A 72,089-nucleotide genomic window follows, 5' to 3' on the forward strand; every position below is an offset into this window, starting at 1 on the left:
TTCCTAGGCAGATGTCGGATCTAAGTAATTTAGTCGCGTTATGTCAGACCTATCCGACCGATCACAGCTAACATTGATTTGACTTAAGCCGACCACATGACGTAGGTCCGTCAACTGCCTAAGAATCAATTTCCTCGATGGTAAATATGTCACTTATACTTTTACACAATAAAATAGTAAAATATAATCACCTTGAGGCACCGCCTGCTTAGTCTGCGTGTAGAACATGAGGTACAGCCCTGAGAAGGGCGCGTCCCTTGCCAGAGTCGGACCGAGCCCACACGAGAGCCCCCGCAGCCCCTCCGCCCGGTATGTGTCGCGTAGGGCTCCGCTGAGGCTGGTGTACTTGTATACACCCGACTCGTATCTGTAAAGAGGATAATTGAGTATTATTAATTGGAAACCTGTTAGGCAGCAAATGCAATCAAGTGTAGCGAGAATAGAACGCGTTTCAAATAGGTATAAAAATGCTTTAGTATTATTATTTTTAACAAAAAATTAAAACCAACCGACTTCCGAGGTAAAAACAATAATAACATCCTTTAAATAATATGAACTAAAAAGTATTAAATAATTTTTCCTATCTAATAGTGCCTTTTTCCGAATTCAGCTAAAACTCAACTATTTCTGTACTCAATCTTCATCATTTTGAAGGTACCAGATATACTTAGCTGAATCTTCAGTCTGCCAGAATATTTGAAACTTTTTTAACTGGCACCGACTTCACAATTAAGAAGATATAATATAATATCGGCCAAGTGCGAGTCGAACTCGCCCATGGAGGGGTACCATTATAAAGCGAAAGTAAGACGGTCGCCGGCTGCTGCCGCAGCACGCTCGCTTCGCTCGCTCGGCTCCCTCTGTGTTGTGGTCTAAGTTCTAACCTAACCTATCCTACTCTTGGACTTTGTGGATTGTGTTTGTTTTTGTTTTGGCGGGGGGCTATATATATCCGTGGTTAAGTAGGCCTTCTGTTAAGTCGTTATCGAACCGCTCATTCCATCATTTTTACCGCTCATTCATTTATCGAACCGCCCATTCCATCATTTTTGCCGCTCATTCAGTTATTGGACTGCTCAATATTTTTTTAAACTGATCATAACACACATCTCAAATATTTAAATAACTGCTCAAAAAATTAGTTCTCATATTATAATAAACGTAATTATCCTAAAACGTATATAAACTACATAATAGAACAAAAGTTCTGATAAAATTTTAATAGTCTAATGCCCTGTTTCTGAAGTTACCAGTTAAATTTCATTAGCTATTGATACAATAAAGTTATGTATAGGATAAACGTTGGTTATCTGTCACTGCGTTTCTGAATACGCAACGAACCGTTCACTATCAAACAGATAAGCAGTACCATAATTTGCCGTTAGATGGGTCTTTTAAAATTTGCTATTTTTAAATTAGGATTAATACTAGTTTTATTTACGAATACGAATATTTACGAATAAGCGAATACTACGAATATTTTATTTAGGGGTAAGTAAATAATTAAATAAGCATTGATTTAGTTATAAATTAATAAAATTGGCTATTTAAATTCGATATTCAATTTTCATGAGATGCACACTGAATAAAAATGCAGCAATTTGCAAAATTTGCAAATCATTTACTTACCTCTAGTACATATTATGTAGTTTTCATACAACCACAGTCCACATCACAGAACACAATAATATTTCTAACGGAGAACCAAATCAACATCTGTTTGTACTTTGTAAAGACAAGACTGCCTGCTCTTTCATTTTGTTAGTTTAGTTGCTTTGTTGCCAAACAATGCACTTTTTTGGGTCTTACCACTTGCGAATCGCGTCAGCAAATATTACACTACCGAATTTAATTTAAAAAAAAACTCGAGTATCTACTCGTTAAAAGAAACAAAAAAAAAATATACCTTTGTTTAAGTTCTTTTGAACTATTTTTTACGGTTATAACTTTATAATTTTTATTATTTAACTGTAGATACGTTATTGAAAACGGCCGTAAGTTTCTAGGTAAGTTCTTAAATATTAGAAATAAACTCCAATACTTTCAAATTAACATGATGAATGAGCTGCTCGTATTCATCATGTTAATTTTAATATTTTAACTGACAATTTTATAATAAGGTAAAACCTAAAAGTTTATGTAATTTGCTTGAAGCAAAACGTCAAATAAAGTTATGAAATCGATAAACGGCACACATTGGCCAGTTAAGTTAACCTGCACTTAAACGGAGTTTATCTTAAATTGCGATGTTCAGAAACGCACTTTCTTAGTTTATCGAACCAATATCGCTAACGAATAGATAGACTGCCGTTAAAAGTTCCTCAGAAACCGGGCATGATTCAGCTACTCCACAGAATTCACATTTGTACACGCTACTGTAATTTAACCAAGTTTCTATTACACACATTAACTTATAAGTAGGGAATTATAGAAACACAAGCACGAATATTTGTTCGTAATTTATTTATTTGACAACTATGAAGTATAAACTACTTTGCTACATATCCACCAAAGGGAGGGTGAATCTGTGTACGAATTCGGACATCTACCGGTCCATAGCATTTGTATGACTCGAGCGATCTTTACACGAAATATTTCGAGTGTGAAGTTTTGAGAATACACAAACTATTAGCAACAAATTATATCGTGCAGGAAACCGGTCTCGAACGCTTCAACTCCCAAGCGGCCACATGTGGTGTACGAATTGGGATATCTATAACCGGTCCCACCGTTCGACTCGAGACACCGTTCGGCCCCATGTGCGCGTGGTCTATATAATGGTGGTTGCATACTAAGGTATCAACTACCATAAAAAATATCATATGACTATCTTGATGGCAGCCGCGGCCTGGTCGCTGCGGCTCGGCCGCCTATTATCGAAGCAACTTACTTCTCAGAAGTAATGTCAAATGTGTGCCTTACGCTCTGGAGTTAAGGTTGAATTTGTTATGTTCAATTTTGGTGACATTGGTGACACTTTCTGGTAATGGTAATAATTTGCATAGTAGCATATGCTTTCAGTTCTTAAAACAGCACCGCAACCCCTAAACTTGTATCTATTCTATTGTAGCTCATATGCTTAGGATGCTTCTCATAAAACCAAAATCACCATATGTTTCCATATAAATTTCGAGGAGTTCCCTCGATTACTCATGGATCCCATCATCAGGTCACCACTTTTGTGAATATGGTACCAAATTGGAGTGAAACCTAATACAACAAAACAAAAATTTCGAAAATCGGTAAACATACAAAAATAAAAATAAAAAAATAAAAATCTCCACAGCCGAACATATAACCTCCTCCTTTTTGGAAGTCGGTTAAAAAGTGATATAATATAGAAGTACTTATTTTAATTTTTAATAAAATATGAAAGCATAACAATTTTTATCATTTTTTAAATCTTACATGAGATTTGAAGAGAAAACTCGAGGCAAATCTCGCGTCTCTCGCGTTATTTCATAATGAATGGTTGCAGTTGGGATGGGATCAAAAAACAAAATAAAAAGTGTTTAGAAATTTTTGGAAGCACTTATTAAATTAATTATTATCTGGTGTATCCTAGTTATCATCGTGGTGACAGCGCTGGGGGCAGACATTATATTTAAATCATTTATTTACAAAGTATGCAACTTTACCACGTGTCTAGTTAGATGTCAACACATTATTTATAAACTGTATGTGGACCGTCTGACCCCTGCATTACTTTCTATGCTAATTTCATGTTAATCGAACTAATTTCCATTATAACAACGCAGCGAGTAGAACGCATTAACTAAAATTAGTTCAAACTTATATCTACTGAATTTAAATACTTTTAAATTCAGTAGGTAATAAATTAATTATTTATTTACTTACACTGTCAGTATTTCAATAGCAAGTATTTTAATCATTAAAATACTGCGCACAATAATGTTTTAAGTAAAACAATTTTAAGTAAAATAATGCACTACGGCGCTGCATTTTTAGATAGCGCAAATAAAATTAAAAATTTGCTTATGATAGCTAATGCAGTTGTGTCTCTAATAATTCTTAGATATCCTATAGGTGCAAAAGTTGGGTAAATGTTTATTCGACTTACCATTTTATTTTATTTCATGTACTTAGATAAAAATTTGAGGTCGATCAATATTATGTGCTATTATACCTACTTCTTAATACGCAATTTGTTAGAAATTATGTAGCCTTCACGAAGCTTTATTTACATTTATATCAAAAAACAAATTAACGAACAATAACATGCACTATAATATAAGTAGTTCTCTATATTAAAGTAAATGAAAAACTTACCTAGTCTTAATAACAGTGATCGGTATAAGAGCGACTCCGCTCATGGTTCTAGCCGCTACACCCAATGTGATCGCTTCAAGCGCCGTCAGGTTAGTCTTCCCTAGCTTCGTCTTCAGCCAGTGCAGGGACGAGAAGTAAAGCCCAACGCCGGGCACACAGCGCGCTATGGAGGGCACCATGCCCTTCCATAGCCCCACTATATGCTCCTGACGCACGATGTTCATGAATATGGAGATCATGCCGGGTTGGATTCGGCTGCTGTGGACGAAAAAGTTGTTGTTACGTGTGTGTAAGGTTTTTAGGGTGCGTTTCCACTGAAGTGGAGCGGAGCTTAGCGGTGCCCGAATTGACCTGCTATTCCAGTGGAATGACAGCGAAGCGGAGCGAAGATTTCGAGCATGGTGATTGGTCAATTCGGCACTGCTTAGCTCCGCTCCGCATCAGTGGAAACGAGGCCTTATAGTTATATTATATGGGATTAAGTTGGATTTATGGGATGAAAATATGGTGGTTTTACAGTCATAAAATACATCATACAGGAGCTATACATATTAGCGGAAAACATGACTATAGCTTTTTGCTAAAATGTCCTAGAGTTACTTTACTGTCGTATGAAAAAATAACAAATAAGATTAGGGACTAAGGTGTATTTAGTTCCTCTTTTCGCCACTAAATTGTTTGGCGCTAAGGTCGATAAGTACTACAATAAATTTTTAGGTTTGAAAAAAATAACGATGCAGTAATATTTTTGAAACCTGAATTTAGTTCCTCTTTTCGCCACTAAATTGTTTTGGTGCTAAGGTCGATAAGTACTACAATAATTTTTAAGGTTTGAAAAAAAAAAAAAAACGATGCAGTAATATTTTTGAAAACCTTAATTTGTTGCCAATGCAATTTTGAAAACAGGAACTAATCTCAGGTTTTCATTTTACTTTCTCATCAATGCTTACTTATTTCATAGATAATTATTTTTTTAGAATTTAAATAGAGAATGATACTAACTTGATAGTCGCCGCAACAACATGCTGGCTGGGGTTCTGTAATCTCGTCTTCACTAGATCCAGCGGCTGAAACAGGATAGTGCTGAATGTTCCTGAGAACGAACCCGCCAGGAACGCTTTGAACACCGGGTGATACTAAAAAAATAATTGAAAAAACTTTTTAGTCTATGGTAAATAGTTTAATGTATGACACCCACACTCCATGAAAAAAAAAACTCTACAACCACTATATTAGATGTTGTAAAGTCTTAGTGGTTAAGGCGAAGAAGAAAAAATAAAACATCCTGTACTTAACAATGAAATACAGAGTGTTACTTTTTTATTTAGTGGTATAAACATTTCTGTCATATCACTGACATTATTTTACATAACTGAACAGACTTACAATTTTATTTATTTAATAACAACGTTTTAATCTGTGCTTGATATTAGAATTTCCCTTCTGAACATAATATATAAGGGAAAGTCCCTTAGAAAGTTGCCAAAGTACAGTTCAGCAGAATAACGCTCTGGACAAAGTACAATCACACAAAAAGTGATAAAATAATCTACCACCCGACACGAGCGTGATGAAAGCATTAACACAAGTTAATATTTTCGTTGATAGGTAGGTATACTTGATAACTTTTGACCCAGACGCACAAGTGATTACAATATTGGCTAATCGAACAAAGTAAGTAAGCTTGCCTATCTTTCTCTACACTGTCTAGTTGCTAAAATAGAATCATAGTTAGCTACCAAACATCACGAAGTGTTTTAAGCCTATATTAGATGTTTATTAAATGTTGACCATATATGAAAAAAGTTTTCCCAAGGTAAGCTGAAACACTTGTTGTTGCTGAAAGAAAATAATTAATGATATTTCATAAAACTTACATTCGCAATAATATCCATCATAGCAACTTTTGTGCTGATTTTGTTCAATATCAAGTGACGTCTTTTGGGTACACTCCGAATTTGTAATAATCGAAATTATACAGCCAATAACAGATGTGGTTAGGTAGATGTAGTTTTTGGAGAAGATCTAGATCGTATCCGAGTAGTCTGAGTAGTAAATAGGGTTGATGCGGAACAGTAGAGAAATGGTCATTTTTTCGATCAGTCCGCTTGAAAATTTCATGTATGCCACCAAGAGTAATTTTAATAAAAAGTAAAACGCACTTTTCGTAAACGCAATGTCTAAAACTTTACACACAAAATGTTAGCAGGGGGACAGGAAATCACTGTAATTCACGAATTTAGCCATTTAGAAACAATAAAGAAAAATCTTCAAATTTTAAAATTCGAAAATGGAACGATTTGAAGTTAGCGCGCGCTAGACCGACAGCGTTCGAATACGACTGAAGAATAAGCACCGGGTAACGATAAGCGCGGGAATTTATAGCTATTGTTATCGTCTTTAGACAGTCGTTTAAGGGTCAGAGGTCACCGCGATAGCCCAAGATACCGCCTATCAGTAGGTCTCAGTAGGGGGTAATGAGCAATGTGTAACATCCTCGAAGCAAGGCTCACTTGATAATGAAATATAGGTATTTTACGAAACAATTTTATTGTTATTTAAACACTACTGCAGTGTTTTGTATGTTACCTTGGAGACTTTATGGAATAGAATGTGAGTCTTATAAAAACTGATGAACACATTAATATACTTACTAAAAATATCGAATTTAAAACTCCAAAAAGATATTTTTCAGTATTTTAGGCCGGTATAAATAGTCAGTACTCAAGATGCCTCTCGGTCTCAAGACACGGTTCAGGCTCTGTGATTGGTTGGCTGTCAAAATTTCGACCAATCATAGAGCCGAATCGCATCTTGAGACCGGGTCGCATCTTAAGTACTGACTATTTATACTGGCCTTAAAGAAGAACAATATCAGAAACGCCATCTAGTGGTGACAGGAGAAGTTTTTATTGATTAACTAGAAAGGCATTTTAATGAGGGTGTTTTAAATTCTATTTGGCAAATAGAATTTCAAACATCCTCATTATATTAATGCATTTCAGTGCATAACATAACAAAGGAGGGACGAAATATTTTCATTTGAAAAATAATGTGCACTTCTATAATTTATTAACATTAAAGGAAGGAAATCTTTGTTTACATTCAATGCTATGGGGAAGGACATTGACTTATTTACTTAGAAATAAGTTATCTTATATTTGGTGTAAAATTCACAAAAGGTTTAATTTGCTAAGTAGTGCCAATTTATATCTACGTAATTATGTTTTAAAAAAAATGGAAATATTTTATTATGTAAACCCCGATTAAAATAAGATAACTTTTGTCTTCAAGGAAGTGAATAAGCATCGCCTCATGTGTGTTATGAATAAGATAACGGGTGGAATGCAGATAGCATTACTTAAGCTTAGTTAATAATTTCTAAGATTATTATTTACTATAACAAAGATTTGCAATTGAAGTTGACAATAATATTTTGTTAACCATCTGACGTCAAGCTTGAAACAACTAATTATTTCTTTGATAGAGTTACCAAGGGAACTGTTTGCAAAGATCGAATAATAAGTTTATTGTTTAGTCACAGTTGAATGTAACTAGGAGCATTATACTTTATTATCTTAACTTTACATTTGTGATTAAAATGTTCATTAATTTTATCTGAGCTAAGTGGGGTCAAACTTTATCCAATTAAATACATTATTTTATCCAATTAAAATTTAAAACAGTTTTCCAACATTTTATTTAATGTATTTAGCCTGCATAGCAATGTAAATAGTTTAAAATATACTTTTTTATTTTCTATCTCATGCATTTAAACTGTGACACTATGAAGCTTAACTAATTGAATTCTTCATGGAGTCTAGAGACAACCAACTCGAGACCAACATTTAAAAAAAATCTAATTCACATAAATAATTTTGAACCCACATCTTAAAGTTAAAGCAAAGTAAGGTCCCTAGTCCAAAAACTGTACTGGAATATAACCTAAATCGCAGCTTAAATTACTGAAAGTCGATAAGAGACATAATAGTATGTACTTAATGTAAATATGAAAACTTAAAAAATAGTTTACCTGATACTGTACAGATGTGTCCATTAGCTGTGTGCAAAATTAACTAAAGCTATTGTTTTTCTGTCTGAAGTAGCCTATGTTCTGCTGTCGGAACGAGACTCGAAAACATACATGACGACATTCTTATTCGAATTGCGGGTACATCGGAATGGAAGTAAAGATACTTATTTATTATTAACAACGCAGTAAGGTCAATTAGGACGTTCTTATCATCACAAACAAGTCCGCAGGGGGCCACTTACGTCGTTATCACTCTTCAGGTCAACTGGCGGGGTGTCGATCGCCCAGCCGTTTGCGTACGCCCCTGATGGCTGCGACATCACTTATTTATTAGTTTCGTACAGTTTAATATCATATTATACAGCAATAATTTGAAAATTTTCATATTTGTTTTGGTTTTTTCGCACCATGGGCCATGGCGAATTTGAAAATGACATTGACAATTGACATGAAATCAATTGACATTTTGACAAGAGACGTTTTATTTTTTTACAGTTTTTGCTACTGCAAAAAATAAAGAACCGCATGAATTCTTAATTTTGCATACATGATACAATATTATAATATAAAATAATATTATAAGTCTGTCAAGGACAACGCGCGCGAAAATTTTCTAAACGTAATCACGCTTAATGCTACATACATACGGTTTTGCTCAATCGAGCATTATCGGATTGATGGAATAAAATTATTGATTTAGAATAAAACTATCGAGAAATGCTAAAATATTATGACGTGTGGGCGAAAGCTCGAGCTGAGCAATTATTGCTCGACGTAATTACGTCGAGCACTTATTGCTCGACATAATTACGTCGAGCAAAACCCGCGGCTCGGGCTTTCGCCCACACATAATATTTTAGCATTTCTCGATAGTTTTATTCTAAATCGATAATAATTTTATTCCATCAATCCGTTATTGCTCGACCGGCTCGATCCGGTCCCATCAATCCTTCGAGCGGCTCGATGCGAGCCTTCGAGCTGTAATAGTTTTGCGGTCCACTCAGTAATTATTACTCGATTTGGAGCAATATTTGGAGTAAAACTATCGATCAAAACCGTATGTGAGTACTTAGCATAAAAGGTGTTTTTTTTCTTATTGCCACCTTACACATTTTTATCTCGAATTAATAATAAGTTGAAAAGTTCCTATATCATTTTTTATTTCATTTAAAAATTTTCGTGCGCGTCTTTACTTTATTGACAGACTTTAAATAGCTTTAGTCCTCGAACGTTAAAAAGCTTCCTAAAAAGTGAGAACAATAATAATAATTATTGCGCCAACTCCTAGGCGAACATTAGTCCCCTCTTCTCATTATATATCCTCTTAGGCCTCTTAATTTATATATCCGTGTAGATTAATATATAGTAGGTAATATAGTATCCAAACGAGTGGACCGATTTTTATTTTTTTAAGCTGAGATTAGAGATTAGACGTTAATTGGAGCTTCCTAAAAAGTGAGAACCATAATAATAATTATTGCGCGAACTCCTAGGCGAACATTAGTCCCCTCTTCTCATTATATATCCTCTTAGGCCTCTTAATTTATATATCCGTGTAGATTAATAATTAATCTCATTCGTTTAACTATTATAAGCTCAGCTGCAGCTGATATTACTATAAAGATCTATTTTCAGTGTTTCACCATCGTTTTCGGCATCTGAACTGCCCCTGGGCAGGGTGGGCTGACAGGATACGGAAACAGCCGAAGTTTAAATTCAGAACATAAACTACGTATTGCACTAGTATAATTATTAGAGTCTACGTGCTTCGTGGATCATCGGTTTTGTCCGGCTAATTTTCCGTATCCATTCGGCCTGCCCTGCCCCGGGGCAGTTCCAGATGCCGAAAAACGCTAATAAGGTGTTTCCTACGGTGTTTCTAAAGATGAAAAGTTAAAAAATAAAATATTATTATATTTTGTTTTTAGTAATTACTATTGTTTAAATTTTACACTTGACGATGACAACGCTAAAATTTAGCGCACAGTTACTAACCCTCACGTCTCGAAGGTTATCACAACAAGTGATAAGATACTCGCTGGGGGGACCTCAGTACAATTCCTTGGAGACTTGGCGATAAAAATAATATTATTGTTATTCGCGACTAACGGAAAGTTTAAAGTAAAGTTTAGTTGCGAAAATTATTTTTATAGTATCCAAACGAGTGGGCCGATTTTTATTTTTTTAAGCTGATATTAGAGATGATTGAGAGTGTTCTTAGTAAAAGTTCATCATCATCAGCCCATTCAATGCTGAAAAATGGGTACCTAGATGTCTACGAAAAATGGGTAGTTGTCTACGAAAACCATACAGGTGTCTACAAAAATTGTGTAGGTGTCTACGAAAACTGTGTAGGTGTCTACGAAAACTGTGTAGGTGTCTATGAAAACCGCGTATAGTTGTCTACGAAAACTGTGCAGGTGTCTACGAAAGCTGTACAGGTGTCTACGAAAATTGTGCAGGTGTCTACTAAAACTGTGTAGGTGCCTACGAAAACTGTACACGTGTCTACGAAAACTGGGTACTTAGGTGTCTATGAAAACTGTACAGGTGTCTACGGAAACTGTACAGCTGTCTAAAAAAACTGTGTAGATGTCTACGAAAACTGTACAGTTGTCTATGAAAACTATGTAGATGTCTACGAAAACTGTCTACGAAAACTGTAGAGGTGTCTACAAAAACTGTACAGGTATCTACGGAAACTAGGTAGTAGGTGCCTATGAAAACTGAAACTGTATAGCTGTTGTCTACGAAAACTGTGGATGTCTACGGAAACTGTACAGCTGTCTACAAAAACTGTGTAGATGTCTACGAAAACTGTACAGTTGTCTATGAAAACTATGTAGAATGTAGATGTCTACGAAAACTGTAGAGGTGTCTACGAAAACTGTAGAGATGTCTACGAAAACTGTACAGGTATCTACGGAAACTAGGTAGTAGGTGTCTATGAAAACTGTATAGCTGTTATCTATAAAAACTGTGTGGATATATTGTCTACGAAAACTGTGGGGATGTCGACGAAAACTGTGGGAATTTGTACTGTGAAGAATTACATGTATTTCTTTCAAAGGGTACATAATCACAAGGAAAGTCCTATAATTACTAAAAATATTTCGTGATTAATGGACGGTACCTGGGTATAAGGAAGAAGTGAAAATAAACAACATTTTACAGTTATCAATTTATTTATTCTACGTATTTCCAAAAAAGTCTTAAATGGAATTTACTTAGGTAAATGCGTCCCGCATACAACTACCTATTTAATGTATAATATATTATGTTTTAAAATTGTTAATCACAGTAACATAACAAATATTATAATATGGAATGCAGTATAATAAATAATTTTTTTAGCAATTTTAACCTTCGAAGAAAGCACCCAAAGGTTCTGAAGGCACTTTTAGGTATAATTTCTCAGTGAATTCGTAATTTTGTGCATATTTGGCACAAACAATAAAAACGATAGCTTAAATCTACAGTAAGTTGAAATAAAACTTACAATTTTCATTAATTATCTTTTAAAAGAGTACAAAAATAAATTCCAAATGTTTGGAACAAGGAATGACAAAGACTACTTATTAGATTAAATAATTTTAACAAAACTTAGTTTTATTTAGAGATTCAATTATCAAAAGTATAATAATTATAGATTTCAATCTCCATTTTTAACGTCGGTTTATTCTTCAGTTGAGGTATTATGCGTATAGAGTAGCAAGTAAGTACAAATTCGCATATTTGGTCACTGTTTACATCTATCTTTTTCTAATTACATTGGAATGAAAGAGACATCTAATACGCTTAAAGATTGCTAGACACTCAATATGATAGCATGAGTATAACGTTATAATAGTATTTCTCAATATCGATATTCTGTGGACCCCAAACGCTACTTATATCAACTTTGATAATATTGTACTCCCGGCCTTAAAAGCTGCAGAGTAAAGCTTAGGCCAAACCTACGCGACCAGGCGACTGCGAAGCGGAGCGTCAAGTTGTCAAATGTGTGTTTTGTATACAAAAAACACATTTGACAACTTGACGCAACTTGAAGCTCCGTCACTGACGCGTAGGTTTGTTCTAAGCTTAATCCGAAGGGTGATTTTGTTCTTGCGACAGCAATGCAACAGACGTTTAACACAATATCTACTGTCTATCAAAAATACTCCTTATTTTTTATAGACAGTAGATATTTGCATATCGTACCCAGTACTGTATTTTAGCACATAAGACATGCTGAAAATCGAACCTTTCCTTGATTGTATCTTTTTTCTTTTACATAATATAAAGATTTTGATAGTAGATATTGTACAATTTTAGCCTATTGCATTTCTGTAGGAAGATTAAAAATCCTGTCGTTAGGTCGACTAATATGCATCCGCGCAAATGTTCAAAGGCAATTGTGTTAACAGCGGCGCCCGTCAATACATGAGTCCATAATATATTTCCAGTAAGTTGGAGGACAGAGAAAAGTAACTTTAAATTGCAAAGAGCATTCAGCCTCATACCGTAGCAAGGCAAAGCAAGGCAAAAGGCAATTTTAAGTAAAAACTATGGCACTATGTTGTGGATTGTGATCTTGTGGTGTGGCGACCAAACCGATCGTTCAATCATATAAATCTTTACGTAAAATGCCGTTAATATTGCATTAAGAAAAAATTAAAACTCAACTGATACCATAACGTCACACTCACGCTTTGCTCTCTATATTAATACCTCTTAAGCTATTTACATGTGTCTTGTGTTGCCGAAGTTAATTCCGCTCTGTGTGGCGCCCTTGTTGGAGCCGTACTGTAGGGAGATGACGCCTTGGCCCGCTCTGAGCTGCTCCTCTGTGAAGTTCCGCACGTTCTTCTCAGCCTCTTTGGGACCAATCGACGGCTTGCCGAAGTGGTGCGCCTGAAAATTGTTTTAGTTTCGTTAGTGATGTTCTATGTAGGGATCTTTAACACAGAGAGCGGTCACGCGTTCTAGCGTTGTGCGTTCACATTCTGCGTTTTAGCGGTCAGTCACACATTCTGATGACGCCCCATGTATGAGTCTCTCTATATAACGTAATACAACTCAAAGAACGCACAACCAGAGACCAATTTATTCCTCTATGGCACAACTAACCGCTTGAACGCTTGACAGATGGACAGACAGATGGACAGATAGACGTTGAGACGAACAGACAGACGTGACGGACAGACAGACGGACGGACGGATAGACCGAGACTATAAGGGTTCCTTGTTGATTACGGAACCCTAAAAAGTGGTATTTCAAATGACGTACAGTTTAGTTTAGATCTTGTTCGGGTCAGACTGAGTATATATACAACATGTAATATTAATAGTAATCGAAATCACCAAATTATAGTAAAATGCCAATAATTCCGATTTTCTGTTTTCTTAGTACGATTTTCGTATTAAAAATTGCAACCATCGCGTTGTTTTAACTTTGTTTTCAATGTCAATTGGCATTAAAACAGAGATATTTATGTCTCTCTGTTTTTACAACAGTTAAAACGACTTCATTATGGCTTTCCTATCTGAAGAGTCTCGGTTATAAAATATACTATAACGATTCTGTATTACTTTCAAGTTTCAATACTATATTGCAGGGGTCACCAATTAGTTTCTCTCGGGGTCCATTTTAAGGAATGAAATGACCTTCGCACATTTTATAATATAAAAATATTTTTTAAACAAAGATAGTTACAGAAATTACAAAGGTATTTATTTACATAGCAATGGGAAAAGTGATAATTTTTGTTGCTAATTATCTGTCTGAAGTTTGAAGTGAAATTGGTGCAATTATACGAAGTTCATCTTCGAAAATGTTTGGTCGGTGGGCCGCACACAATGGGTCGGCGGTCCGGATGCGGACCGCGGTCCGCCATTTGGTGACTGCTGCTATATTGTATAACGTTCTAAAGTTATTCATATCAAAGCTATAATATTGCTAAATGCTAGCTAACTAGTTGCTCTAAGTGCTTAGGGCTTATAAATTATGTATCCTAGAATACTTATTACCCACTTATTATAGTTACAATCTTAAACTACAGTGCCTGTCTATGTTAGGAAGTGAATATTTGCAATAAAACCTAGAAATATACAGGTCACATTAATAAGCAGACCTAAGCACAGTGCGACGAATGTCAAGAAAGATTATGAGGTCAAAAATATTATGTTTAAAGTGATTAAAGGAAAGGTAAAGTACGCTTTATTGGGTAGAATGATTTATTTCGTTTTTCATAATGATGTGCTTCTATACATTGTTCGACTTAACTTGGTCAAAATATATGTAGGCTTTATAAGGCGGCGTTTCCACAGAGCTGAGCTGCGAGAGTTTTTTTTTAAATCCAATCAATTGATGCACTAAGCAGGGTGATGCAAAATTATGAAATTATTAATGGAGGAATGCTATTGGTTCTTTAACAAGTCTGTAACCTCTTCACGCCCAAACCGCTGAAGCGATTTTGCTGAAATTTGGCCTGGAGATACATTGAGTCCCTGGAAAGTCCTTATGGTACTTTGTCCCGGAAAAATGTACGGTTTCCGCGCGATACACGAATTTTGTCGTAACGTAGTTACGAGCGTCACCTTAAGCAATTAATGAGATTTTACCTTCCTGCCGAGGGACTGTAGGCAGATAACCACGGAGTTTAAGTTCTGTCGCTCCCACAGGTCAACAGTTTGGAAGGTCTCCTGCGCTGGCACGCCGAACTGTTTCGCCGCTTCGAGGAATGCGTTTATGTTCTCCATGCATTTGAACGCCATTTTGGATTCGTTGATCTTCTTAACTGTGCCGGGTTGAAGGCCGTTGGCGAGCCTGAAATTACATAAAAAGTATGTTAAATACAGGGTTTAACAAAACTAAATGACATTTTAGGGCAGCTCTGGATTTATGTATAGATAGGACGCTGCTGCCTAGGCCATGCGCCTTCGTACATAGGGGCGGCAAAATTAAAGTAGTATACTCATAAAAAATATAAATCCGGCCTTGCTTTAGGGTGTGTGAGTCCCCTGTATACAGTTTACAGTGAAAGTAGCAGCGCTGAAAGAGTAACTTTTATTTTCACTTTTGTATGGGATTTGGGAAGCTTCAAGACGTTGGGGCGCTTGTCCATTACAAATCAAAAAATTACTACTACTAGCTACTTGAAGTGAGTGAGGAATACATATACACCCTAAAGTATTATCATACTTCATAGTAAGGTGTAAGTTTTGTTACACCTTGTAGATTGATTGAAGTCAGGTAGTTTTGAAATAAGATGTTTTCGAATTAATCGATAGATGACATTAAGATAATAACTAGTTTTCTTACCTTAGTAACTCGGTACAAAAGCAAAAAATATATTTTATAGGTCCTCCAGTAACATTAAAATGCGTAACAGTGTAATGAAATAAAGCCGTAGCATACTAGGATTACAACATAACATTTTATTGTAATAATATTCACATCAAATCTTATGTTCCCTCTCTGTACCAAGATTATGTAAGCAAAATAATAAATGGCGCCACATAGATATAAAGGCGATGGGGGGAAGCGATTGCCTTTTGTTATTGACCTTGTTACTACTGTCTGACAAAAATAGACAACACTTTTCTGATGCCTTTTGGAGAAATATTACGCTAACGACTAGGTACCTATTCTCTTCTTTAAAGATCCGCGGGGCTAAAATGGTCGCTTAGTAGAATCATAATATGATTCATTTTCCTGAAATTGCAAATGGTCACTCTGCTTGCAATTCATGTCTACAGATCGACAAGGATTTATATGAACGTGGCGAAAAAAGGAACTAACGCTGCAATCATACAAAAACGTCATTTTTGATAGTTCTCCTTTACGTGCAGCGCCCCCGCTCACGTTCATAAAAAGCCTTGTCGATCTGTAGCAATTCTTACTAGTTTGACATAATTTGTCAGTTTCACAGTTTTGACAATTCATTTGCTGAATTGATTGAGAGGAATTGCTAAATGTGACCATTTTAGCCTGGTACTTGCGGCTACTTTTAACAAGGCAACCCAACATTAATCCATTCTATACGTTCTAAAGATTATTTTAAAATATATTTGATCGAAAAAAACGATTCATACAGAATTTTACGGTCGGATCTTAGGATAATATATTATGTTACGCTCAAAGACCGAAATCGCTCAATGAGCGAAAAAATGGCTCACAACGCGTTGTGGTCACAGTCTTGGAGTCTATTTTGACCGCACTCTCTCTTGGAATATCCAGATCCAACAACTCCGCAAAAAGATGAACGCTGCCACTGCTTCCCTTAGACGACTGAGCAACTTTTTGCCAATCGCAACAAAAATAAAACTTGCTACTACTTTACTTTTCCCTATTCTCGACTACGCTGATGTCTGCTACTGTGACATAAATGAAAATCTTCTTTCTTCCCTTCAACGCCTTCAAAACTTATGTATTCGTTTTATTTTTGGCCTTCGAAAGTTTGACCATGTTTCTAATTATCGATCTCAGCTCGAATGGCTCCCGATCAAGTTGCGTCGAAACTCTCACATACTTCACTTACTGTACAACATCCTTTTTAGTCCTTCTACTCCTAACTACCTCAAAGTAAAATTCAATTTCCTCGGTCATGACAATCCTATACTTCGCTCTGCAAACAAACTGACTCTTGCGTTTCCTTCTCACAATACTTCATTCTACGATTCTTCTTTCACCATCTCCGCTATTCGTCTCTGGAATTCCTTGCCCGATTTTATAAAAAAATCGGAATCAATTAACATCTTTAAGAAACGTTTGAAAGCACACTACCTAGATCAGGCTCAGTCCTTGTAAAACTCTTGGTGTTTTTTGTAAAATTATTTTAATGTTCCTTTATTTATAATGTAGGTTTTTAATGTATATATTATGTATATATGTATGTGTGTATGTATGTATGTATGTATATTTATATATATATATGTATGTGTATGTATGTATGTATGTGTGTGTGTATGTATATGTGTTGAATGTGATGTATTACACATAATATAATAAAATATATACTTAAATATATTACTATATATATTTTATAAATATATGAGGATATTTTTTTTTCTTTGTTTAAGTTTAGCACTTACACATTATTTTCTGCCACCATATTTTGGTTGCCTGGAAGAAACCGCTGAAAGCGGTAAGGCCGCCTATTTGCTATGTTCCTTGCCTAATGTTGTTTTTTGTTATTTTATATTGTTTATAATGCAAATAAAGAATTTATAAATAAATAAATAAATAAATATATAAGTAATTACTGTAACATGCACAAGTATTTTTATAAAACTTACTTGCAGAGAAGAGTGCCGTCTTTCAGGACTTCATAGAAGTTGTCCATGTCACCGGACGTGTTGGCCGGTTCGCCGATGATCTGGTTTATCCATTCCAGGCATTCCTCGGCCAGCTCCTCGCTGTATTTGCTGTTAATCTGAAAATTGAAAATGGAATAGGTAATTTTTTTATAACTGGAAGTTTGAAAATGACACACACGAGTAAGGGAACGGACCTGGAGTTCGTGATTACAATAATATTATATGTAAAATGTTTTAGGTCCTTTTGAAGGACGCACCAGCAAACCAGAAATTGTTTTCTAGCTGCACAGAACCAATTATTCGCCTTTTAGGACGTCAGAATTTTAGTTTCTAGTTTTTCCAGAAAAATATTTAATAATGAAAGCAGAACCTTATGACAAGTTGCCACTGCTTTGGGTCTACCAGGATCTGATGGCGGATGGCAGATTTTCAAAAAATATCCTTGATCATTGCAATTTAAAAATTTTATATTTGCATGTTCCACACACAGAATCAGCTGTTATAAGGAAAAAAAGGATCAAAATGTTTTATTCCAACTACCCCGGTATTGCTAGAGTCAATTTTTTTCTTACTTTTTACCATCAGAATCTGGTAGACCTATAATTGCCTCTACATCTAGGAAATAAACTTATTTTAAAAGAAAAATATTAACACAAAAGAATCAAATAAAATTATCGGTTTAAAAAGATTGTAAAATATAAAATCCACATCCTCTTTTTTCAAAGTAGGTGGAAAAAGCTATGAAATCGTCGCAGCCGTCAACCCTTCTGCCAGGAGTATAAAATTGCAATATTTTAAAGCACACTGAACAGTTTTAATTAAGCTCTGTGTTGAACATGAAAAGCTCTGTTGAAGCTCGTTTCAAAAGCGTCTGAGTAGGGCCGGAATATGAAAGCTCAGGTGAAATGGAACTTTAATATTGGTTCTCGAATATTATGTCTTGCGTTGTGTAAGGAGGACAAAAGTTCTGTACATTTTTAACGCGTCAAAGAGTTTATTTATTATTATTAAGATTCGGGTCAATACTGTGTCAACAATTTATCCAATTCCTAGACATTTAAGTAAATCTTTTTTTTTTTTATGAAATAAGGGGGGCAAACGGGTCACCTGATGGAACAACTTCCGTCGCCCATGGACACTCGCAGCATCAGAAGAGCTGCAGGTGCGTTGCCGGCCTTTTAAGAGGGAATAGGGGAGGGTAGGGATGGGAAGGGAAGGGAATAGGGGAGGGTAGGGAAGGGAATAGGGTAGGAGATTGTGCTTCCAGTAAACTCACTCACTCGGCGAAACACAGCGCAAGCGCTGTTTCACGCCGGTTTTCTGTGAGAACGTGGTATTTCTCCGGTCGAGCCGGCCCATTCGTGCCGAAGCATGGGTCTCCCACGTTGACTGGAATCTTGCTCTTAGAAAATCTGGAATCTTGCTTTTGACTTTAAAGTGGACGGCTACAAAACCAAATCGAAACAATATCAGCTTAATTCATACTATCACATAAAAGAACACTTTTGATACTATGCTCATATATTATAATAAAGTATCAAACTTTGTGCTGTCGATTTAAAAAAAATTGTACGTATTTTCGAACTACCTGGCCACCTGTAAGTTTTTTATCCATGAGCCATGCCCCATGACACATGTCGGTTAGAAGCAAAGGGTCGTTTTGAGGGCATTAAGACGCCTTGTCCTTGAGTATCCCTCGTTCTGACCAATTGAGCGAGTCACGGCCTCACGGGCAATTTAGGGGGTCCCCGCTGTAATTAATATGTCAGAATTCTTATTGGAGTAAGGTCAAACTTTGTAACTTTATTTTGAAACAAACTACGATCACCAATTTGTAATAAGTAAACAATGTATTTTTAGAACTATTAACTGTAATAATTGAATTGTTGTAAAAATTGTGTATCTAAAAATTTAAAAATTATTTAATTCACAGACTGTAATTTTTTTACGTTTATTTTACACTACATGTCCGCAACTTCGTTGCAACAAAATTTTTATATCGCGCAAGAATCATGCCCTTTTCCGGGTTTAAAATAAAAATAATATATTTCTCGAGAATTACTGAAAATACTTTTTATGTAAGTAACTAATATCAACAGCGTAAAGAAATGTAACAGATTAACAGTCAGACATTTTGCAATTACAATATTAGAATCTCAAATCAAACAACATGCTGATGATGATGATTAATATCGCGAAACAAATTAACTGAAAGTTGATAACCCTAGAATCAACAAACTATCAACCCATTACCCTCCCTATCAACCTGTCGACGTCCAACACCAATAAACTTGAATTGGGTTAATTATGATGTGTTTGTCCATCGCCTGTCTATTTATAGTCTGTGTAGACAGAGTGACGCAATTTAACTAGTAAGTACAGAGTTATAAGGATGTTTTGGCGCGTGGCGGTATAAGGCAAGATCGCACCGGCACGACGGCTGAACCGATTTGTCTAATTTAAGAGGAGTCCACACCGCCGTTTTTCCATACAAATGTTGTCCCCTGTTTCCTCCCTGGATAATGCCGGTAGAGTTATGATTTTTTCCTGAATATCTATGGCCACTATTAGCATGTCCCCATGTTTTCTTTTTTTTCATAATTTTATTATTAAAAAAGATAAGAACGTCCAAACACACAAAAAATGGCCAGATTTTCCTCTGTGTTCAAACACCCAGAAAACAAAACTGGCTAAAATATATAAAAAAAATAAAACATAGGAACACAGCTCAAGCCTTGCTTTAATTCTTAATGAAAAAAGTACTTAAATCGGTTAAGTTTTGGAGAAGGAATCAGTGGACAACGAATCGAAGATTTTCTGTTCTTTTATTAGAACTTTTGTCGTGTTGTCTCTATCGCGCTCTGCGGTGGGAGACTTGAGATTGGTGAGACAGCAATACATTTTCAAATACCTATTTTCAATTTCTCTCGCCCTTGGTGTAATATTGGTGTAATATAGAAAGGTACGAAGTGCACCATCGTCTACTAATATTATGTAAATGTGACTAGTGATAACTGTTTCAAAATTCACACCCTTCAATACACGTATAGACTGTGTGGCGACTTCAATATTTTCCGCAAGTGACCACGACCGACAAAAATTCAAATAAAAAGCCACAATATAATATGTTATTGATTATACTGTCGGTTATTGGTGGAAATTCATGTTGAATGTTATTTGTTAAAATCTATAGTTATATCTTAATGTAGTGGAAAAATGCACGAGTGTTTTATTAGTGTTTAAGGCACAAAATGACTTAAGTTTATTAATTTACGTACTTATTTTATTTGAATTTTAGTCGGTCTTGGTCGCTAACTGCGTCGATCGAAACGGTAGCTTTAGATTCACTTCGCCTTTGCCCCCCCATAACAATGTTATGAGCCTTGTCGTTCTATACCCAGGACCCGCATTGTTGTTGTACATAGGAAATGGGTGCGATCATAGATACTAAGTTAATAATGGCTCTTGCTGTTGGGGCCCGATTTTAGTAATTCGAATTGAATGATTATAATTTATAATATATTTTATAATTATAATTTTAATTTTAATTTAATTATAATTTATAATAATTGTGATATGACGTCCCAAGCAGCAAATGGACGTGCTATAATGGTCGAGAGCACGTTCTTGTTTTCGCTTTAAGTTCTATAAAAGTTCTTAAAACAGTCGAGTAAAAGTGCTGTAAACGTTTACTCGACGCGAAAAAGGCGCAAATTATTCAGACTAAAGTCCTATTAAAGTGGAATAAGCGCTGAGTAAGCAACAAAAAAATGCTGTAAGATTTGAGTAAAAGTGGTAGAAAACACTAAGAGTGTTTTAAGAGCAACCAAAATGCGTATATAGGATATTTAGTTCAATAAACGCAATTGATTTGCTATTATACAGATAAAGTGTGCTATAATAGCAGACGAATTGCTTTTATTCTCCTTTTTAGTTCTATAACAGCGAATAGAATGCTTTTACTCGACAAATTAGTGCTGTAAAGAGTGCGAGCTTGTGTGCTACATAAATTTAATGTAAAACAATTATAGTTCTTAAACTACATCTCAATCCTTATTTATATTATCAAGTTTTTGAGAAATCAATATGTGATTATTTTTTCTGTTCGTGTAGCTACTCCAAAACATCATGCGCAACAAGTTTTATTGATAAACCCAAAGGCATTTTTACATAAACATTCATGCGCTGCCTATTTTCTTAAATTTGAAGACTAATTAATATAATTAAATATACTTAAAATATATTTTTTTACTGCCATTGTCCATATTGATAATCTAGTTGCAGTTACAGCTAACTTATTCCATTAAAAGTCGAGTAAGAGTGCTGGTCACCACATTTATAGCACAAGGTGTCGCCATGATAACAGGATTTAGGGTTCGCTTCGTAAATATCGTATAACAGCTCTTAATTACACTACAGTTCCTATACGAACGTTTTTAATTCTACTATAAGAGTTAGTCTATAAGCGTGCAGTAACAGCAGCAATGTTGCCATAAGCAATTCGATTGCGTTTATAGAGCTTTTATAGAAACATAAAAGAGCTGAGTAACGGCTGTATAAAAGCACCCAATTCAGCGAATCATCTATTCTACAGCTATTATACGACTGTTATAGATCAAACGATCGAATAACGAGTATTTTAGCCATATTCATTCAGCATCTGCTAAAAGGTGGAGTAAAAGAGCTAAAACATAGTGCTGTAAACGTTTATTCGACGTCCTTAAAGCACACATTAGCAAATATTGCCAAATAGTCGAGATAACCGCTATTATACGATAAATGGGTGTTTTATGAACGGTTACCCGGCTCTTATACGATTAAAGGCTGAGTAAAAAAATCCTTATTCGACTGTTTTGCTGCTTGGGGTATTACATGCAACTTGTTATTCATGGATTATTGTTATATAATATGGATTATTTAAAACTGCACTATAAGATATGAAAAAAAAATGTTGTCATAATAAATATTTACTGGCAACGTAATTGGCAAGAAACCATTGGTTCAATACGTTCAAAGTAATTGGCAAACGAAATAACTTTGTAATGTTGACCTGTCAAAAATTGTGTCAATTGTCAATAATTGCAGGGATACACATTTTTTTTGTCATTAAACTGGCGTGCATCGTCTAAATTTATTTCTAATTAAGTATCTGGGCTAACGGCTAACGAATTAAGATAAATAGTTGGAATAGTTTTCAAAACTATGTACTACAATCTCTCTTGACTGCAAAATAACCAATAACCATGTAATGCGTATTGATTAATTGTGATATCATTACATTATGCTATTAATAGGTAGGAAACCATAAAAATGTATATCAAAACCTGTTGATTCTTTACGTACCTAATCAAGTTATTTTAATCGACGTGCATTTTTATGTCACAAGTCATAACTTCCCAAGCCATACCTTATTCAGTAAATGTTGAAAAAGACCTCATATTTTTAACCGACTTCCAAAAAGGAGGAGGTTATATGTTCGGCTGTGGAGATTTTTCTTAACCGTATTTTTTATGTTTGCAATTTGACGGTCACATTTTCATACTGTTACGATAATATTCACTGCAAATACAATATTGTTTCTGCTCAAACGATGGCAAGGTCACTGATAAGCCGGCGCAACTATTTGCGAAATAATCAGCTGAAATGTGTATAATTATTACTATAAACCCATAAAAGCATAATGACTTAGTTAGCCTTAAATTTTCTAGGCCAGGCTATCATAATTTCTAGTACGCAACCATATTATGCTGGTGCATTATATTACACTACAGGGATTTATGTTGTACAGGCTAGTTTTTTACCTAAATCGGGTAAGGCTAGAAAAATATTTAAATATTAATTGATCATGGTATTCACATTATTTAATATTGAGTACAATATTAAATTTTATAAGTAATAATTATGCTCCTTACACTATTTTAATGAACTAATCATTAGTGCGTTTATTATTTAGTTTTAGCAACAGTCGCCTGCAGACATATTAGACCAAGGTTCATATAGTTTTTGCGTGAGTCAAAATGATTCAAGGATGTTTAGTAGGAAACATGAGTCGCTTATGAAAATGAGCAAAATATCGTTAGGCTACAAACGCCAAAGCCGGCATGACGTAATCGGCTAAGGATGTCTGACTCAGAAATTCGCAGACACAAAAAAGTTTTCGCACCGCAGCGGTTCGCTAATTTCTTCTGAAACGGAACCGAAAATTTTAAAATTTTAAAAAGGAATTTTTGTTTTTTTTATTACTTAAGAGTTAAGACTGCATTGATTTTAAAAATAAAAAAAAACCTGAATTCTCAAGCTTTTCTAAAAGAAAGAAGCTCGTTACACGCTGCCTTTTTAATAAAAATTGTGTAGCCATTATTAAAGGCCTTAAAGGACATTTCCTTCCTTCTTCCATTCACTTTATAGTGTAGGAGCTACATCCAGATTAGCATTAGGAACCATCCACCACCACCGTCCACATCCGTCAATACATAATTATTATAAAGGCGTCAATACTAAAATTGTAAATGCTTTACAATTTTAGTATATACAAGTGTTTCTGTCCAAACCGCTGAACTGAATTTGCTGAAATTTGGTGTCCTTTCTCGGGACTCAAAGTTTATAATTTGAGTCCCGGGAAAGGACATGTAGGATACTTTATATCCCGGAAAAAACGTACGGTTACCGCGCGAATTTTGGCGCAACGGGGTTGCGGGCGTCATCTGGTAATATTAAGTTTATCGTTGTTATCAATTTTGAATTACATTAATATTCTATCGCAGTTTGTTTGGTCGCAGGAAGTGTCGTGTTCGGAATGTCCTGTTTGTACATTTTTGTACCACCTGCTTAAGTGGTGACAGTTTTGGAATCCAATTTACTTTCCAATAGAATTGAGAACACTATCAAACTGGAATTTTTCTGGTAGAGATAGTAGTAGAGGTAGATGTAGAGGTATAGGAAGAGGTAAAGAGTGGTAGGGGTAGAGGTAGGGGTAGAGGAAGAGGTAGAAAGAGGTAGAGGTAGAGATAGAGATGGTTTTTTTTTTCGAAAGCCTGATACAGCTGAGCCTTCTAAAAACTCAAAAATTTATGTCCAATTTGTATTATACAAACATTAGCATTTTTGGCTAACCTTTGCCTATTTAAATACCGCTTTAATTTTTTTTATAATTTGCAGCCTTAATACCTACTTACGATTCATTCAACATATTACCAGTTACAAGGACACCTTAATTTAATTACTAATTAGTTTAGTGACGCTTAAGCGACGGCTGATAACCAAAATAGCCATTCAACAAGCTAAACTTCCTGTTAAAATGCGGAAACGTCTAAAAATAAAACAATTACTTAGCTACTCTATAGGCCTCAACAATAAAATATTACAAAGATCCATACCTATATTCATACTTCTATACTAATATTATAAATGCGAAAGTGTGTCTGTCTGTCTGTTACTTCTTCACGCCCAAACCGCTGAACCGATTTTGATCAAATTTGGTATGTGGATACTTTGAGACCCGAGAAAGGACATAGGATACTTTTTATTCCGGAAAACTGAACGGTTCCCGCGCGATGTACAAGTTTTGGCACAATGGATTAGTATTTAAATATGGGGCTAGTAGTACAATATTTGGATTAGCAGTTTCCTTTTATGGATGTTTTATGTATAAGTTTGATATCGTCTGTACATAATATATAGGTATGAGTCATGCTCAACGGATTTGTATCAATGCCTTATTGTATGTTAAAATGTGTTGTATGTAACATACTGTTTCGTATGATACCCTAGTTCCTTGTGATACTTGGTAGAATTTAATAGCGATTACATTGAAAGTACATATTCTAATAATAATATTATAGAATATAGATAATTCTTTTTACACAATATGTAGGTATAATAAAAATAAATATTCAGTATACTAAACATTTTTCCACTGAAGAGAACACTCAAACATAATATTATTAAAAATGTATTCTTTCCTCTAGAGCAGGGGTTACTAAACTTATTTTGTCTACTATCCAGTTTGAGAAATGATTGTTTCAGCGCCCCCTTGTTTTAATTTGAAATGCATTCCGATGAAATAAATCACCCCCCAAGCCTCTACTCAACGCCTCCATTTTTTTTCTGGGTCCCGCACCGCCCCCTTTAGACCTTCAGCGCCCACAAGGGGGCGTTATCGCCCACTTTGGGAAAGGCTGCTCTAGAGTCTAGAATCTAGATTATAGAAGTAATATTACTTTTGAAGCACATTTTTTATTCACCACAAACCAGGAAAAAATATTGCCTATATAGATTTTAGATGAAGTCAAAAGAAAAATCTTGACTGAAACATGATATTAGATTTTTTGCGCGAAAATTCGTTTATCGCGCGGGAACCGTACATTTTTCCGGGTCGAAAAGTATCCTATGTCCTTTCCCGGGCCACCAAGTATCTCCATACCTCAGCAAAATCGGTTCTAAGAGGGTGCTAAGAGGTATCAGACAGATAGACACACTTTTGAGTTTGTAATATTAGTATGGACATTATATCATTTCATTAGAGTAAAGTAAAATAAGCAATGTAGTCCACGAAGGCTGATCGGTGATCAGTAATGGATTAAACCAGAATTGTGGGGAATGAGGTCGGTGCGTTATGTAATCGGCTTTAATGGTTAATGGTAATATCATACTTGTATGCTCTGTGGGAACATAATATCATTGATACAAGATACATAAGGCAAGCGACATAAAAATCAGCATTAATTTAATGCTATACGATTAGGCCTTAGACAATGTTTAGTCAGATTGCAATGGGGCAAAATTGCAAAATTGTTATTCAAAACTTGTTTGTTACACTTTATTTGTAAATGCAGGTCTTGAATTCATAAGATCATTAAGAGGGCGACTAACCCAAAAAATCAAACATCGTCCTTCTCTCTTCACACTCACGCCCGTCTTTCATATGCCAGGTGAAAAAGGACGATCGCCAAATTAGTTTTTTCTCAATAACTCGATAAATATACAACATTTTAAAAATCCGCTAAGTCGATCTCTCAATGATAGAATTTTATACAATGTTTTAAAATTTTTACTTAGTTCAATGCACAGTTCTGGCAATAAATGAAAAATATGTGAAAAGTAGATGCATCTTTGTGATTTTTTTCTATCGAGAAAATTTTAATATATCGTGTTTTTGCTCAGATCGAATTCTTGGAAATATAATGTAGTATCTAATTTTAGAAAATGAAACAATTCGGTGCTTATTTTCAAGTATAAAAATCAATTATAAAATCGACACTTTAGGGTTAGTCGCCCCCTTAAGTTAGAATAACGTGACAGTTACAGTTCTGATCTGAAAAAAATATTTTGTCTAAAGTTGTATGATAAAAGTTTTAAACACTTGTTTAACAGTTTGTGGCCAAGTTGTGAATGGTCTGCAGATTTTTCCGCACCAGGCTTTAATTTTACTGTTTGCGCTTACAACACCGTAATCTAAATGTACTTAGTGTTTATTTCATGTTTTATTTTATAAATAACTTAGAGATTATAATATATAATGGTAAGTAACTTAAAAGTAGACTGATTATAATTAGCAGGGTATATAAAAGCCAGAGCTGATTGACTTTTCAAAGCACAGGCCAAACTTGAAATTTTACTCATACTGTTTTCATAATTTAACAAAAGTAATATCTCTCATTTTACATTATATAGGGGGACAAATACCGATGTTACGTAGAATGTAGTCAATGAATGAATAAATGAATTTAATTGAATGAATGAATTAAAGCCAATACAGGCCAGAAAAGAAAGAACTACCTTTACCGTTTACGGCACGCAGTGAAATTTGGTCGTACTCAAACATATGGCGTTTTGAAAGTAGCCTATATTTAAGCCATATAAACACGTAAAGGCCGGGCCATATAAGGCGCGGTTCGCCAGCCTTGTGAGTCACCCGTTAGCTGAACATCTGTTCCTATGTACGAGCAGATTTCAAGGGAATATATGAGGTAATATTAAAGTTATCAGGTCACAACTCTAAAAAAAAAAACACTTAGAATAGGATAACACATTATTTGGAAGCAAGAGGCAGCACCACAAAATAAAAAAGTTTTGTTCGATATGACGTGTGCAACGTGTCTGATTTTGGTCGGATTGTCTGTATATTATGCTAGTAGTGACTAGTGCCTTCTGCTCCGAGCTTAGTGTCATTATTCACTATTGGAAAATTGGAAGTGTCATCACTGATCGCTGATCACGTAGCCGATCACGAAACAAATGGTTTGTTAGACTCGTCATGTTTTTGGTTTGGAATTTACAAACAGAGCTAGGTCCCTTAACTATTATTATAGAATATGGGACCTTAGTACTGTTTGTGGTAGTATTTTGATGAAATTCGGTATATATTTTGAGTACCGGGAAAGGATATAGGGATATAGGATATAATAGGATATTGATTCCTGCAGTTGACAGACTAACGTCATTTGGTGGGAATTGGGATCATGTCAATTCAATGTTAGTTGTGATCTGTCGCCTGGGTTTGACATAACGCGATCAAGCTACGTAGGTCCCCCATCTGCCTAGGAATCAACTTCTCTGATTCTAATTTGTACAATATGTTTCTGCGCATGTGTGTTTGTGTGTATGTGTGTTTGTGCGTGTTTATCGCGACGTTTTGAGGTCGACGGCCGTATTTGGCAAAGACTGGTTTGCATTAAGTTAAGGTACCCGATAAATACTTTACATGCATACGAATTCTTGGTTAATTGTTAATGAATGTAATTAAAGCACCAATTTGTACAACTATTTTTAAAACGAACTGCTTTACTATTCGCTAACCATTAATGAGGTTGTTATCTCAGCTTGAAAGAATAAATTTGGTAAGAATTTTTAATAAGTTTGCCCATCAGGTCACCCGTTTGCCCCCTAATTTTATAGAAAAAAGAAAGGCAGAAGCTGAAACGATTTTGATTAAATTCGGATATAGATGGTTTTACCCAAAAAATGTACGGTCCCGCGCGAAGAAACCATCTAGTAATAAATAAAGAGCAAGTATGGTATTTAAATTAAATCTCATCATAAAGGCAATAATAGGTAGATGTTTACTATGTAAAAGGATAGCAGCAGTTCTATAAATTGTAGCGTGGCATATTACAAGGAAAATTAGGTCATTTAACGTGAATAATGGCTTAATGGGTTATGATTTTTAATCCCTCATTAATGTTAGTACTAATAATGAGATCATTTTATATTAAACTAGCTATTTGACCGAGCTTTGCTCGGTATTCGATAAAACACGAATAAAATGACATTTTCAAAAATGATTCCTAGCTAAATCGATTTATCGCCCCCGAAACCCCCTATATACTAAATTTCATGAAAATCGTCGGAGCCGATTCCGAGATTCCAATTATATATTTATATATATACAAGAATTGCTCGTTTAAAGATATAAGATTAGATGACACCCGCAACGCCGTTGCACCAAAGTTCTTTAATAGTGCGGGAACTGTACATTTTTCCGGGATAAAAAGTATCCATTGTCTTTTCCCGAGACTCATAAGTCACAGTATATCCATACCCGGCAAAATCGGTTCAGTGGTTTGGGCGTAAAGAGGTAACAGACAGACACATAGACAAACGCATTTATAATATTAGTATGGATTAAGTAAAATACAAATTTTTTATCAGCAGAAATATAATTGGCCAGTTTATTTGTATGGCGCCAGACAATTTTAGCGTAAGGTCTTTGACCATATTTGGTCATTAATTGAATATGATTACTCAACTTATGCATGCACCTCGAAAAAAGCGCGATATACTCAAGAGAGAGGGATCGCTTTTGCTCCTCCAGTGCTGCTCATATGCAGCTCTGAGTGCCCCTAGACGATCAATTTGATTGTGCAATATCATTGATTAATATTATTCCTTCAAGCCCCATAAGAGCAGAATTATTGAACAATTTATTTGACAATAAGATTGAAAGACGGGCGCGTTCAAAATTATAATAATATTATAATATTCAACGCGTTTCAATCTATATGCCATAAGATTTTCTATCAAGGTTATAATATCTACCAGCAGGAAATTGGGGGATATTGGGAAAGGCCTTTTCTAACAGTAAAATAGTTTAAACCCTAAAATAAAGACTAAGAAAGAAAAAACAAAATAGCTGCTCAAAAAATTGCGAGAAGCTTTAGGCGCTAGCTAGAGTAAGTCTAACAAATATAAAACAATATTGTAAAATATTGTTATCTAGTGCAGGTTTAAACCCGATTTGGACTAATCCAGCATCGGCCGTGGCACGGGATCTCATTGTCGTCTAGATAATCCCTACTATTACTGCGTTACGATAATCCTACTGCGTTAGAATATAATACTAGGCTAGGCTAAACAAGTTTACAAAATGAATCTATATATTAATACGTGAACCAAAAACTTTGTATCCCTTTTGACGAAAAATGGGGAAACGTAGGTGAATGAAATTTTGCACAGTTATAGTTTATATGATGAAGGAGTGCATCGAGCTAATATAATTTTGAAATTATGCTTTTATCATACATTTTTTTAACAAATAAAACATTATACACACTACAACACACACACAAGAAAAATTGACAGATTTTTGATTGACAAGCCTATGCATACGAATTACACTCTTTTATTTATGGTTGAAGTCTGTTGACAACTTATTTCCCTGTTCTGAGGTTGACAACAAGGTAACAAATTTAAAATGGATTATATTTTTTTTATTGAATCTTAGATACTATTAGACAATGCTTACACGGCCAGCCTGAGATCAGCTGAGTCCCAGAGACGAGAGTTGAAAAAAATATGATAAAGTCAATATTCTTTTTACAAAATATAGGTAATAGTTCTAAAGAATTAAGGTCGAATTTCGACCATTGGGCGATCTCTAGTATTTTGAAATTCTTATTTTATTTGGCCGTTGGAAGATTTTCAAAAAAAAGGCAAAAGATTTTAGTTGATGCATTTATAATGATGAAATTCATGATGTTGGTGATGATGATAAGGATAGGATAAAGCAGGGAATTTCAGTAAGACTGTACTTCTTTAGTCAGTCCTTTAGTTAGTACTCTAGTTATTATATTATATTTTAATTAAATGACAATAACACAATCAAATTAGAATATTTCTCACGGCACAAATCCACTACGTGTGTTATCTAATCTTCAATTTTCATAATAATATGCAATGTTTTATTTCATGTGTAACCTTGCATAACTTTTGTTTGAAAAAAATGCTGTGAAATATTCGTTTTTTTTTTGTAATTAGAGAACCTGTTGATTTTCACAATAGCATGACAAAGATTATAGAGGAAACCACAGTACAGTAATATGACATAGGGACTAATGTTGCTATACTGTGGAGGAAACAGTCCAATGGCAAAGAGGTAAAAGTAGAAAAAAAGAGAGTCACTCGACCGAACCCAATATGGAAAGGCAGAGAACACCAAAACAAACAAAAAAAAAGGATTGACTGAAACCATCTAGATTCTAATTTTTAAACCAATAGAGAGAGACATACCTTTCAGACAAACGATACAGATCAAAACAACTGAAGATTGTCTAAATGATTTTGATAAATTATTGCGAAATGCCTTGGCTTCTAAGCAAAAAAAAAACAACAATTTTACTTCACCTTGCAACAACAGAGTACAGAGGAATGTAAATAGACACTTATTTCTTAACATGCAAAACGATGTGTATGACACGACAAAGGAATTCGCTTGCCAACAGATAAAATGTACTTACGTTCAGTTAGGCAAGTAATCTTTCCTCTATTGCTTAAAGTGCAACTGATCTTTGAAATTTAGTAAAGAGCCTAGAACTTTGAAGAGTAAAAATTATAAAAGGTTTATAAAAGTAGTTACTATTGTATTGTACATCTTAGAATATCTTCTCAGTGAATTGCCTGATTGACAGGGCAGGAATCATCAAAATTTCTGCACTTTCTAAAATCTGAAAAATGTGCTTCTTTAGAAGCACGTTTTTCAGTCTTTTATTATCATCTCTGTCTGCTCTAAAGGGAATATGTGGTTTTAACAATTATTCCTTCATTACATTGAAATAATAGATTTAATTCGAAGCGCATCGGGTACAGGCTTAAACTGCATTTCCGACGCCCAGGTACACGTGTGTTTATCGTCGTAATCTCGTTACGCAGGTTAAGGTCCTACTTTCCTATGATGCCCTGGTACCTATATCGTTAACAGCGTAACAAATGCGATACCCAATTAACCTGGTTACAGGGTCGATTAATAAAGAATTAATCCCAGTCAAGGTACTGTCACAGATTTTTCTAAATTAGGATAATTTCTCTTGGCTGTTTTATAATAAAACCATGTATGGTTATGGTGCTAGCAATATAATCGTTTTCTGCACCTACATCGTCTGTCAATTCCGTAGAAAAACAAAACAGCTGAGCAGTTACATAGAGCTTTTTAAGACGATTAATATAATAATCACTACTTTTTAAAAATAATGTTTTTGTGATTATTATTATGAGCTGTTATCTAGCATACATCGCTCATTTTCTTCAAAAACCTTGAATGAACTTAATATGTCAAGTATTTCCCAAGAACTAAGACCGTGCTAGGAATTCTAAGCACTACAAATACGTAAGTCAGATGAATAGTTTTAGATAAGTAATGAGAATTGATGAATGAATTAAAACTATGGCTAACACTTAGTGACCAAGGTCCAAGTCTATTGTACATTTTGGTTATGTACAATAGACTTGGACTTGGTTGGTCATATTGGCAAGACTTAAAAGTAGGTAAGAATTTAAGTTAAAAATTGCAGATTGATATCTGCAATTTATATAAAATATTAAGATTTAGATAAGTACAAATAATATATTAAAGAATAAACAATGATTGATTTACCTTAAATCCAATCCAATGATAAATTATAAAAATCATTGATTAAACATGCAGTAGCACATGGGCACTATGATAATTAGGTGATAATAGTAATGGATGAACTGGACATATTAGTGGGCGTGACGAAAGTATACCGTCATCTATACTTGACAATGGTAATGATTCATTATGTGTTGGTTTGGTCATCTTACATCATCCCTCACAATAGTAACTAGGAATAATCAAAGTATGGAAAAAACCTATAAAAATATACGACAAGAGCAAATAGATGACCACTCTAGACCAGCAGGGTAAAATAAACTGTAAAAAATAGTTAAAGTTACGAATGATAATGAAATGAACGGATTAAAAGAAATAAATGGAATTTCATATTATAATAGTGTAAATTATTATGTGTATTATATGCACGTTATGTTATTTATTATATCCCTATGGAACACTTATGAGCACGATGTCGTAAATTATAGTCAAATACGTGAGGACTGAGGAGGCAACTGGCAGAAAACTTGACGTAGGTCATGAAAGTAACCTCTTTTTAATGGACAAGGTTTGCAGAAGCATGCCTTAATAGCTTACATAATATCTGATGAAACAAGCCATCTTTAGAATGTTAAAGGGAATGTAGATTCTAGATAAAGTGTAGATTAAGTTTCGTAAATGGACTAGTAGAATAACATGAAGTGAACCTTAATTTTCTTGTTTACCTAATATTAAGTGATTATAGATATTCGTTAGACATCAAAGTTTTATGTTTCCAATCAACTAGAACTAGCCTTGCTACTAAGAAAATATGATTTAACATTAGAGTCACAAAAAACTCAATAAACTAAAATTATTCTATTAAGATTTAATAGGTACGCTCTCAATTTGTTTAAAGTTACGCAGTATTTTGAATCTTTAGTACCTAGGAAACTTATAATCTATACATCTATACATATAAATAAAATTGGAGTGTCTGTTTGTTATATTGAAAGAACCGTTTTTTACTAGATGCATATGAATGTATATGGGGTACATACACCAAAACAACATTTTTTACAATATTTGTCTGTATGTCTGTCTGTCTGTCTGTCTGTTTGTTCCGGCTAATCTCTGAAATGGCTGGAGCAATTTTGACGGGACTTTTTTTGGCACATAGCTGATGTAGTAAGGCATAACTTAGGCTATTTTTAACCGACTTCCAAAAAGGAGGAGGATATATTTTACTTTTTTTATATTGGTTCGCGGACAACTCCGTCGTTTGTAGACCGATTTCCAAAATTATTTTGTTGTTGTATGAGATGTAGCCCGAATTTGGTAACATGATCACAAAAGTGGTGATCTGATGATGCAATCCATAAGAAATCGACGGGACTCTTTAAAATTTATATGGAAACATATAGTGATTTTATATTTTTCTAAAGGATTTTAAGCATAAACTACTAAAAAATAAGAATTTGCGCCGAAGTACATCCTGGTTCCGAAGGTGTTGTATAGAACTCTTGAATCCTTATAGATAAATGATGTCCATATATAGATAAATTTTGGCGTTGTTTCAACAACTAAAATCATATTATTATGTTAATGTGTCAATAGTACTCGTACTAATCATCATCATCACAATTATGCCATGAATCATCACATCATTATCAATTAAAAATCATGCCTTTGATTATAATATTATTGTCCCACCGTTTGTTGACTGATTTTTAAAACTCTTTGGTTGCTATTTAGTGTTTATAGAGGTATAACAATAACCCGAATTTGGTACGATGCTTACAAAAGTGGTGATCTGATGCTGAAATTCGTGAGATATACAGGGAACTCCTGGATATTTTTTGGGACATACATAGAAGCGTCAACTATTGCTGTATTCAATCTTCATAATTTTTTACTCGGTAGTAGCTAACTAGGCAGCCCCCCCTGGATCATGTTGACGACCCTACTAAGTATATTATGTAGTACTTTTATCTATAAAAATTAAAAATTAAGAGAACAAATTTTTGCCATTTGTTTGCAATACAAAATTTTTAAACTAAAAATTAATAATTTTTCATTTTATACAAACACCTACCCTATAAAAAATCTGATTTGCACCCCCTGGCCCAAAATCTGGGTAATTTGTCCCCCCTGGCCCTGAACCTGGGTAATTTGCCCCCCCTGGCCCAGAACCTGGGTACGCCCATGGACATCATAACAGTGTCCATTATTATCATCCTTATCACCAAAACAAGATTCTGATTCGAAAGCTTGAAACCATTCAAAACATGGGTCGGGATTTGACTTCAAGTTTTTTGTCGATAAACCTGTTTGGTTCGAGGAGCGACTGTCCGTTACTTTCTTGTGCCAGGACAATTTGGGTGTATGACCTTCCCAGTTATTAAGGTGTTATAATTTTAACCACACCGCATACGGTATAAGTCTTTGGGCATTTTTGTTTCTTGTTGGAATGAGTTTTAATGTTTAGTTTTTGGTATATGGTTATAACTTATAAGTAAGTAGTAACTGGTAACATAATATCTACGCATAATGTTTTTAGCTCAGCAAGTTTCTAATTTCAAAACAACAGGGTTTTCATTATTTGTGCTAATAACATTTTATTAGTTTAAGGTGCTTCTTAATTCTTATAAAGCTGACGAACTTTCCCAGATATTTTACCTAAATATACTTAACAATCATTCTAGCATTATTCAAGGTACGATGTTGAAAACAATTTCAACCATGTTTAAGCATCTGGAGCCTTCATGACACAGATGAAAATTAGGTCACGGCTGAGCCCTTGTACCAATTTCTGGACCGCAGCATCCCTGATCGATAAGATGTTTTGCAATAGGTTATATTATTTTAACTAGTAGGCTTACTTCACTTACCTTTCTCTGTGCTTCCGCGGCAAATCCAGACTTCGCTGCCCTGTTGTTGGCCATATTATCCATAAAATATTTTGTACAAATATAATCACAGTCACGGTAAGTGATGTCACCTCACTCTTATCTGAGCTAGTGTAAACAGGCGGGTCCACTACGTGCTGCGTGTGTGAGTGTGTGTGGATGAATGACATCATGCAGCGTCGCGGCCGGCCGGTGCACGATTTCAATAGAGCGGGGACATGTCGATACCGACGATAGAACCTTCGGAATGTCGTAGATTGCACGCTATTTTTAAACGACTTCCAAACGGGAGGAGGTTATATTATGTTCCGCTGTGGATTTTTTTTAAATAGTCGTCTATTTGGATTGCTTATATTTTTTCTTCGGATTTCGAATGAAGCAATATTATATTAGATATATAACAATATAAAAAATTTTGATATTACTTCTTAAAATTTGAGGTTTATTTTCCTTTTCTTTAATTTATTTCTTTTTATATAAGTACTTATTATTAAATTTTTCAGTCCGACTTTTTTTTAATTATTTAAGTACGTCTTTATTTAAATTTTAAAATAACAAACTTGCCATTAATATAGCACACTATTATTATAATATTGTGATATTTAATTATTACATAATATTATGATAATATTTTCATTAAGTTTCGTTATACTCATTTAAATGATATTTATAAATTACTTAAGCTAAATAAAAATGTTTTGAATTATAGGCATACTACATAGTAGTTCAATTAAATCAAGCTTCACTAAAAGTAGAAACTAACAAATACTTATCGATATTCAAGTAAACAGCACATCCCTAGTTGGAAATGTAAAATGAAAACCAAGTAGAATACAATGAGAGTGAATGAGATGGCGTGCCCGTCGACTCTTTCCAACGAGTCTCCAGAAAGGCCGGTGTTAGCTCCCAAAAGTACCAGTTTGATTTCACCTTCAGAGTCATTTGATAGAAATTGATTGTAGGGAATTATTTAAATTATAATCACATAGGGACATAAATGTGTTACAGAAATGATTACACTCAATTAATTAATGTTTATTTGTATTGTAATGATAAGATATTAAAATAATAATTACAAATAGAGGTAATTTATTATTTTAATATTATAAAGTTTTTGTTTATTGACTATTGTAAAAATATACCTATGTAATTCAATCTAAGTACCTCTAATATATTGTAAATATAAAGGTACTTTTAGAAAATTATAATTACTTAATCAAATTCGTGGACTATTTTAGAAAGTAGTATTAATGTATCATTATAGTCCTTAAATTACCTTATTTAAAATTAAACTCCATCTGCACGGTTAGTTTGGAACTATAAGGTTATGTTATGGTTATAGTCACGTTTAAAAGGCTTTCAACAAGTCGCACAGCCTTTGATTTAACATTTTAGTATTAGTAAAGCGTAATAGGTGGCGCTTTCACGAGAAATAGTCAAGCTACTTTCATAAATTTTATTATCAAAGAAATTCAAGGTAGCTACTTTTATTTTCTTCATCATAACATTCGTAATAAGATGGCGGTTGCTTGCAAAAACAGCGCAAATTTGGTTTTCCAACAACTTCACAAAAATCTGAACGTCTTGAGTGATTTATGTTTGAGGATATTTTATTATCTTTTATTTGATTCTTTCCAACGGGAGAAAAACTACCTGATGTTGTTCTGTCTCTTAAAATGTTATCTCTTTGAATAGAAGTAATGCCACTTTGCGTATGTTTTTCTTTCAAATATGTTTTTCTCCTAATAGGAGAAATATTACCCAAAGTAGGTTCACCTTTCAAATTGTTATATTCTTCAATAGTAGTCACACTATCTTTCTGTTTTATATTGTTTAGTATTGAATCAAATTCTTTTTTTATGCCTTTAATATCGTGTTCTTTTGTTTTATATTTATATTTTTGTTTGCTCTCTTGCATATTACTACCTTCTTTTATGATTTCGGTAAATTCGTCGTTGAGTCGGTTGTAACCATTTCCCATAGAATTGAGGGTGATCTGTAAGTAAAGCAGTCTATTATTAATATTATTATTTATTGTAATAATCAATAACGTATTCAAAGTTTTGGTAATCTAGTTCGGATTTTGGTAAGACTTTAAATTTTGAGATTTACAAGGACGATTTGAATCTTCCGGTGCTTTAATTTTAATTTCTAAAAGTTTTTCAAGGCTGTGCATTTCAGTTTTGTAAGAACACATCTTGGGCTTAGATAATGTCCACATAGAGGTAATCTCTTACTATCAGACAACGTATTTGCTTACCTTTAACGAATTAAGGGCTATCTTCATTTGACTCAGTTCGTTCCTAGTCACGTAATAGTCAAAGAAATGTGCAATCACATGCCCAGCCATCGTAACAATCGTTAGATACATTAAAATCTCTAAACATATTGTCTTTATTGCCTTTGCCATTTTCAACGTTACTTTTCGTTTATTTTTATTATTTTCTTGTTTATAATATTATAAATATAATTTCGTAATATGCAAAAATTTAATAAAAGCCAAAATGTTTATTGACATATTTTTTCTTTGTCATCTTTATTGTCAGTTTTCCATAGAGAAAAATAAACATACTTCAGGTACAGTTCTCTTTTTTGCTATGGAGAAATTTTAAAGATTTATTAATTCATCAACGTGTTAAAAATCTCATCACTAGAGACTCAAAAGTATTGATTTGTTATTTATTACATAATAATAAATTTATAACGTATCCTGAAAGAAGCCACAAAATGCAAGATCTTAGAATATTCCAAATTCCAATTCCTTACCTTTAGTGAGTCGTAGAAGATTGGCATTAATCAAATTTCCTTCTATGGATTCTTATATCAGATTAAAGGTGGAAGTATTAACCTGGCACGACTGCAGGCAAACTGTAAAGTATTTTTTATAGATTTTTTAATTGTTAAACTATTACTGTGGTACCTCATGTAAATTGAACATACGCTAGGGGCTAGACTATTAAAAAAAAGCAAAGACACTCAGCAAAACCAACAATAAAAGCACAAAGCATTGTCTGAGTGTGAGTTTTGTGTCTTCTCAAGTTAGAATCGAATTTTATATTGCTTGCCACCTGTTTAGACACACTGTTTAACTTGTTTTATGTGATAAGGGGGCAAACGAACAAGCGGAATGGAAGCAGCTTCCGTCGCTCATGGACACTCGCAGCATCAGAAGAGCTGCAGGTGCTGGCCTTTTAAAAGGGAATAGGGTAGGGAAGGGAATAGGGGAGGGTATGGAAGGAAATAGGAGAGGGTAGGGATGGGAAAAGGGTAGGGAATTGGGCCTCCGGTAAGCTCACTTACTCGGCGAAACACAGCGCAAGTGCTGTTTCACGCCGTCGTCATCAATAGTACTTTGATGTACTATCAAAATCGGCTTAGCTCAAATGAGCTTAAGGAGTTAAAAAATAATAACTCCCACACCGGTTTCGGTGACGGTGGCGGGTTTCATTGAAACCAGGCCTGTTCCGCAGGAGTAATTTTTATAGTGCTCAGGTGTGTGCGTAGTACACAAGAGCACTTACTATTCCTTTTACTCTCATAATCCATTGGGACGGAATGCCGACACGACTGGCAGATTAGGCGCAGGACCGACTTTTTACATGCTAATCCGATGCATGGATCATCTTATCTGTCAGACAATCAGGTGGGCTATAAAAGGAAATAACAATATGTCAGTCGTTGTTTCTATCGTTTAAAGCTCCTGTACAAAATTCGAAATTTCATTCCAGAAAGATTACGAGCTTCGCTATGTGAATCTCTTGTACTTTCTAATTTAAATTACGCTGATGTTGTTATCGGTCCTTGTCTTCTTTCACGATCCAAACACCTCATTCAAAGGGTACAAAATGCATGCGCAAGATACTGTTGCAATGTGCCTCCCCACGCCCACGTAACGCCGTAAATAAACAGTTTGAGATGGCTTAAGATGGACGGTCGCCGACAGTTACATTTTGCCACGTTACTGTTTGGTGTGGTAAAATTAAAAACACCAACCTACCTATATAATAAGTTGCAATGAGCATGCGACAAACAGCTGACCCTCACCACCAGGGGTTCGGCATACCTATTAGTTACTCCTATCCATCACTCGTCCGCATTCAGAGGTTGTTTTAGGTACTTGGCGAGCAAGATCTGGAATAACCTTTTACCCCCCTTTCGTGCTCTGCATTCTATAAATAATTTTAAAAACAAACTAAAGTTATCGCTACTGCAGGATCAGCTTTCAATTAAAATATTATTATTTTCCAATTTTTTTTTTGTTTTTTTCATATCGCACTCTATTATACATAGATATAATTTCTTAAAATTTTAACATAATAATTAAGTACTTATTGTTTTTTATGATACGTATAACGTAAGTTACCTCACATAAATTATTGCATGCCATATGTGATTTAAGATTTTAGTTCTTTTTATATATTTTATTTATTATATTACATAAGTATGCTTTTATATTATTATTATTATCTGAAACATTTTGCATAATTTATTTTTAAATTGCGACACTGTAGCCTTGGGTGGTCTGTTTTGCGCCTGACAGTTTGGATCCACAGAATATCAGGGACTGTGGTTATCCATAGTCGTTTTACCTGAGTGGACTCCATTTCAATGGCTTGAGCATTACACCTCCTACCTTCCCATAACACTCTTGCTTGTTAAGTTATAATTGAAATATTTGTTACTTGCTACATTTTTTCTTATTTTTATTTTTTGTTCATTCTTAGTTAGGCTAGTTACAGTTCATATTAGACTACTGTTTTGTATTGTCATGTCAACATCATTTTAACTGTTCTGTGTTTTTTTTGTTTTTTTTTTGTAATGTAGTGTGGTGTAATTTCCAAAGTTCATGAATAAATGTTTTATTATTATTATTATTATTTCCAACGCAGGAATCGAACCCACGACCTCCGAGTTGAGAGCCACGCTCTAAACCACTAGACCGCGGAGGCGTCAAAAGGATAACAAATAGACAAACGAAAAAGACAGACAAATACACTTTCGCATTTATAATATGAATATGAATACACTTACTGTTTCATCAGTATCATAGAAGTGACTCTGTATTCCACACAATTCTTTTGCATCGCTTACGTAGACTCCTTCGAATCGACAAACTTCATCCTGAAAATTAAAACTATTTTGATTTTTGCTAACTTATAGGTACTAAACTGCTTGCACTAATCCATACTAATAATCTAAAATCGAAAGGGTGTCTGGTTATCTCTCTTTTATCTCTTCACGCCCAAATCGCTGAACCGATTTGACTTTGAACTGGGTATGAAGATCCCTTTTGAGTCCCGGGAAAGAACATAATATTATGACACATTTTATTCCGGAAAATGAACGGTTTCTGCGCGATTAAGAAATTTTGGTGAAACTTATTATGTTTTATTTTATAGATAATGTGTCTGACAAGGCCTAGAAATAAAATAAAAAATTATATAAAAATTGTGTTAGTAACGCTAAAACTCGAAAACGGCTGAACGGATTGGGCTAATTTTAGTTTTAAAATATTCGTAGAAGTCCAGGGAAGATTTTAAAGTGACACGAAGTTCACCGGGACAGCTAGTTTCTGAATAAATTTGAAACAAATGTTCTCAGAAAGTCTACATCCGGTTCTTCTCACCGGGTTAGTTTCCGAACCGCCGGTTCGGAAACTAACCCGGTGAGAAGAACCGGATGCGAGTTTCTTACCACCGGTTCGGAACCGGTGGTAAGAAACTCGCAAGAAGGGGCGTAATTTGAGATACAAACCGTTACTTCCTTTACAACTTTCTTCATACACCTTATATTTTCGCTCTGATTTATTCTGTGTGATATATTAGGCAGCAGAAATGTCAGTAGGAATATTGATAGGGCAGCTATTATTATCACATACAAGTTCTTGTATTTTCGGGAAGATTTTCGGTAGAGTGCTTTAAGGTAGTTCATATGGCTGGTCCGATTTCTGGCCATTTCTGTTTCATATAATATTTAAGTGATAGTAATACTAGAATTATAAAGCATTTGTAAGGACATAAAAAGGTCTACGTTAAATACTGTTTTTTTTTTTTATGAAAAAAGGGGGCAAACGAGCATACGGGTCACCTGATGGAAAGCAACTTCCGTCGCCCATGGACACTCGCAGCATCAGAAGAGCTGCATGTGCGTTGCCGACCTTTTAAGAGGGAATAGGGTAATAGGGGAGGGTAGGGAAGGGAAGGGAATAGGGGAGGATAGGAAAGGTTATAGGGTAGGGGATTGGGCCTCCGGTAAACTCACTCACTCAGCGAAACACAGCGCAAGCGCTGTTTCACGCCGGTTTTCTGTGAGAACGTGGTATTTATCCGGACGAGTCGGCCCATTCGTGCCGAAGCATGGCTCTCCCACGTATAAAATTAATTCTCTTGTAATTTTATACGTCTCTACTACTACATCTCTACTTATAAGTCTCTCTACTACCTACTCATATCACGGCCACCATACGAGTAATATTATTAGATTCCACGAAATTGCCGAATCACTGATTGACATTAAAGCTATTTTTTTCTCTACATTTTGTCACTATTTCTTTTATTATGGATTTCTACCGTAGTCATACAAAGACTTCTATTTAAACCATAGACTTAATATATACTGTATGATTTAAACTGAGAAATTCTATGTAGTCATAGTAAGCTTGCCAACAAGAGAAATGTTTGGGAATCTTGGGTTGATTTACATTTTGACTTTATAGTTAATCAGGGTAAGCTTAGAGTGTTCGGACACAGAAGTTTCATACGTGGGAGAGCCATGCTTCGGCACGAATGGGCCGGCTCGACCGGATAAATACCACGTTCTCACAGAAAACCGGCGTGAAACAGCGCTTGCGCTGTGTTTGGCCGAGTGAGTGAGTTTACCGGAGGCCCAATCCCCTACCCTATTCCCTTCCCTTCCCTACCCTCCCATATTACCCTATTCCCTATTAAAAGGCCGGCAACGCACATGCAGCTCTTCTGATGCTGCGAGTGTCCATGGGCGACGGAAGTTGCTTTCCATCAGGTGACCCGTTTGCTCGTTTGCCCCCTTATTTCATAAAAAAAAAAAGAAGTTCGGATAGTTCAAGTGAACGCTAAATTAAACTACAGCTGTTACGGTACGGTACTACAGTTTGCGGTTGCAGCGCAGTATGGCGTATATGCCCGCAGCGCCAGGCAAAAAAAACACTGACTACTTAGAGATAAGTTCAATTATCTGGACTTACCAGTTACCTTGTGTCCGAACTTACCCTGATTAAACTAATATTATATTTTATATTACAACTAGATGACGCCCGCAACTCTGTTGCGCCAAAATTCGTTTATCGCGTGGGAACCGTACATTTTTTCGGGATAAAAAGTATCCTATGTCCTTTCCAAGGACTTAAACTATCTCCATACCAAATTTCAGCAAAATCGGTTCAGCGGTTTAAGCATGAAGAGGTAATAGACAGACGGACAGACAGACAGACACACTTTCGCATTTATAATATTAGTATGGATAATTGTATTCCTGACATTTTCATCGGTCCAACAACTATTCTCCCTTTTCGTCTGCTTCACTGCAATCCATACCAAACTTCTCTTTCACGTTTAAATCCACTTACAACCAAACTAGACTTTTAAAATCACAAAGCGAGTTTAAAATATTTCAAAGTATTCCATTTTCAACTTACCAACGTTGTGGAAACGAAATTATTTACCTTCAACTGTGGTATTGGACTAAATTGCGTCTGTTATGAGAAATTGTTGCGATAAATATGGCGGAAAACTTTCCAGAATATTCCGGACGGTTGTCCGCTAACGGTTTCTCAATGCGATGGCTTTTATTGTGGAAATATCCTTCGACTTTTCTACAAAATATACGTTACAAAGTGTTAGTGTTGGGACATTTATGAAAATGGGCTCTTTGTTTATATTTTTATCTACATACAATACCCTTGTAAATGTTATTAAAAGTACTCTAGATTCTAGTATAATTGCATCACAATAACACATTGCAAATTGTTTAGTGTAGTAACTATCAAGTACGCAACATAATGTAACATTGATTTCTGATACCAAGAAGCTAATAGAAGCTTAAAGAAGCTAGTCAAAGTAGAAACGAAACAACAAAAGAAGAAACTTAAATTGTACTTAATTTTCTTTCAGAATGGACGAAAAGCTCAGATCTCTTTTACCACTGTCTAAATTCTTTATTTAAAAATATGTAACTTACCTTACTTAACATATGGTCAGAATTAAGCTTAAAAGTTCTTATTAAAAATCAAAACAGTACCTCGATCGTGGGAATCGCAGACACAATAGATTTTTAAATGTTATGCGACAGCGTGCCGCTTGGAGATTGATGGGTTAATAGTTAATACGTACCCGACTAAATGATTTTATGATCATAAATTTGTACTACTAATTTTGATTTGGCGATAAATTTTGATTTTGTTATGAATTTGGTTAAGAATTATTATGATTTAAATTTACATCTTGTCATGAAAGCGCATGACTTTATTCTTTTTAATTCTCAGAAAACCTCAGAAAATGGGCACTAGACATGTAACCAGAGCCTAAGTAACATTAAAATTATTGTTGTAGCATCCTAGCTCTGAAAATCACTCGCGTCTACATAATAATACAAAAACTGAAAATATTTCGCGTCGCCCGTCAGACCATCAGTAAGATGGATGGCGACCTCTCTGATTTATTCCACTATTATGGCCACATGCTTTCGCCTATTATGTTTAGTAACCTACCTTTTTCCTCAAGAAATGGTTTAATTTTATCGTACGATTTTTAATTTTGTTGGATAAATCTGTACCTGGAGGCTTCTGTAAGCAGACGTAGAAAGAAGAAGTGTGAAGGTTGAAGATCTACCTCTGCATAGTGACACCGAATCACAAAAAAATGAAATGGCACGTTTATGATGTCTTCAGAAAAGGGCACGTTGTTTAGATTTGTCAACGTTGTGCCTTTTTCTGTTCGTCAAGGGCATGCGTTATAAATTATAATAGCGCAGTCAACAGCGAACGTGAGGCATGCCCGTGACATATGCCCTCTGGGCTCTGACCGTATCCAAAACTTCAAAAATGACAATATTGGCGTTGCGTTCCTTGACGCATTCAATTATTGAATGCACCAATTAGTCCAGGGTCGATAATTTTTAAAACCAAAAAAAAAATCATAATAGGATGAAACCCATTAGAAAAGGAGGGAAATATGATAAAAATGAAAGGAAAAATAATTTACGGGCGATCTGAGGTTGGGAAGGGGATGGGGGTGAGTTTTTAAGGGTAAAAAACGGTTTTTCTCGATTTCCGGCAAAACTAAAAGTCCTATCGAAAAAAGTCAAATGGGAAAGTTGTAGATAATAAAAAGATCTAAAACTTTTGTATTTACACTTTTTTCACATAACCTCAAAATGTATGTGAAAAATTCAAAAAACCAAGTTTTTGGTTTTTTATTTTTATCTTTTACAAACATTTTTTTTTTTTAACGAACTTTTGTGAAAACTTACCTTTTTATGTCCCAAATACGCTGTAATTTATTTAATTAAAAATATTTATTTTTTCACCTTATTTTGAATTAATATCGAAAAAACACCCTAATTTTCAATCGAAAATTCACCCGTCAAAATATCAGCTTTTTTCAAAAAGTTGGTGTGGTTTCTGTTCGTTGGAATCTCTACTTTCCGATGGTAAAAAAAAAAAATATGTTACTATGGTAAATCTTCTCAGAAAATGCAAAAATTAAAAAAAAACTTGAATTCGAAAAATTTTTTTTAATTATTATAAATAATTTCATCTAAAAAATGTGATTGCTGCAATTTGTTTCAATTAAAAAGTTGATTTATTTAATTCTAATTACATTTATCAAAATCATTTAATGTGTTCTGTTTTTTAATATACTGTAATACATTATTTCTTGTATCGCTGCTTTGAACACATGAAATTTTTTCTTTTGATTTATTACCGAAAAATCCACCGCAGATAAAGCAATGAGATTCAAAATTAAATCCAAGAGCATCTTTAATTACTTCTTTTCCTTCCTTTGCTTTTTTTTGTCTTGAACTACAAAATGTAGCTATTGCGGTCTCGTCATTATATTGACTTTGACAACTTCGATGAATAAAAGCTGATGTCAAAGTCTCAAATTTTTTGTATTTATTGTCGATTCTTTTTTTGCTGGATACCACTAAACGATTCAAAGCTGTTTTTTTTATTGCATACACTTGCTTATCATCTGCCTTATTGCAAATGATACAAACAGATTCATCCATACTGATAATCTGAAAAGACAAAATCGAATTAATAATGTCTTCACTATTTAATCGTGAATAAACTCCCATGAAAAAAAAATTAAAGAAATCAATGTCAAAATGTATAAATAATATATTATAAATCTATAAAAAAGTATAAAATATATATGAAAATCGGCCAAAAGTTTGTTTTATTAGAAATATATTTACGATATATATTTTATATATTTTTTATAGATTTTAAATATATTTTTTATAGATTTTGAAATATATTTTTTTTCATGGGATTAACTAAATTTGTTTGTGCAAAATTAAGGAGATAATTATTTTTTTATCTTGTACTAAAATATCATTTAATGTAACAGCTGCTACGAAATATATAGTATATAATAGTAGATATGTATGTAGTAAGACCCAGACCCGCCTAGCCCCTTCCCCACTTCTCCACGAAATACCTTTTGATGGGCTACAATTTTTCGTAGGTCACTCAGGTATATATATAATTTATCTCAAAATAGTTATAAATAAGCATCTACGCATATAATTTAAAGAAAATTAGACAACTTTCTCCAAATATTGTAGATGTCTTATTAAATATTAATTTAATTAACTTATTTGTTTGTTAATTATAGTAGTATATTTTTATTTGCAATTTTTTTGTTATCAACGTCACATGTAATCTAACGTTTTTCGAGTAATTAAAGTCTAAATTTTAATAAATAGCTCAAAATTATTTATAATAATTAAAAAAAAATTTCAACTTCAAGTTTTTTTTTAATTTTTGCGTTTTCTGAGAAGATTTACCATAGTAATATATATTTTTTTTTTTCACCATCGGAAAGTAGAGATTTCAACGAACAGAAACCACACCAACTTTTTGAAAAAAGCTGATATTTTGACGGGTGAATTTTCGATTGAAAATTAGGGTGTTTTTTCGATATTAATTCAAAATAAGGTGAAAAAATAAATATTTTTAATTAAATAAATTACAGCGTATTTGGGACATAAAAAGGTAAGTTTTCACAAAATTTCGTTAAAAAATAAAAAATTTTGTAAAAGATAGAAATAAAAAACCCAAAACTTGGTTTTTTTAATTTTTCACATAAATTTTGAGGTTATGTGAAAAAAGTGTAAATACAAAAGTTTTAGATCTTTTTATTATCTACAACTTTTCCATTTGACTTTTTTCGATAGGACTTTTAGTTTTGCCGGAAATCGAGAAAATCCGTTTTTTACCCTTAAAAACTCACCCCCATCCCCTTCCCAACCTCAGATCGCCCGTAAATTATTTTTCCTTTCATTTTTATCATATTTCCCTCCTTTTCTAATGGGTTTCATTCTATTATAATTTTTTTTCACTTTTCATTATTTTTAAAGGCTTCTACCCTGGTCTAAATATGAAAGTTGATGACGAAAATTGAAGATGAAAGTGCACAGTGTGGACATAGCTACACGGAAATTTTCTCTATCGCTGCGCTTTTTTTTTATAACATGGGGAAATGCTTTACGCACCCCCGGCAAATTCAGCCGGGGTATGTGGGACTCCTGCGTAGTCTACCCTCTAAAACCCCGTGGTGCTCCACTCATCGTTTAAGGCAGAGTTGCGGGTACGATAGAACCTACCACAACTCTACCAGCGATCATCTACAGACCCGACACCACCCCGCTACTTGGGGGGTCACGATGCGCTGGAACACCTTGCGCATCAGGTCTATCGCTGCCCTAAAGTATTATCACTCTGTTTTGATACATTAGTGGTTGTAATAGGTAGTTATTATCCGGCCGTCTGCGCCGGATGCCCATTACACTCCCTTTCACATCGTGACGACAGCATGTCTTCTTCATACAAGAAATGGGACAAATGAGATTATTAACGTTTACATACTTTGTGTCCAGAACCATTTTTTTCATCTTTTTGACGTCCAGTCGGCACTTATCAGCACATTGACAGTCTTCATTATTTTGAAGTCGGTACCAGCTAATTTAATCGTGAGTTCAGTCAATGTCAGAATATCTGAAACTTTTGGGACTGGTACCGACTTCAAAGTAATGAAGACTGTAGACTGTAGTATATGTACAGAAATAGTTGAGATTTAGACGAATTATGAAAAAGACAATATTAAAGAGTACTTAAGAGTTATTTAATACTTTTTAGTTCATATTATTATTGTTTTTACCTTGGAAGTCGGCTTTATTTTTTTGTTAAAAATAATAATTTTGACGTTCAGTAGGCATGTGCTGCACGTTGACAATTTAATCTCATAGAATTCATGTTCAATCATGCTTGTGTAAGTGTATACGTACACAATATAATATACACTTACACAAGCATGACAGCTGGAGATTGTTGCTCTATTCCGCTAGGTCTAGGTATCTTATCTTATATCTTTAAACGAGCAATTCTTGTATATATATACAGGATGTAACAAAAATAAGTGATAATACTTTAGGGTGTGTACGTGTTCCTTGTAGAGAGTTCACTGTGAAAGTAGAAGCGCTGAAAGACCAAAATTATTTTTCACTTTTGTATGGGGAAACACTTGACGCTCGGGCCCTTGCCCATACAAAAGTGAAAAAAATTTTTGGTCTTTCAGCGCTGCTACTTTCACAGTGAACTCTCTACAAGGAACACGTACACACCCTAAAGTATTATCACTTATTTTTGTTACACACTGTATATATATATATATATATATATATATATATATATATATATATATATATATATATATATATATACAAGAATTGCTCGTTTAAAGATATAAGATAAGATACCTAGACCTAGCGGAACCTATATAATTGGAATCTCGGAATCGGCTCCAATGATTTTCATGAAATTTTGTATATAGGGGGGTTTCGGCGGCGATAAATCGATCTAGCTAGAAATCATTTCTAGTAAATGTCATTTTCATCAGATACCGAGCAAAGCTCGGTCAAACAGCTAGTATTAACTTTATGGGTGGTACCCATGTGTCAACTCATGGACGTAAAAAAAACGTTTTTTTTTTAATTTCATCATCGTCATTATCTGCATAAATGGAATCAACATTAAAACCGTAGATCTATGAGATTTTACGTTTTCTTTAATATTTAGATGCATTGTTCGTTGTAATATGTGTCTTTGACAAGAGCCATCCATCAATGAGCTTCATTTACCGGAGCAGAGATGTCACCGTCACATTACTTGATGAATCGATTGAGAGAGATAATAATATTATTATATCTGCGATCTTAATCATATCTTAATATTGTTACCATAGAGCAGCCATTCTCAAAGCGTTTGAAAAAAAATGATTCAGAAATCATAATAAGCTATGTCCACACTGTGTCTTTTTGTTCATCAAGAGCATGCGTTATAGCGCAGTCAACAGCACACGTGAGGCATGCCAGTGACGCATGCGCTCTGACCGTATCCAAAACTTTCGCTTTGTTATTTTTTTGGAATTTCTTATGACCAAATACGTAAGCCGCACATATTATTCCACCCAGTGAAATTTTCTCGTCGCACATGTTACAATAATCTGACAGACACTGCAACGTTGTCCACGTTGGCGTTGCGTTCGTTGACGCATTCAATTATTGAATGCACCAAAACGAAAGTTCAATGAGAGAAGATGACGAAAATTGAAGATGAAAGCGCATAGTGTGAGAGAGCTGCGCATAATAGAAACTTCATTATTCTTAGCGGGCCCCTACGATCAATTCTATTGTGCAATATCACGTATTGTGCAATATGACCGTCTATGGTTAATATTAAACGCGCCCGCCTTACAATCTAATTGTCAAATAAGTTGTTCAATAAAATATTTTTCAATATTATTCTAGGGTTTCCTGCTTGACACGTCCTAGGAAGCGGTGGCTGTTTAACAGCCAAGCCGTCCCCCGCTACGAAGCGCCGCAGGAGAGGAGCTCCCTCCGATAAGGCTCGGCCGCAGGAGCCTAGAGCCAGTGGTGCCGGTGTTAGTCGGCCCCAGCCCGCCATGGAGGTGGAGCAATAGGCCCGCGGGCGGTTGATCGGGGGATCACCGCTCGCACCAAGGGCCCCGAGATGAAAGCTCCCTAGATGCCCGGGGAGCTCTCGGTGACGGAAGGCGGCGGCAGAACATCAGCGGAAACGGAGATGTGCCGGGCGCGGCTAGCACAGTGAGGACGCGGAGTTTGTAGAGTTTCCGTGTCCCACTGGAATGGTGCTGGAAGGAGGGCATGGGGGGGTTTTAGTGGGTAAACCTCGAGAGGGAGTCCCACATACCCCCGCCCCTTCCCCCGAGGGGGTGGAGGATACGTAACGTATTTCCCCTCCTCAACAAAAAAAAAAGGGTTTCCCGCTTAGACAATAGGCATAGAGACAATAATTAATAATTCAAATTCTTTTTATTATTATTAGATATTCGTTTCATTAAATGCATCAATGCTACTTAAAAGTTCTACCTTCTAATTATTAATGATTTTGTACAAGGTTATTAAAGTAATATGCGAGATAAGAGCTAAGAGTCTATTAAGATTTTATCAGAATTGCTTCATAATTTAGATATTATCAGCTCTCATTAATTTTACCTATGTTCAATATTTATGAACATCAATAGTTGTTTTCTTTTTATATTATTTTGAATATTTGAATATATTTTTCTAATATACAATAAACGATTTTCAACACGAATAAAACATGGTAAATAATTATGTGGAAATAAATATTGTGTTTTTTATTGTTTAACATAAATATACAGTAAGAACCTATAGAAAAATAAATCAATAACACATTTATTTTACAAAATTTGTCCTTCTTTCGCAGTAGGTATTCATACAGGATACAAAAACTATGTATTAACGAACAATTTGCTCGTTTGCCTATTATTCCGTACAAAGGTTACCTTAGAATAAGTTCAGCAAACAAATCCGATGTAAGTATATGACCACGGACCAGTCTCACAGCAAAGCGCTGAGCGAACACAACATGAAGAATAATGTTTTTGTGAAATTATTTTTCCTGTTGTCAGCGCTTTTTCTTTTCCTATTTTTATACATCTCTACATGGAACAAAAATTATTTGAGAGAACGTAACAATGTGAAAAGAAGTCAAGTACATTTGGAGAAAATAAACGAATTTAGGGAAAAAAGTGTTGCGAAAAAAGAAACAGAAGACTTAAAATATATTTTGCAGTGGACATCATCGAAGACTGTACCTTTTGTGTATATGAAAGAAGGAAGAAAGGGATTTATTGATAGGAACTGTACGTATACAAACTGTTTTGTTACATCCAATATCTACCATCTCGGTTTGGATTATACAAAGTTTGATATCATCGCATTCGCTGGACCCGAGGTGGTTTTTATGCCCAAAGAAACTTTACCCAAAAGGCGATCTGCGCATCAAAAATACGTATTTGCAAGTATAGAATCTGCAGAAAATTATCCGGTGTGCTCTAACAATTTTGATAATTTTTTTAACTGGACGTGGACTTATCGCTTGGATTCTGACGCAAAATGGGGATATATAGTAGTAAGAGATTCAGAAAATAACATCGTTGGTCCGAGAGCGGATATGCATTGGATAAAACGAGAAAACATGTTGCCGACTACTGACGAAGTGAAGAAAAAGATAAGAAACTAAACCAAAGCCGCCGCTTGGTTCGTTTCAAACTGCTATTCGAGAAGTCACCGTGAATTGTATGCTGTTAAACTAATGACAGAACTGAAGAAGTATAATTTAAACCTGGATATCTATGGTAGCTGTGGATCGCTCAAATGCTCGCGTGATGACGAAGAAGAATGCAACAAAATGATTGAGAGAGATTACTACTTCTATCTTTCGTTTGAAAACTCTTTCTCCCAAGATTACGTGACGGAAAAGTTGTTGTACCCGTTACAGAACTTGGCTTTGCCTATTGTCTATGGAGGAGCTAATTATTCCAGGTACGTTTTGTGTAATAATATCAACTTCTTGATGTCTCTTCTAGTCTAGTTTATAGAAGGTAAGTTTTTAGGTGCTTTAAAATCAAAATCAAATCAAATCAAAAATATTTTTATTCGGAGTAATTTTTTTACAAAAACTTTACCGAACGTCGATACTACGGTGCCTACCACCGGTTCGGGAACTAACCCGGCGAGAAGAACCGGCGTAAGAAACTCGCACAGGGCCATCTTTTACTAAAAAGATGGAAAATTACAATTTAAAACATATACAGTACAACACGGTCACATTAACCTGACGCACCACTGGAATGTATATGCAAGCTTCGTAATCGTAAATGTACCAACGACCGACGAATAACCTTTTTTTTGAGGCGCAGGGGAAACCCTTTATGGGTTGGGGAAGTGCCTCAGTTAAGCTGAAGCACTCTCGATTTTTGAAGACCAATGCCACGAGATATTCTTGCAATAAACCTTAATAACATATTTTATTATCACCAATACATTATGTTATACAAGATTAAAAACTTTTAACGACTAAAATAAGCCAATTTACTATTTAGTGATAACATAAATATTTAACCATGTAATTGCTTCATGCAATAATATTTGACATTTCAAAAATTGTGCCTCAATACAATAGTAAAATGTAATAATGAGAGCAAACGTTACGATAATAACGTGCACTACTTTTGTTATGAAATATTATGTTGTTAGATGATTTAAATGTCTTTATAATGTGGACATACCATTTTACGCTACAATATATTACATGCACATGGGCGCCGGCAGGGGGGTGCCAGGTGGTGTACCCCTTGGGAATCTGGAGATCAACAGGAATCATTGAAATAAAAAGCATTTTGTAACCCTAATCCCTATTGCCATGCCGTACCAAGACAGTTCGTAATGTTTCGGCACTAAATGTATTCTGTTGACGTAACTGTAAAAAGTACGTGGGAGAGTAAGTTTATACGTGGGAGAGCCATGCTTCGGCACGAATGGGCCGGCTCGACCGGATAAATACCACGTTCTCACAGGAAACCGGCGTGAAACAGCGCTTGCGCTGTGTTTCGCCGAGTGAGTGAGTTTACCGGAGGCCCAATCCCCTAACCCCTACCCTATTCCCTTCCCTACCCTCAACTTTTCCCTTCCCTTCCCTACCCTCCCCTATTACCCTATTCCCTCTTAAAAGGCCGGCAACGCACTTGCAGCTCTTCTGATGCTGTGAGTGTCCATGGGCGACGGAAGTTGCTTTCCATCAGGTGACCCGTTTGCTCGTTTTTCATAAAAAAAAAAAAAGTAAAAAGAAAAGAAAGAAAAGTAAAATCTGCACCCCTTGGAAATTATTTCTGCCGGCGCCCATGTACATGCAATACCTACATTTAACAAAATATTATGAATTAAGCAGGAGACAAATTTAAAGTATCGGGCGAAACCCAAGTTTTTAAGTTAACTCCATCAAACCCTATTAATTTTACAAGAATAATTATCAGAATTTTGTCCTGCATTAGACATTTGTCAGCAGTTAAATTCTGAAATAGAAGTACTCTGATTATACAGTGTGTTAGTGTAAACACCGTTATCCTTGAAACCATCAAAATATGAGCCCGTCAAAATGAACAACTTTTTCTTTGAGAACAGTGCTGGGAACTGAAAAAAAAATGCCGTCTTCTTACCCATACGGATGCCCGGATCGGCAATTTGTATGGGTATGAAGGCGGATTTTTTTGAGTTCCCAGTATAATTGTTCTCATAGAAAAAGTTGTTCATTTTGACGGGCTCATTAATTGATGGTTTCAAGGATAACGGTGTTTACACTAACATCTTGTAATCAGATAACAGTATAGATATTGATGAGTATCTAATTATACGTGGGAGAGCCATGCTTCGGCACGAATGGGCCGGCTCGACCGGAGAAATACCACGTTCTCACAGAAAACCGGCGTGAAACAGCTTGCGCTGTGTTTCGCCGAGTGAGTGAGTTTACCGGAGGCCCAATCCCCTACCCTATTCCCTTCCCTACCCTCCCCTATTCCCTTCCCTTCCCATCCCTATCCTCCCCTATTACCCTATTCCCTTTTAAAAGGCCGGCAACGCACCTGCAGCTCTTCTGATGCTGCGAGTGTCCATGGGCGACGGAAGTTGCTTTCCATCAGGTGACCCGTTTGCTCGTTTGCCTCCTTATTTCATAAAAAAAAAATATTATAAAAAGCCGGCCAAGTGCGTGTCGGGCCACGCGTAATTATAGGGTTCCGTAGTACCGCCAGTTTTTACTCATTTTTGTATGGTCAATGAATGTACATTTAAAACGTGTTTTACACTATACTAACAACATTATTTCAGTTACGTTTAAAGGAATTTGAACGAAAAGTTCCTTATTTCGCCGAATATTTTTTAGTTGATTGGCTATTACTCAATAACATAATATAATAATAGCTCCCACACCGGTTTCGGTGACGGTGGCCGGTTATATTGAAACCAGGCCAGCTACACAGGAGGAATTTTATAGTGCCCAGGTGTAAGCGCAGTACACAAGAGCACTCTCTATTCCTTTACTCTCATAACCCAGTGGGACGGAAGACCGACACGACTGACGAGAGACTAGACCACGGAGGCTGTTAACGCCTCCGTGGTCTAGTGGTATAGAGCGCGGCTCTTGACTCGGAGGTCGTGAGTTCGATTCCCGCGTTGGAAACATGTTATTTCCAAGTTTGGTTAGGACAATGCAGGCTGATCACCTAATTGTCTGACAAGTAAGATGATCTATGCGTCGGATGGGCATGTAAAAAGTCGGTCCTGCGCCTGATCTCTCGCCAGTCGTGTCGGTCTTCCGTCCAACTGGGTTATGAGAGTAAAGGAATAGAGAGTGCTCTTGTGTACTGCGCACATACTTGGGCACTATAAAATTACTCCTGCGTAGCTGGCCTGGTTTCAGTGAAACCGGCCTCCGTCACCGAAAACCGGTGTGGGAGCAATAACTTATAACTCTTATAAGGTCTTCTTAAACGTGATAATTTTCCTTTTAAGTTCAGCATATTTCCTACTTCCATAAATTTTTTCAAATTTCCAGAAGCAACCGTTTAGCTAGTAGAAGGGGGGGGGGGGCACTGAACTCTAACGATTTTTTCCACTTTAAAACTTCATATTTCACAAATGGGTCCCTAAATTGAAAAATGATGTATGAATACCCGTAATATTTCTAAAAAACCTATCCAACGACACCCCACACAGTGGGATGGACGCGAAAAAAAAATTCATCCCCACTTGATGTGTAGGGGAGGTACCATAAAAAATATTTTTTAAGATTTTATATACCATTTTGTCAGCAGCATTAATATCTGCATCCATTCCGAATTACAGTTTTGTAGGTCATACAGTCTCTGAGTAAAATCGCGGACAGACAGACGGACAGACGGGCGGACAGACCGAAACTATAAGGGTTCCTTGTTGACTACGGAACCCTAAAAAACCAAAGGAAAATTTTAAGGGTTCCGGTATAATAAATATGTAATTTTCAGGTTCATGCCCGATGGGATATACCTGAACGCTCGGGAACTAGAGCCTAAACAGCTAGTGAAAAAAATGGTCGAATTGTTAAAAAATCCCGGGAAATATGAAGAATATTTTCGATGGCGCAACCATTACTCGTATCACAGAAGATCTGAAAGCGTTGAAACGGATGACTACTGTGGTTTCTGCGCTATACTAAACGACGAAGATGCATTGACAAGAACTACCATTTACAAGAATTTCGGACAATGGTGGGACCCACCGGGTAGATGTGAATAAAGGTACAAATTGGAACCGAGTGACACGCCACAACTGCAGACGTCGTGTTGTCGCGACACTACTTGTTTCTATGTACCTATTTCTACGCCTTGGCTAAAGGGCCAGGTGCCTTACTCCCAAAATTGATTCCATTTACGACTCTGATTCAATGTCGATTTTGATTCAGCGTCGATCGTGATCCGTACTCCTTGAAACTTGAATCAAAATCGGCTTTCAGATTCATTGAATTGTTATTTTGCATTGTTATCGCAAACGCGCTGAAATGTTATGGTGAAATAAAATTTGAATTTATTAAGTGGTTTGGAATTATGGCGCTCTTTCAATAAACTCTGATGAATGTTTTACCTCCCAACAACCAGATTTAAGCCAAATTTGAGACGGTTTTTACTTTTTAATTTATCGTATAATACTGGATCAACTACTCCATTTATCAGCGGAGTAAAAATTCTTGGAGAATAATTAACCGAGTCTCAAGTTATTAGGTGCGATGATGATGACACATTTATGTTCAGAAAACACTATTGATAAGCACCAGATTATCGCACATATCCGATAAGATTATTTTTATTTAACCGGCAGTGCCGCGGCCGACATCGGTGGGATGTGTTTCGTTCAAAATGACGTTCCTCATTAGGGCATTTTTCTTCCTATCGGTGGTCTCTTTGCTTATATTTATTTATATATCCGTCCGTGATCTACAAGGCAGCAGCGAATTTGAACGAACCAAAGTATTCGAAATCGAGCAGACGTTGAAGGCGTTCCTAAAAAATGCGAGCAATTCTAACACCACCGCGCCCAAGATGAAGTATATTCTCCAATGGACTTCGGCGAAGGACTTTCCCTTTGTGTACATGGGTCGAGGACAACAGGGCTTCATCAAAAAGAACTGTACGTATACGAACTGCTACGTTACCGAGGATCGATCGTTTTTGGGTGATTACACGAAGTTCGACGTCATCGCATTCTCCGGGCCGCAAGTCGTTGGTATGAACCCCAGTCTGCTACCGAACAGAAGGTCGCCGCATCAGAAATTCACGTTCGCCAGCATCGAATCTGCAGACAATTATCCGGTGTGCTCGAAGAAATTTAACGGATTTTTCAACTGGACGTGGACGTACCGGCTCGATTCCGAGGCGAAATGGGGTTACATCGTAGTGAGGGATTCGGAGAATAGAATTATAGGCCCAAAAGTGAACATTAGCTGGATCAAGCTCGAAGACATGACGCCTACTCCGGACGAGGTGAAGGAAAAATTGAAGACAAAAACGAAAGCCGCGGCGTGGTTCGTCTCGAATTGTTACTCCAAAAGTCACAGGGAGACGTTCGTCAAAGATCTACAGACTGAGCTTAAAAAATATAACCTCTACGTTGATATTTACGGGTCGTGTGGTCCCCTCTCCTGTCCGAGGAACAAACCGGAGCAGTGTAACAAGATGATAGAGAAGGACTACTATTTCTATCTCTCTTTTGAGAATTCCTTCGCTGAGGATTATGTGACTGAGAAGCTGTTGTATCCGTTGAAGAATTACGCTGTGCCGATTGTATACGGTGGTGCAAATTACACAAGGTTTCTATCTAAGCTTCATACTAATTACTAATAGCACAGAATATAATATATTAGTAGTACCAACTAATAGATAATATATATTTTCATTATTGATTTGTTTCACAACTAGGTTAGATTGCAATTTAATTAATAGTAGATAGTCTATATGATTTTTTAGGGTTCCGTACCCAAAGGGTAAAAACGGAACCTTATTACTAAGACTTCGTTGTCTGTCCGTCTGTCTGTCTGTCTGTATGTCATCGGGCTGTATCTCAAGAATCGCTACAGTTAGACTTCTGAAATTTTCACAGATTGTGTATATCTGCTGCCGCTATAACAACAAATACTAAAAACAAAATAATATTAATATTTGAGGGGGGCTCCCATACAACAAACGTGTTTTTTTTTGGCCTTTTTTGCTCAATATCAATAATGGCAACAGGTAGGCGCTTAAAATTTTCGCACAAAGACCTTAAATATATGTGTAATTTAACAATTAATATTAATATTTAAATAAAATAAAAATTTTGGGGTGGCTCCCATACAAAAAACACAATTTTTGGCCTATTTTTGCTCTATAATGGTACGGAACCCTTCGTGCGCGAGTCCGACTCGCACTTGGCCGATTTTTTTTTAATGAAATAAGGGGGCAAACGAGCAAACGGGTCACCTGATGGAAAGCAACTTCCGTCGCCCATGGACACTCGCAGCATCAGAAGAGCTGCAGGTGCGTTGCCGGCCTTTTAAGAGGAAATAGGGTAATAGGGCAGGGTAGGGATGGGAAGGGAATAGGGGAGGGTAGGGAAGGGAATAGGGTAGGGGATTGGGCCTCCGGTAAACTCACTCACTCAGCGAAACACAGCGCAATCGCTGTTTCACGCCGGTTTTCTCTGAGAACGTGGTATTTCTCCGGTCGAGCCGGCCCATTCGTGCCGAAGCATGGCTCTCCCACGTATACAATTAAATTTTAAATTGAAGTAAATATTGCGTGCCCGATTGGCAAACGGTATCTTTCAGATGAGAGTGGAATTCGTTACTGTACCTACTATTATCGCCTAAGGTCTAGATTCTAGGTTAATAAATAATAATATGGGGTACCTATTTAGCGCTACTCGCGTATTATACGGTATAAATAGGTACTCTTAGAAAAGAAAATGCTTTTAGCTTCATTCTTGGAAACAATATTCTATACAACTTTGTCGATTAAAAATCTAACACTAATCAGTTCATAACATATTAAATTAATCTTTATATTTCCAGGTTTATGCCTGATGGAATTTATTTAAATGCGAGGGAGCTAGGCGCAGAAAAGTTGGCGAAGAAGATGGACGAACTTATAAAGAATCCTGATGAATATTCTGAATACTTTCGATGGCGAAACCACTACTCCTACTACAGAAGAATAGAGAGTATAGAGACAGATGACTACTGTAGGTTCTGTTCGATATTAAACGAAGAAGAAACGGTAAAGAAGACGACGATATACCAGAATTTCAAAGACTGGTGGGATCCTCCATCGAGGTGTTAAAAAGATCTCATATTTTTGTAGTTTTATGATAAGTATTTTTTATATATATTTAATAATACTCATATTAATTAAATACCTGCGTTGTCTTTATGAATTAATGAAATTCTTCATCCTCTTTTTTATCTTGCTCGTCAGTCATAAAATTTTATTGTATAGACAAGTGGTTATGTATTATGTAAGCCATACAACAGCATTCGATTTAATTTCTGTCCGTCTTTATGCCTCACACATTTCGGTCTACCTGCGCAGGCTACCTGCACAGATGGACTTCTCCAATAGACCGTAGCATGTATGGCAGGCATAAAGGCCCAATCTCCTACCCTATTCCCTTCCCTAACCTCTCCTATTTTCTTCCCTCCCCTATTCCCTTCCCATCCCTTCCCTACCCTCCCCTACCCTATTACCTCTTAAAAGGCCGGCAACGCACCTGCAGCTCTTCTGATGCTGCGAGAGTCCATGGGCGACGGAAGTTTTCCATCAGGCGACCAGATTGCTCGTTTGCCCCCTTATTTTATAAAAAAAAATTAAGACGGACAGAAATTAATTCTAATGCTGTTTCGGCACCACAAAATTATTGAAGACTAGATGACGCCCGCAGCTCCGTTGCGATAAAAAAGTTGCGTTTATCGAGCGGGAACCTAACTATCCTATGTCCTTTCGCGGGGCTCAAAGTTTCTGCATACAAAATTTTATAAAAATCGGTTTGGCGGTTAAGTGCTAAGAGGTAACAGACAGACACACTTTCGCATTTATAATATTATTATGCATTAACAACGAAAGTCTAAACGCGTTACTTGTACATATCCACACTAATTTTATCTGTCTATCTGTCACCTCTTTACGTCCAAAATTGCTGGTCCGATTTTGCTGACAGTGACAGGTATGGAGACACAGTCGCGGCGTTAGGGGAGGCGACGCTGGGCGACCGCCCAGGGCGCCAGATAAAAAGGGGCGCTGAAGGCAAACTAAAGGGGCGCCAATTTTTTCAGCACTACCAGCACCCTGGGCGCCGAAGAAATCTCGCCCAGGGCGCTGGTAGTACTAAAACCGGCCCTGTAGAGACAGCTAGAGTCCAGGGCCTAGAGACAAGTGTCAAGCGATTATCGTAAACGCCAACAAATTGTATGGGATTTGACATTAGTATTCACTAGCGAAGCGATGACTTTTGTCAAATCGCATACATTTTGTTGGCGTTTACGATAATCGCTTGCCACCACTGATCTCCAATATACATTGTATAATGGAGGTCAGTGCTTGCCACTAATTTCGGGAGTAGCTCCAGCATGTCAGAATCAGCTTGTATAGGCTTCCGACATGTGTCTAATTATCATGTATTGAAATCCTATGTTGAAATCAGATTTCTCATGTTGTGGGTTATTTTTTTTTTACATTAAAATGTCATCGGATCTGTAAGATTAAGATACTGGATGTTTAGTATACCCCAAAAAGCTTCCATATAAAGCACTGACGATTCAAAGGTTTGGTAAGCCTGTAGGTACATTTTAAAATATAAAAAAGAACTAAGCTTCGCAGATATTTTATTTTGCACTAAACTAAATGATTTAGTCTTTGCTGTCTAAAATATATTTATAACTGACTTAAATAAGCAATTTTCTGAATATATTTTCTTTTTCAAAACTTTAAAATGGCTGCAGTTTCTGAACCCACCACTAAAATAAAAAACGCTCTCATTATTTTTTAATCAGTTTTATCTAATATACAAAACCTTCTAAGTCTCCATGATGCTCGAGTGACTACAAAAATAGCACCCTCCCTTCCTCTACTATAATTGTCTAGTAGGGCTGGAAAGGACATAGGATACTATTTATCCCGGAAAAATGTACGGTTCTCAGGCGATGAACGAATTTCTGAACAACGGAGTTGCACACGTCAAGTTAATATGTTATAAACATTGTAAAGCAATGTCTATACTCATTACTCTATAACTATAATGTTGGTTCAGCCCTAAGCTTCGAACCACTTAGTATGAATCCCTCAAAGGTTTATTTAAGGTGTTTCAATGGCCCTACAGCCTCAAAGCGGAGTGCCTAATTCGACAAACTCGACCTTAAAGATCCTAATCTCTATATGGGACTATCTCTGAAGACATCATGCTTTAATGCCTACGAGTACTTATACATTACCAAGATTTTTGTTCTCCTTAAAAATAATTTCTGTGAAGTACATTCGCTGGAAAATTTTATTTTGCTTAACTTATGATCCCAGTACATGGAGGCACATCTAATCCAGTCGGACTGAGATTGCCAACTATACTGTTTTAAACAGTTTTAAACAATACTAGAGATCGCCCAATGGTCGAAATTCGACCTAAGTTCCATCGACATTAGGACTACTACCTATATTTTGAAAAAAATATTGACTTTATCATATTTTTTCAACTCTTGTCTCTGGAAATCAGCTGATCTCAGACTGGCCGTGTAAGCATTGTCTAATAGTATCTAAGACTCAATAAAAAAACTATAATCCATTTTCAATTTGTCACTTTGTTGTCAACAGACTTCAACCATAAATAAAAGAGTATAATTCGTATACAGTATAGGCTTGTCACTAAAAAATCTGTCATTTTTCTAGGTGTGTGTGTGTTGTAGTGTGTGTAATGTTTTATTTGTTAAAAATATGTATGATAAAAGTATAATTTCAAAATAATATTAGCTCGATGCACTCCTTCACCATATAAACTATAACTGTGCAAAATTTCAATCACCTAACTTTCCCCATTTTTCGTCAAAAGGGATACAAAGTTTTTGGCTCACGTATTAATATATAGATACTGTTTTTTTACGAAATTATACTTTTTACAGTTGAACAAAAATAAAGTATACGAAATACTGTTTTCGACAGACAGACGCGACGGACGGACGGACTACTAGTATGGATACATATGTGGGAATATGCGTGCGTGGTGGCCAAAGGAAGATCTTCCGACCGAGCGAGGTGTTATGCTCGGTCAGGCCGAAGCCCACGTGATACATGTCAGCTGTCGTATATATACCGACGCGCTCAGAAAACTTCGATAGCGCGATGCAGGAATGTTAGGCAAATTGTGGGTACCGCCACACATACACAGACATAAATAAAGATAGATACCGCATATGTATGCACTTCGCGTGCCATATCGCGTTCCCAAACGACGAGCAATGCTCGTCTTTCGAAAGTCTGTTCTTTAGTCTGCTATCAGAATTGGACGTCAATCGGAATTTAAAAAAATGCCTAAATGCCTAAAAGTGCAGTATTGAACTGTAGAAATTCAAATAGAAACGTTGGCCAAGATAATGGACACGATTCTTATCATCGGTACGTCACAGTAGGTAGGAAAACACGTATATTGTATAAAGCCCGTCACAGACTTAAGCTATAATATACATATATTAATATATTTATAGCTAGACATATTTTCTATACTAAATCCACATGCCACAGAAATATATATTATAGCTGAGTGTGTGGTCACGCGAAATTAGTATAGAAAATATATATTAATATGCCGAGCTATAAATATATTAATATATATTATAGCTAAGTCTGTGACGGGCTTTAACATACAGACATATACATCTCAGACGTATAAATCGTGGACCGCAGCGGCAGTGCCGGCTGTTGCTGACGCGAAGCAAATATCGACGGGTGCAAAGTAAAAAAAGTCATCTGCAATTTTGAGTTTTTCGTTTTTTTGTAGAAACTAGCTTAAAATATCATGTTCTACAACATACCAAAAACAAAAATTCAAATATCACCTTATTTTTGGTACTTTTGTCACGTAAAAGAAGACATCTACTCTTGTTTTGTGAAATTGCACGATGTAGATGCGGATAACTACCGCTGGTCGTCTATACGCGGGACGCGCGGGGGTCATGTTATGCGGCATAAGCGGCTATCTGCCATATAGCTTTTTCTACGTTGCGATTGTGATTTAGATGTCTCAATTTACTTTTGCAAATTAGTATTGTTTATTATGTTTATGAGTACCTATTTATGTTAATTCTTATTGTTAGCTATATTAATTGACTTCTAATTTGTTACTGTTATTTTTTACTGTTTTTTCATGTTCAGAAAGTCCAAAACGACTTTTTAAAGAAGTTGAAAGTTTCCAGAACATAAGTGATAGATTTATCGAGCAAAATACTGTGTTGCCCGATGAAATTATTGAACATCTTATAGAAAACCTTGATGTGTCACCGATGAAGACAAATGAATATAAGTTAACTTTGTAAGATAAGTCCCCATGATCTGAATACTCTAGGCCAGTCACACCAGTTCACTCTCAGTCTGAAATATAAAATGATTTTGAAAATTTGTCGATCTCAGCAAATTAACAAATACGCCAACACCCTCAGAATACAGTTCATCACTTCAAGTCCGCCGCGTCCATTATCAGTATTAGATCAAAATATTATATATTCTTTTTTATTAAACAGATACTTTGATCTCATATAATCTATGACCTGCTTGAGTTTATTAACTCAAGCAGGCCATCGAGTATATTGTCCCTCTCAAACTTTAAATCTTCTATAGACAACACCATTGATGCTTCTTCGGCAGTGGAGGCATCAAGTGAATGTTCTACGCCTTCCTCGTTAAACGGTAGAAAAAGACGTCAGTTAAATATTGATCTAAAGAAAAGGCGATTGAGAAATAAAGACACGTGTATTGATACGAGACGTAAATTACGACAAAATTTAGGTAAACAATTACATCAGTCCAGAAATGGTAAATTGCAACCTGCGTAACATCATATCCCGGCATTTGCAAGTTCTCGCGAAGTTTTTCTATTAACTTATCTTTGACCGGTTTTGGGATCTCTGTGATCACGAGAAGCAATTGAGAAATCGTTGAAATAAAATTTCATTTTGTGTTCTGAAAAATCGTATGCACCCCTCCGATGGTGTAAAACGTCCGGCGATGCTTATGATGTTATAATGAACCCATCATGCTTACAAGTGCCAAGTACAAAGACTTAATAAGCCTCTGCCTAATAATTTACAACATAGTTCCTGTACTGATAATGATACTGAATAATTTTTAAATTAGTTTAAAATAATTAAAGTATTGACACAGAATTTCATTTTTGTTGTGAGAAAATACGATTTTTACGAAAGTAAATGAATGATTCCTAAGTATATCCATACTAATATTATAAATGGGAAAATATGTTTATTTATTTATTTGTTTGTTTGTCCTTCCTTCACGCTCTAACGAAGAAACAAATCGTATTGTTTTTTGGCATAAACTTAATTGAAAGGATGAAAAGTAACATAGGCTACTTTTGGTCTTGGAAAAACATCATGTTTCTAAGGGAGCTTACGGGAATATTTGCAATTTACGCGATTTTCAAATTCCACGCGAGCGAAGCCGCGAGCAAAAGCTAGTATTTCATATTTTAACTTCCTTCTAAATCGTGTACCTTGCACCGAATCGACAACGTAGAAAAAGATATCTACGCAATTATGTTCTGAACTTGGTGTGTTTAAGATGTAAAACGTTTAACTACATATTTTAATAATATAACTTACTTTTAATAATAATATAAAGTGTTACACTTTACGTAGTTACTGATAATCGTACTAGTAATCGGTAAAAATACTTAATAAATATAATTTTTAATTCCCACGTAGAAACGACCAAGTGGTAGTTAACTCAGTTGTCATATTTTCAAGCGCAATGTAGATGCAGACAACTACAATATCTCGTAAATTAAACATAATTAGAAGAAATTAAATATACATGTGGATTAATTAATAAATAATGAAACAATGATGAAAATTTCAATAAATTTGATCGGAAATTGACAAAATGGGAGCATTTTTTCCTATTATGCGCTCTCCTGAAAAGTTGCTGTTTTGTAGATGACTCTTTTTACTTTGCACCCGTCGATATGTTGATCGAGGTAAACATCATCATCATCACCGTCTTACGTAGGTGTACAAGCCTCATCGACAGTAAAAATTGGCTAAGTGCGAGTTGGTCTCGCGCACGAAGGGTTCCGTACCACTTTAGAACAAAAATAGCCAAAAAATATGTTTTTGTATAGGAGCCCCCCTAATAGTGTAGTTTATTTTAATTTTATTATTAATTATTATTATTAAAGTATAGATACAACTGAGAATTTTGTGAACATTTCAAGTGCCTAAATGTTGCCATTATTAATAATACTTATAGAGCAAAATCACGTTTGTTGTACGGGAATAAATTAAAAAAATAAATTAATTAAATTAATTAAATATTTATTTTGTTTTTAGTATTTGTTGTTATAGCACAGAATAGATAATAGTACAAGTAGTTATAGCGGCAACAGATACACAAACTGTAAACATTTCAGAAATCTAGCTATAGTGGTTCTTGAGATACATCCTGGAGACAGACAGATAGAAAGACAGACATCGAAGTCTTAGTAATAGAGTCCCGTTTTCACTCTTTGGGTACGGAGACCTAAAAATTGCTCCAGTAGTTCGCGAGATAAGCACTTTCGAATAATTTTTCCCTTTTTTTTCCACATTTTCCTCTCTTTCTTCAGTCCTATTAGTGTTATGCCGCGGCCTCACATACGTCTATCGTCACGAAACTTCGTGTTATGAGACGATACCATTGGACGATACACGCAGATCGTCCAATGGTACCGTCTCAAGCACGAAGCACTACGCATGTGCGGCCGCAGCATTAGCGTGATAATTTGGCCTTCCTCGATAAATCATAAATGGGCTATCTAACACTGAAAGAATTTCTCAAATCAGACCAGTAGCTCCTGAGATTAGCGCGTTAATAAGTAAAGATGAAACTAAATCAACGACAGTCAAATTTTAATAATAATAAATCCATCGACATACAAGCACTACTTATATTAAGCCATTATGTCCCAAATCTCGTCTTGAAACCAAATCGATTTCTTAAAACTTCAAACGAGGCGCTGAGAGCGCAATATAAGATTCCTTTATGTTGGAGAAGTCAAATTTTCCATCACTTATAATGTTTGAGTGATCGGTGGAGGAGTGAAGCGTGCTTATCGATTGAATACAGATCTACCGAATTATATAAATATTTTAGCAATGTTGACTATGTCATTGCTATTTTATTGTTAAAGGAATACACGAATAGCAATGTTGATTATGTCATTGCTATTTTGTTGATAAAGGAGCGTATTGTTTAACGAAAATCGTAACATTTTTTTGCGAATAAAGTTTTCGATTCCATTCTAAAACATATCAGAAATGTGGGCTCCTCTTTATCGCAGTAAAATACTAAAATAAAGTTTCTGTAACGAAAATTTTATCATAGATAAGTACCTTAAAAATATGTTTATTTTGATTTTCATCGGCGTAGGTAGGTACGTTTATTTTGCTTTTGTTTATAAGTTAATAATAATTCTCAATAATTTTATGCTTCTGTGCATTAATGAAAAGCAACAGTAATTCGTTAAAATTAATTAAAACTTACTCTAACTGCAATAATTAATTTGAAACATTTTGCAGCTTATACGCTCCCAAATATACTTATTTTCTAATTTTGAATTAAATCCAGTACTGCCATACCATATTATTCTAGGTTTTTCTTCGCAAGTAGTTAAATATTTTATGGGTTTATTTAGTTTTTATTATTCGTGGGTTTATTAGCATAATATTTGAGTAAGGAGTTCGTTACAGATGTCAGTGGAGGTTTTATTTGTATTCATTTCAAACTCCAAGTCAAGTTGGCATGATTTTATTGCGTGCCAACATTGCTCTTAATTAAAATTTCGCTTTGTATTCGTTCTTGCTTCGTCAGATGTTTTGTATAAGCATTGGCTAATTATTATTATAAAATAGCATACTATTATAACCAATAGCCTTTTAGCTATATAGACCTAAAGTTAAATATTATGCTTAGATATGTATTTTATTTCAATATTTTATGATTATACACTTTCCTTGCATTTATTATACTATATTATAACATTATGTTTATTTTTGTATAAAATAAGGGGGCAAACGAGCAAACGGGTCACCTGATGGAAAATAACTTCCGTCGCCCATGGACACTCTAAGCGTCCAAGGGATTTGGCCTCCAATAAACTCACTCACTCGGCGAAACACAGTGCAAGCGCTGTACGCCGGTTTACTGTGAGTCCGTGGTATTTCGCCGGCCGAGCCGGCCCATTCGTGCCGTAGCATGGCTCTCCCACGGTCAACTCACCAACGGTTCTCTCTCCTCACAAAGTTATATTATTTTACATGACCGGTTTTGTTGTCATGTGTCAAGAAAAAAATTAAGTTACTCTTTCAGCGCTGCTTCTTTTACAATGAACTCAAAGCACACGCTCATACACACCCCAAAGTATTATCGCTTAATTTTTTTTACACCCTGTATTTATATTGCACTAGCAATGAGCACATCTTGCTTTTAGGAAATTAATCTCCTTTGTCTATACCACTAAAATTCCTTTATTTGTGTACTTTGCATGAATATAATTAAAAATTCTTACGGTGCAGTGTGGTGGTAAGTAGTAACATATTATAATTATTTAGATGTAGGTGAATGGAGGAACCAGGAAGGCAACAGTTAAAAAAATTGCTGTTTTTTTGGAAAAAATAAAAAAAATTAAAATCGATTCACAAACGGCGAAGTAATCGATGAACATACAAAAATCCACACCCAAACATATAACCTTCGCCTTTTTGGAAGTCAGTTAAAAATGTTAGTTAAGTATCTGGTTCTTCTATTACTATTTAATTATTATTGTTACGTGCTAGGGTTCGAGGATTTGGAGAGAAAGACCTGGTGACTCTCTTGAAGACTTTATTAACACTGCACTAAACACTAGGTCACACAAGCACACACTAGGTCACAACACTTAGCACCAAGTCCAAACACTAATCACTAGGTCCAATCACTAAGCACTATCACTGTCCTAGGTCGTAGCCAAGTCGTAGGTTTCACTGGTTCACTCACTATTGATCACTTGTGTTCACTCCGAAATCGCCTTGAAGATCGCTCTGATTGAACTGACTTGACTTACAGGATTCAAAAGCAACCAAGAGGGACATTCAAAGTGGTACACATAGACCGTCTGGCGCGTATACCATGTACCGTAACATTATTTAATTACAAAGGACCGTGCATGCATGTATTTTACCATAGTAAAGTTGATTCCACCATTTCTAATGTGTACTAGGTAAATAATATTTTAAAGAAAAATAAATCCCACTTAAAAATTGTATCGTGTCATTAAAAATTAAAATTTCCTATCTCAAAAAGTACAAAACCGATTTTGATGAAACTTGCAGTATTCCCTAAGCTGAACAAAAAAAAAACTTAAATCGGACTAGTCTGTCAGTACTCGGGGGACCGCTAAATATGTAGATGTTTGATTTCACATAACATTAAGTATCTAAGTTTAAGGGTCAGGTCACAGCGAACCGAATCGAGACAATCAGCGACTTGGCGATACAAAATGCAAAAGTCGCTGTTGTCGTAGTTTACTTGGCGGTCCCCCGACACACATTACGGGCTAAATTAATTATTACTTTACACTTAAGAATTATTTAAACTTAAAGTCAGTAAATTATTATTTTATTACTTTTTAAAGTTGTTTGGCGGGGTTTTTTTAATTTATTCTTTCAATCCCCATAAGGACACTGGTGACCGCGACAACAATAGAACACAATAGCATTTCCAAGAATCTCCGATCGAAGGATTATTAGGTACTTATGCTATTCTATTTTGTTAATTTCACCTCTCACCTTTTTCTGTAGGAACACTGCATTTATTTTGAAAAACTTATAGTGAAATGCTCAACCGAACAAAGAGATAAGCACGCCGGACCCATTATTTTCCCTTGAAAATATTTTGGTCCGGAATCTCAGAGGGATGAGGTGGAAAGTAGGTAAAGGTCAGACAGGCTGAGGGCCCGGACGTGTTAATAATAAAGGTGCTGCTGTTCAGTTGTATATTACCCCCGACAGAATACTTATCGCAGGGATATAAGGCGTATAATATCATACTTCATACTACTATTATACTATTATAAATGCGAAAATTTGTGAACTTGTGTGTTTGTTACTTCTTCGCATCTAAATGGCTGGAGTAATTTTGATGAAATTTGGTGTTAGTACAGGCCCCTTAGACAAAGTATCTTTCGTTAAAAACGATGACGAATTTCGTTATCAAAATGTATGCGGTTTGACATAAGTCATCGCTAAATGACATTTCGCTTGCGAAGACTAATGTCAAATCCCATGCATTTTGATAACGAATTTCGTCATCGTTTTTAACAAAAGGTTCTTTGTCTAAGGGGCCAGGTTCCCTAAAACATTTTTTTTTTATTACTATCAAGCAAATTTGTCGTGAGTAGCTTCATTTTGATAAAACGAACAATCCTTTGCGAAAATTCTCGAAAGTGGTAGGTTCTAACAGAGATATAAAGGATTTAATATTTCGATTTGATGGTCTTAAAATATGGATTGTCCCATTTGTAGGACAATGTTACTCTTAAATTATAATAGCTCCCACACCGGTTTCGGTGACGGTGGCCGGTTTCATTGAAACCAGGCCAGCTACGCAGGAGTAATTTTATAGTGCCCAAGTGTGTGCGCAGTACACAAGGGCACTCTCTATTCCTTTACTCTCATAACCCAGTGGGACGGACGACCGACACGACTGGCGAGAGATCAGGCGCAGGACCGACATTTTACATGCCCATCCGACGCATGGATCATCTTACTTGTCAGACATACAGGTGATCAGCCTGCATTGTCCTAACCAAACTTGGAAATAACATGTTTCCAACGCGGGAATCGAACCCACGACCTCCGAGTCAAGAGCCGCGCTCTATACCACTAGAACACGGAGTCCATAATTGTTGTCACGGTGTCTAGGGGGACCGCCTAGTAAACTACAAACTACAACCGCCAAGTCGCTGATTATCTCAATTCGGTTCGCTGTGATTTGTGAACTGATCCTTAAACCATATATTGTTATGTGAAATCAAACATCTACATTAGCGGTCCCCCGACACACCTTGACAACAATTATGGACTAAAATATTTCTTTAAACAAGTTAGGAATTATTTGAAATTAAAGGCAGTAAATATTATTTCATTACTTTTTAAAGTTGTTCGGCGGGGGTTTTTTTAAATTTCTTAATTTAATTTTATTTTATACTTTTTAAACTTGTGTTGGTTATAAATAGTGCAGAATAATTCCTATCAACAGAATCATATTCTCATGATTACCATCTATCAATATCCTTTTTAATGAGGCCGTTAATATGAGTCCAAACATGAAACCTCCACTTTGGGTTCATACGAAGCTCGGTTCCTATAGAATCCAGGTGATGCTGCAGCAGCAACATGTAAATATTTACTGTCTATATACTTCTTACTGGTTGTCGCAATTAAAATGAGCCCAAACACGAAACCTCTGCTCTAAGTTGGCGAGGAGTTGGATATTTTATTGATTATCAGGTGATGCTGCAGCACCAGGTCAACTTTCTATTAATATGTGTATACGTATATTGCATATTCACAAATGTCATGAACTAGAATGAAATATAAAACCCATCAAACGACTACAAGTTGCTAACGGCCTTTCATGAACCAGATAAACCCTGATTGTCCAGCACTGAGCAGGCTGATGATGATGAACTATAGCTAAGAACACTCTCGATCATGTCAGCTTTCAAACAAAAAAAAAACTAGATTAAAATCGGTCCACCCGTTTGGATGCTACGATGCCACGGACAGATACACACACAGACAAAAAGACAGACAGACAGACACGTCAAACTTATAACACCCCTCTTTTTTGTCGGGGGTTAAAAAATCAGCTTGTTAGGGTTCTGTTTTAGGGTTCAGTAGTCAAACAAGTTTCGTTAATTACAGAACCCTACAACGGAACCCCAACGAGCTGATTTTTTATACGTTTCTTATGTCAATGGGTTAAACGTAAATAATATTTTAAAATCTTGTCCCAGGCACTACAGTATTTGAAGAGTGCTTCTTCGCTCTGAAAATGGAAGAATCTGGTGAAAAAGAATCAAGCCATATTGAAATCTATACTAATATTATAAATGAGAAAGTGTCTGTCTGTCTGTTACCTCTTCACGCCCAAACCGCAAAACTGATTCTGCTGAAATTTGGTATGAGATGCTTGGAGTCCCGGGAAAGGACATAGGATAATTTTATCCTGAAAAAAATGTACGGTTCCCTCGCAACAAACAAAAGGTGCAACGGAGTTATAGCGGGCGTCATATTATTATAATACGGGGTGTAACAAAAATAAGTGATAATACTTTAGGGTGTGTACGTATTCCTTGTAGAGAGTTCACTGTGAAAGTAGCAGCGCTGAAAGACCAAATTTTTTTTTCACTTTTGTATGGGGAAACACGTGAAGTCGTGACGCTCGAGCCCTTGCCCATACAAAAGCGAAAAAAAATCGTCTTTCAGAGCTGCTACTTTCACAGTGAACTCTCTACAAGGAACACGTACACACCCTAAAATATTAAAACTCATTTTTGTTACACACTGTATAGTTGAGCTATAAAATTAGAAATCCATTTGGCTGGCGACGGTTATCGCACGTTGAGCGATCGGTAGTGACACGTCTGTCATTAATTTCCTCATGCATCCACTGTACATTTCGTAATGAGTATCGGAGTATCGTGCAGAAGGGACAGCTTAATGTTCCTACCTATTTGTTCCATGTCGCTGGAGGGACGAAGTTGAGCACGTCAGAGCAAGTCATGCCATAAATTAACTAGATTTTTAAGTCCCATTTAAGTTCTTTTCTGTATGTTCACTTTACGTTTCGTAAGGAATATTTTGCAGGAAGCACTAGGTATTTATGTCGCTAGAGGGACGAAATGGCGTCCAGCACGGAATAAAGTTTTTCATGAATTTAAATAAGATTTTTGTGATGCGAAGTTCACGAGTCATCTAGTAAAATATAGATTGCTCGACTTGGCGGGGGCACTGCCGCGCCCCCAGATGCACATTATTGACCAATGATGATATTACAGTATTAAGAGGATACCACAGCGGCTAGAGAAATGAAAAAAAAGTACGTGTAATATCTATAGCTGTCTCCCTTACCTCAAGCCTATACCGCAGAACGCGATAGAGACAACTGCAGAAAATCCAGAAAATCAACGATTCGTTGTCCCCTGATTCCTTCTCCAAAACTTAACCGATTTAAGTACTTTTTTCATTAAAGATTAAAAAAAGGCTTGAGCTGTGTTCCTATGTTTTGCTTTTTTTGTATAATCTATCCAAATCTGTTTTCTGGACGTTTGAACACAGTGGAAAATCTGGCCATTTTTTTGGGTTTTTGAACGTTCATATCTTATTTAATAATTAATTTATGAAAAAAAAGAAAACATAGGGACATTGTATTAGTGGCCGTAGATATTCAGGAAAAAAATTATAACTCTACTAGCATTATCCAGGGAGGAAACAGGGGACAACGTTTGTATGGAAAAAATGGCGGTGTGGAATCCTCTTAATTGTTAGTTACAACAGTCTACATAAAATAACAATCATCCATTGTAAAATTAGTAGTTCAGCATAATAATTGCACTAACTTTGACAGACCATCAATGCATAAAATAAATGTTTACCCTCCTCGCGTTCCATTTGATATTAAAAACGATCTGGCTGTTACGCGCTCGCCGCGTGCCTTGATAATAGAAAATAGGAGTAAAAACCATTTGTTTTTAGTATTACAAAAATCAA

At 35.6% G+C, this 72,089-nt stretch overlaps 4 protein-coding genes and 1 long non-coding RNA gene across 7 annotated transcripts in view; 1 reads left to right on the top strand and 4 right to left on the bottom strand.

The window, feature by feature from the left end:
* The window catches only part of LOC121732457 (mitochondrial glycine transporter-like), a 10,469-nt gene extending 1,711 nt beyond the window's left edge, over window positions 1-8,758 (bottom strand). Inside the window, exons 1-4 of one of the 3 annotated variants that reach the window (XM_042122334.1) lie at window positions 8,566-8,758; window positions 5,293-5,426; window positions 4,291-4,548; window positions 192-367 (exon numbers count right to left, since the gene is read on the bottom strand). In XM_042122334.1, coding sequence (XP_041978268.1) covers window positions 192-367; window positions 4,291-4,548; window positions 5,293-5,426; window positions 8,566-8,643 — 646 coding nt within the window. In that variant the 5' untranslated portion in view covers window positions 8,644-8,758. Of the gene's footprint in view, window positions 1-191; window positions 368-4,290; window positions 4,549-5,292; window positions 5,427-6,167; window positions 6,642-8,323; window positions 8,526-8,565 lie in introns of those variants that run through there. The other 2 variants (XM_042122335.1, XM_042122336.1) reach the window with 2 other exon arrangements.
* A 3,600-nt stretch (window positions 8,759-12,358) lies between these two features.
* On the bottom strand, window positions 12,359-35,532 carry LOC121732526 (myophilin). The gene is made up of 4 exons (XM_042122440.1): window positions 35,339-35,532; window positions 17,606-17,742; window positions 14,930-15,134; window positions 12,359-13,219 (listed from the first exon to the last, which is right to left on the bottom strand). The coding sequence occupies exons 1-4, from the start codon at window positions 35,399-35,401 to the stop codon at window positions 13,049-13,051; spliced, it is 576 nt and encodes a 191-aa protein (XP_041978374.1). The 5' UTR covers window positions 35,402-35,532; the 3' UTR covers window positions 12,359-13,048.
* On the bottom strand, window positions 35,421-37,814 carry LOC121732527. Its single transcript, XM_042122441.1, has 3 exons — window positions 37,617-37,814; window positions 37,010-37,352; window positions 35,421-35,596 (listed from the first exon to the last, which is right to left on the bottom strand). Exons 1-3 carry the CDS (start codon window positions 37,764-37,766, stop codon window positions 35,559-35,561), a joined length of 531 nt encoding a protein of 176 aa, XP_041978375.1. The 5' UTR covers window positions 37,767-37,814; the 3' UTR covers window positions 35,421-35,558.
* Window positions 37,815-37,890: 76 nt separating this feature from the next.
* Window positions 37,891-43,785, bottom strand: LOC121732503. Its single transcript, XR_006036388.1, has 6 exons — window positions 43,723-43,785; window positions 43,056-43,205; window positions 41,111-41,313; window positions 40,388-40,477; window positions 38,123-38,224; window positions 37,891-37,951 (listed from the first exon to the last, which is right to left on the bottom strand). It is a non-coding gene; the product is annotated as an uncharacterized LOC121732503 (long non-coding RNA).
* Window positions 43,786-51,288: 7,503 nt separating this feature from the next.
* LOC121732472 (alpha-(1,3)-fucosyltransferase C-like) lies at window positions 51,289-58,400 on the top strand. The gene is made up of 3 exons (XM_042122355.1): window positions 51,289-51,511; window positions 55,027-56,864; window positions 58,104-58,400. Exons 2-3 carry the CDS (start codon window positions 55,915-55,917, stop codon window positions 58,369-58,371), a joined length of 1,218 nt encoding a protein of 405 aa, XP_041978289.1. The 5' UTR covers window positions 51,289-51,511; window positions 55,027-55,914; the 3' UTR covers window positions 58,372-58,400.
* The last annotated feature ends 13,689 nt before the right edge of the window (window positions 58,401-72,089 follow it).

Source organism: Aricia agestis, chromosome 12 (assembly GCF_905147365.1).
Source record: "Aricia agestis chromosome 12, ilAriAges1.1, whole genome shotgun sequence".
In the NCBI taxonomy this organism is placed as follows: Eukaryota; Metazoa; Arthropoda; class Insecta; order Lepidoptera; family Lycaenidae; genus Aricia; species Aricia agestis.

What these genes read in the sequence shown, in the direction of transcription:
- LOC121732526 (XM_042122440.1), bottom strand. Translation starts at nt 35,401, where the DNA reads ATGGATAATATGGCCAACAACAGGGCAGCGAAGTCTGGATTTGCCGCG. An exon ending in CCGCGGAAGCACAGAGAAAG is followed by an intron (nt 17,743 to 35,338) that starts GTAAGTGAAGTA and finishes TTCAATTTTCAG; the next exon opens with ATTAACAGCAAATACAGCGA. An exon ending in GACGGCACTCTTCTCTGCAA is followed by an intron (nt 15,135 to 17,605) that starts GTAAGTTTTATA and finishes ATGTAATTTCAG; the next exon opens with GCTCGCCAACGGCCTTCAAC.
- LOC121732527 (XM_042122441.1), bottom strand. Translation starts at nt 37,766, where the DNA reads ATGGCAAAGGCAATAAAGACAATATGTTTAGAGATTTTAATGTATCTA. An exon ending in TAGCCCTTAATTCGTTAAAG is followed by an intron (nt 37,353 to 37,616) that starts GTAAGCAAATAC and finishes CTTTACTTACAG; the next exon opens with ATCACCCTCAATTCTATGGG. An exon ending in AAGAGACAGAACAACATCAG is followed by an intron (nt 35,597 to 37,009) that starts GTAGTTTTTCTC and finishes GACATTCCGAAG; the next exon opens with GTTCTATCGTCGGTATCGAC.
- LOC121732472 (XM_042122355.1), top strand. Translation starts at nt 55,915, where the DNA reads ATGACGTTCCTCATTAGGGCATTTTTCTTCCTATCGGTGGTCTCTTTG. An exon ending in GGTGGTGCAAATTACACAAG is followed by an intron (nt 56,865 to 58,103) that starts GTTTCTATCTAA and finishes TTATATTTCCAG; the next exon opens with GTTTATGCCTGATGGAATTT.